This window comes from Gorilla gorilla, chromosome 14 (genome assembly GCF_029281585.2).
Source record: "Gorilla gorilla gorilla isolate KB3781 chromosome 14, NHGRI_mGorGor1-v2.1_pri, whole genome shotgun sequence".
NCBI classification, from domain to species: domain Eukaryota; kingdom Metazoa; phylum Chordata; class Mammalia; order Primates; family Hominidae; genus Gorilla; species Gorilla gorilla.
Genome location: NC_073238.2, coordinates 75,561,780 through 75,633,868, shown reverse-complemented (window position 1 = coordinate 75,633,868; position 72,089 = coordinate 75,561,780). Strand labels below are relative to the sequence as shown.

Sequence of the window (72,089 nt, the reverse complement as noted above, 5' to 3'; positions counted from 1 at the left end):
TGTACTTGGTGCCATTCACAGTGGGGAGAAATATAAGCAAATGTAAAGGTGCAGTGTTGAATCACAAATGCATAAAATTAACTGAGTGCATACTGTACCACTGCAATAATTTCATAGCCACCTCCTGTTGCTATTGCAGTAAGCTGAAGTGTTGTATCTGCTTAAAATCCTGTGTGACACTTATCATCTCCATGTAAGCAGTTCAACTCTCCAGTAAATTGTGTACCACAAAGAGTAATATCTCCTGGTTCTTCCATCTTTTCATCATGCTAAGTGTAATACTGTAAGCCATAAATAATACCATGGGAGCCAACAAAGTGCCGCTAATGATGTTGGAAGTGCTCCCAAGAAACAGAGAAAAGCCGCAGCATTACAATAAAAAGTTGAACTGCTTAATATGTACCATAGATTGAGATCTGCAGCAGCAGTTGCCCATGATTTCAGATGGACAATTTATTTCATAAACAGATGATGTAAATTTACAGTGTTGTTGATAAATACAGCACAATACTGTAAATGGATTTTCTCTTCCTTATGATTTTTTAATAACATTTCTTTTCTCTAGCTAGCCTCATTGTAAAAACACGGTATATAATACATGTATCACATAAAATATGTGTTGACTATTTATGTTATCAGTAAGCCTTCTGGTTAATGTAGGCTATCAGTAGTTAAGTTTCAAGGTAGTCAAATCTTATATATAGATTTTTTTTACTGCACAAGGGTCAGCACTTCTATCTCCTGCATTGTTCAAGGCTCAACTGTATCTCAAAGAGATAGAGAAAGAATTTGTAATTACACATTTTTCTAGGTTAAATGCTCTAAGAAAAGGCCAGGGGCCTGTCTAAAGTTTGGTGCAGCTGAGAGAAACAACAAGGCTCTCTTGGTCAGTTGCTATTATCATCTCTGCCCCAAGTAATGACTACAAAAGAATGAAAATACTGACATTACCAAATTCTTTTGAATGATCTGCATTTTATTCTCTACCTCAGCATGTCTTACTATGTTGAGATTTCAAGATTTTCATTCTATTCAAATGTTGATTATTTTTCAAAGTTCTAGAACAGAGGCATTACCAAGTATAGCAATTAACTGAAATATAAAATCATTAACTTACAATAGTAATATGAAAATAATAATATAACAAGCTTAGGTATGTGTGTGTTTGCATGCATGGGTACAGATATATGTGTGTGTATATACCAATTTACCTTTGGAAGAAAAAAATGTTGGTTAAAAAGAAATTAATCATAGTGAATTTTTGACAGTTTATTCTATTAACATATTGTTAATATTAATTAAATCAAGCAAGGAATGACTCCTTATATTATGGACAAATTTTTTTAAAGTGGGTTTGGGCTTACCAAACATATAAATTAATGCCTCATTGTCACCTGAGAGACTGTTTCTTTTTTACGTTCAAAACAAGAAAACTAGGATGTTTGTTCACATGTTTCATCTCTGTCAAATAAGGTAATAAATCAACAGAAATTCATGCAGTATGAATTTGTAAAACTCAGCTAAATCTCTCTAGACTTTTGTCAAGTTATAAAGAAGCCACCTGCATCAAGTTCACAACCCAATGGCAATTGAGGATTGAGTCAGCTTTTAATATAAAGCTTTTGAAAATCTAGAAAACAGCATTAATTAATTCTATTTATAGAGAAATTGTTTGCAGGGTGACTTTTTTTTTGAAAGCATACATTGAATTCATTCAAATGATATATTACCAGTAAGTCTAACTATCACTAATTTTCTCTGCCCTGAAAGTAAAAGGCAGCCATATTAACTTTAAAATAGTCAATAAGATGCAAAGTTACTGAGGTTAAAATATTGACCTTGCAAACTCATGTGAAATCTGAATGGAGGGATACTTGTGTAATTTAAGTAAAATATATACATATATATATATATAGAGAGAGAGAGAGAGAGAGAGAGTTGTATTAGTCAGCTTTCATACTGCTAATAAAGACTTACCCAAGACTGGGTAATTCGTAAAGGAAAAAGGTTTAATGAACTCACAGTTCCACATGGCTGGGGAGGCCTCACAGTCATGGCAGAAGATGAAGGAAGAGCAAAGGAATGTCTTATATGGTGGCAGGCAAGAGAGAAGTGCCAAGTAAAAGGGGGAAAACCCCTTATGAAACCATCAGATCTTGTGAGAACTCACTCACTATCATGAGAACAGAAGGAAGGGTGGGGGTAACCACCCCCATGATTCAATTACCTCTCACTGGGTCCCTCCCAGGACATGTGGGGATTATGGGAACTACAATTCAAGATGAGATTCAGGTAAGAACACAGCCATATCATTCCATCCCTGGTCCCTCCCAAATCTCACATCCTCACATTTCAACATGCAATCATGCCTTTCCAAAAATTTGGAAAGAAATTGGCCAAAATAAAGGGGTTACAGGCCCCATGCAAGTCCAAAATCCAACAGGGCAGTCAAAACTTAAAGCTCCAAAATGATCTCCTTTGATTCCATGTCTCACATTCAGGTCACAGTGATGCAAGGGGTAGGCTCCCACAACCTTGGGCAGCTCTGCCCCTGTGGCTTTGCAGGGTACAGCCCCTCTCCCAGCTGCTTTCATGGTCTGGTGTTGAATACCTGTAGCTTTTCCAGGTGTGTGGTGCAAGCTGTCTGTGGATCTACCATTCTGGTGTCTGGAGGATGGTGGCCCTCTTCTCACAGCTCCACTAGTCAGTGCCCAGTAGGGACTCTGTGTGAGGGCTTCAACCCCACATTTCCCTTCTGCACTGCCCTAGCACAGGTTCTCCATGAGGGCCCCACCCCTAAAGCAAACTTCTGCCTAGTCATACAGGTGTTTCCATACATCCTCTGAAATCTAGGCAGAGGTTTCTGAGCCTCAATTCTTGACATCTGTGCACCTGCAGGCTCAACCACATGGAAACTGCCAAAGCTTGGGACTCGCACCCTTAGAAACTACGGCCCAAGCTGTACCTTGCCCTGGTTTTAGCCACAGCTAGAGCAACTAGGACGCAGGACACCAAGTCCCGAGGCTGCACACAGCAGGGGGTGCCTCAGATCTGGCCCAGGAAACCATTTTTTCCTTCCTAGGCCTTTGGGCTTGGGATGGGAGGGGCTCCCACGAATGTCTCTTACATGACCTGGAGACATTTTCCCCATTGTCTTGGAGATTCACATTTCGCTCCTCGTTACTTATGCAAATTTCTGCAGCTGGCTTGTATTTCTCCTCAGAAAATGGGTTTTTCTTTTCTACTCCATAATCAGGCTGCAAATTTTTCAAATTTTTATGCTCTGCTTCCTCTTGGACACTTTGCCACTTAGAAATTTCTTATGCCAAATACCTAAATAATCTCTCTCACATTCAAAGTTCCACAAATCTCTAGGGCAGGGGCAAAATGCTATCAGTCTTTTTGCATAGCAAGAGTGACCTTTACACCAGTTCCCAACAAGTTCCTCATCTCCATCTGAGACCAACTCAGCCTGGACTTTATTGTCCGTATCACTATCAGCATTTTGGCCAAAGCCATTCAACAAGTCTCTAGCAAGTTCCAAACTTTCCCACATTTTCCAGTTTTCCTCTGAGCTCTCCAAACTGTTCCAGCCTCTGCCTGTTGCCTAAACTACTGATTTTTAGAGAACTAGCCCAAACTAAGATCCATTTGACTTGTAGTATTTTTGTATCTAAATGCCTGGTATAATATACCTGTAAAATTTATCCTTATCTAAATAGGACTGAGAAAAAAATACTTATTGTCCTCAGGGATGAAACAGAAATAAAATATTATCAACACAATTTCACTCTGTTAGTTTAAACATGTCAGGAAATATAATATCTTTCTGTAGTGTACAAACCTTGTTAATTACTTATATTATCTTGTTATCCAGGTTTCACAATAGATAGTAGATAAATTATAATTGGCACATCCCTAAAGACTGCAGATGAAGAATAAATACACTGGAAAAAATATATCTCCACTGATTACCTTCAAAATCCTTAATAAATGTTGTTAAGAAGTGATTTAAAAACCTTTTATCTGACAGTAATGAATCATTTGTTAATTGTTATTGTGAAGTGATGATAGTTACTGCGTAGCAAAGTGTTTAGCAACCAATGCTGATGTTTTGGAGCTATTTATACTTTGGCAAACATTGGAGATAAGGACTGGGAATTGGCACCAAAACGGAACTCTCAGCTTCTTCAGGAGAAAGCTATCTTATTCTGAAATTTTTCATTGAGCGGCACAACCCAACAGTAACTATTGGAAGCCAGAAACTCTGTGATAACATTCAGATCTAAAAATCGAAGACCTGGGTCAATTCCTGCTGCTTTCTTTTCAGGAACCACAACAAAGTAAAATAAGCTACAGAAATATACTAAGATACTTACCTTTGAAGCCATTTTTCATTTCAAGCAATATTTTATTTATTTTGCAAATACTGATACGTGAACCCGTAAGATCATAAATAAAGTTTGTTTTAAAAGTATGAAGATATTCAAAGTTTGTCCTTCGATAAGGAAGTAGTTATTATTTCTTTTATGTGTAGAAATTTATGACAGGGAAAATTGATATAGATTCCTTTGCATTGTGTTCATGTAATATTTCTTTATTTTATATATGTATATTATAATTTTAATTTTATTAATTTATTTCTCACATCTCAGAACAATCTTATCTCACAGTTAACAGCTTGATTTTTTTCCTGTGAGATGAGACTAACAGATTTGGAGTTCTGAAATAGAAGTTTTATGGCTTTTTAAATTTTGTGTTTTTGTTTTTGTACATCCCAAAACACAACTTAACCCCATAGATCAAAAGATTAACACATATATAATATGTGTGGGTACATTCAGACCTTCCAACAAAATAGGTAATACCAATCTCAAACAGAATATAAGATGTTTTATTTCTAAACTGAATCAAAATAGCAACATTTTAAAGTGGTTTAGGTAAAATGACAAAGGCAAACTCAACCAACACCTGTGTAAGCATTTCATTTCAACTACGGATTCCAATAGACTAGTGGCAGAAAAATATTTCAACAAATATTCAACATTTCACCTGACTTTTAAACACTAAAATTTTTAAGAAATATGGCAGTTGTTTCTCATGGCCAAAAATTATAGTAGAAAAAAATAGAAAACAAAATTCTAGGTAAAATGCTAACCCTTTGAAAATTCTCCAAGTCAAACAGACTTGTATTCCATTGTCTAAATAATTCACCTTTAGCCTCAGGGGTAAAAAAAAATAAAGACTGTCTTTGATATATACATGTCACCCCGAGGCAGAATCGCAGAATGTACAAAAGTTATTTTGCTCAATAATAAAAAATGGAAAACTTCCCAAATGATGTTATAAAGCTAACATGGCTTTGATATCCAAACTTGGCAAAAACTGTACAAGAAAAAAAAAAAAAACTGAAGCAATTTCATTAGCAAATACAGATACAAGTGCCAAATAAAATATCATGCAAATCAAATCTGACATTTTATTAAATAGATAACATACCAGAACAAAAATGTGGTTTGAAAAGATAGAGAGATGCCTCAAAATTAGGAAATCAATTCAGAAAACATATGTTATCAATAGGTTAAAATTTCCAAAAACACACAATTATCTTAATAAATGTTAATAAATAAATAAATCGTGAAAGTTTAATATCAGCCCTGATTTTAAATTCTTAATAAAATAGAGAAGGAAGTTTCCTTACAATGATTATGATATATATCTGGCCAAAATCCAATAGTAGTCTTTACAAAGGAATGTTAAAGAATTATAATAAATGGAATAAGGCAAGATTGCCAAGCAGTAACACTCTTATTAAAATTTTTCTAGCCAAAGCAATAAATAAAAAGAGGGAGGTATAATAGAAGATATAACTATCTGAAAAGAAGGCAAAACTTTCATTATCTGTAAATGATACTATTATCAACCTAAAAATGATTATCAACCCCCAAAATGATTGAATAACCAATTAAACTTATAAGTGTTTTCTATGTTTAAATTTTGAAAGAATATATAGAAATCAGCTCTTCCATAAACCTCAAATAGCTCATTGAATTAATCACAAAGTAATAATAATGTCAAAATGACTTCACATATAAAATTATTTGCAATACTTTTAATAAGAAATATAAAATAACTTTAATAGGAAATATGAAAGAACACTTTACTTAGTAATATAAGAAAAATAACAGATAAAGATGCATTATTCCTGAATGGAAGTATACAATATTTTAAGGATTATAATTCTCATCAAAATAACTTATAGAGAATTTTAAAATTACTTCATTAAACAAAACTAAAACTTATTATACATATATACACACAAATATATATATATACATATATATGTTTACATATACATGTACCAGAATGAACAGAATATTTTTGAAACAGAAAACTGATGTTGGCTTCTGTATTTCAAATTACTAAAAGCAAATTTTAAACACCAACAAGAAAAAAAAATGCCTGTCATCTACTACTGCCCAACATTCTATTGTCCCTCCTAGCCATGGCAAGAAGATAAGGAAAAAAAGTGAGAAATAAACATTGGAACTAAAGAATCAAATATTTCACTGTTTGCATGTGTTATGATTGTTTTGCTATGAAATCCAAGACCATCATCTGAAAAACTATTACAACTGTTAGAATATTAGCAAGACACAAAAATGACAGAAAACCTTTAATAGTTTTCTATACACACAAAAATCAACGTATGTAATGAGAAAAAAATTCACAACAGCAATAAATACCCACAAATAATGAAAAATAGTACTTTCAAGAAAAGAGAAAATAGTAATACAGATTGAGTCCTTTCTGCCTAGAAAAAAAATGTATCATAAAAGTCCAGTAAATAAAGGAGCATTGTGTTAGCTCAGAATGAATAAATAGATAAATGAAATAAAATAGAGATTCCAGAATAAATCATGTATATAGGAGAATATGTTAGCGGTGGCAAATCCAAACAGGTCTGCGGCAACCTCAATTCTTGTGTCCTCAGAGGAAAAAAATTGACTGAGGAGCATAAGGCAGAAGGAGACCGAGGGAAGTTTTAGAGCAAGTTTATTAAAAAGCTTTAGAGCAGTAATGAAAGGAAGAAAAATAAAAATACACTTGGAAGAGGGCCAAGCAGGCGACTTCAGAGATCAAGTACACAGTGTGACCTTTTGACTTGGGGTTTCACACAGTGGCATACTTCTGGGGTCTTGCATCACTTCTCCCAACTCCTGAGATCTTACTGGGGAGCTGCAGATCACCAGTTTCAGTTTTTCCCTATGTGTTTATTAGGAGACTGCCTTTTCCTAGCACTGTCTGTGACCAGTTACTTTACAGACAGTTAACAACCACCTGACCATCACTTGATGGTTGCTGGACTCTCCTGGTGTGTGGGTGGGGGGAAGGAGCTCTCTGCTGCCCTGCTTATACCTGACTAGCTACCTACTGTAACAAATATAGTATACAACAAAGATGAAATTTCAAGTCAATATGAGAAAATGGAGTTTTTAATAAACAGTGTTGGAGCATTTGGAAATCCATATGGAAAAATTAAATCAGAGCTTTACCTCACATCATGCACTCATGTAAATTATAGCTGAATCAAAATTTCCAATGTAAAATTATACAAAATACTGGAAAACTTATAGAAAAATATCTGTATAACGTTATAGAAGGAAAGATATGAAGCCTAAGAATAACCAAAAAATTGGACGGATTCTACTACATATTTTAAACAACTGTATAATAAAATGGACCATTAATAAAGTTAAAAGACAAGTAATATTCTAGATCAGGTTGAAAATGGTGGCCCATGGACTGCCTGCTAGTTTTTGTGAATAAAATTTTACTGGTGCACACTCATACTCAATCATTTACATATTGTCTGTGGTTGCTTTTATACTCTGGGGAAGGCTGGACTATTGTGACAGACTCCATATGGCCAGCAAACTCTCAAATAACTTGCCAACCCCTGCTCTAGGAGAAAATATTTGCAACTTACATAATAGATAAAAAATTAATCTTCAAAATGGTCACCAGAATAAGATGTCGATCATGCCCAAGTCTACCACTCACAACACCAAAAGAAAATACTGCTTCGAAAGAGTCTCAGTAATGTCTCAGAAGTTGGTAGTGAAGAGTGGATATTAACAGCGTTTTGAAGTCTGGGTTCTAGTGCTTAAAGGCAAGTCTTTCAATAATGAAATCTGGTTGAAATTTTAAAAATATACTACTAATAAAAATGTTATTAAAGTATAACTGTCACATGATAAACTGCATATATTTAAATATGTAATTTGATGTTTAGACATATATATAAAACCCATGAAACTGTCCTCACAATCAGATAATGAACAGGTCAATCACCCCCAGAAGATTACTGATGGCCCTCCTTGCAACACTCTCCTTCCCCAGTCAACCACAATGGATGTTGCTATATTAATTTAGATCTACTGTGTTTTCTCATAGCAATGTTTTATAGGTTTCCATGTACATGTCTTGCACATCTTTTGTCAGATTTATCTCAAAGTATTTTGTAACTTTGATGTTGTGGGAAAACATATTATCTATTTAATTATAATTTCCAATTGTTCATTAGTAGTATATAGAAATATAATTAACTTTTCTACATTGATCTTGTACTCTAAAATCTTGCTAAAATTATGTATTAGTTCTAGCAGCTTTTTTTGTAAATTTCATTAGGTTTTTTTTGATACATGTGATCATGTCATCAGTAAATAAAGACCATATAATTTCTTCCTTTTCAAGGTGAACGTTTTTCTTTTTCTTGCCTATTCACTGCCTAGAAACTCCAGTGTAATGTTGAATACAAGTGATATAAATGGATATCCTTATTTTATTCCTGATCGTATGGGAAAAGTATTCAGTCTTTCATCATTAGGTATGATGTCAGCTGTAGGTCTTTTGTAGATGCCCTTTATCACATTAGAAACACCCTTCTACTCTTAATTGGCTTAGAGTTTTTCATCAGGAATAGATGTTGGATTTTATCACATTCATTTTTTCAGTGTCTATTCAGATGATCAAATGCTATATATAATACTTAAAAGAGCAATCCTGTTTTTCAGAAAGTCACTCTATTGACGATGATTTTTACAGAAGTGATAAAATGTAGATTTTTATATGTCTCAGTAACCAAAGCTCTATATTAAGTTCATACAGCTTAACTATGTCCTATTTTTGTTCAAAGTCTAAAACACAGGAAGCATACACTATAAATTATTTTCACTCTTCATCTTACTTGAATCATTCCTTTCAAATAACATTTCTAAACATGTTGAAGAGAGAGGGAAAGAGAATGAGAGAGGAAAAGAGAGAGAGGTAGATAAAGTGGGAGAGGGAAGGAAAAAGGGAGATGAGTTAGATTAAAAACAATCTAATGAAATATAAGCAATGCACAGAAAAAAATAAAATGTCTAATTAACATATGAAAATGGACCCTATATGATTAAAATTTACCTTTCAGAATATTACTTTTCATTAGTATTTACCTGTGGAACCTGTATATAAATTTTGTATTATGTTCTATTAATCTATTTGGTCTCAGGCCAACATTGTAGTACTGTATTTGTTTTATCTTTAAAAAAAGTTTATGTTAATACAAAATAAAATAAATCCTTGGCCAGGCGTGGTGGCTTACGCCTGTAATACTAGCACTTTGGGAGACCGAGGTGGATAGATCACCTGAGGTCAGGAGTTCAAGACCAGCCTGGCCAACATGGTGAAACCCTTTCTCTACAAAAAATACAAAAATTAGCTGGCCATGGTGGCGGGTGCCTGTAATCCCAGCTACTCGGGAGGCTGCAGCGAGAGAATCACTTGAACCTGGAAGACAGAGGTTGCAGTGAGCCAAGATTGCACCATTGGACTCCAGCCTGGGCAACAAGAATGAAACTCCATCTCAGAAAAATAATAAAATAAAATAAAATAAATCCCCTTTCATTATTCCTCCTTTAGGAAAGTCTTGTATTTTTGCTCGTTTATTTTTCTAAAAAAGCTTTTAAATGTTTAACTAATTATGCATTTTGCTATATTTTAATTTTGAAAATTTCACAAAGTTTGTGACATCCAATCACATGTTTATTATTCCTGCCAGTGTGGGAATTAAGTACCTACTGTTGGTGAATTAGATATCTAATCCCATTAGTCACTGTTATTCAATAAGTACTTCCCTGGTTTCTAGCTTAATTTTAAAATGTTGAAAATGTTCAATGATTTCTATTGGTACTGATTTTCAGCTTGAGCAGAAGAGACAAAGAAATCCGTTGAGCAAGCAAAACAGCACATCTGCAACCTAAACAAAAATTCATTTTGGCAAGAGAATTCAAGAAAATATTCAATTGTGAGAAATGTATAAAACAAAACCCAAGTTAATTATACAAGTCATTCATAACTTACACATCTAATATATCTTAAATGTTAAATAAATGCAAAAGGAAAAAAATTAACATGGAGACATACGTGAAGACTCTTTGAACATTTGAACGAGTTTTGGAGATGCATGTAATCACGGACCTATTCATTTTCAATGATTTCACATTCTCTTGTCCTTGGAGGCCTCTAGAACCAACTGTGTTTCAGTTTTATATATGTTAAATGATTTCTGAATCTACATATCTTTTATCTTATATTTCTTTGTATCTGTAGACCATAGTCTGCATTTATATATGCATAGTATGCATAGTCTGAATGCAGGAAATTTAGCATTACCCTGATACCAAAACGAGACAGTTACACAACACCAACAAAAAAGAGATTATAGGCCAATCTTCATGATAAACATCAATGCAAAATTACTCAACAAAATACTAACAAATCAAAGTTAACAACAAATTAAAAAGATTGTTTACCATATTCAAGTGGAATTCATACCAGAGATGAAAAGATGTTTCAACATTATCAAATCAAGAAATGTGATATATCACCTTAACAGGATCAAGGACCAAAAAAAAAGGATCATGTCAATAGGCACAGAAAAAACATTTGATAAATTTCAACATGCCTTCATGATAACAACTCTCAACAAACTAGGTATAGAAGAAACATACATCAACACAGTAAAGGTCATATATGATAAACCCACAGCTAACATCATATTGAATGACAAACAGTTGAAAGCTTTTCTCTAAGAACTGGAATGAGACAAGGATTTCCACTCTTACCACTTCTATTCAACATGGTACTAGAAGTCTTTGCCAGAGCAATTAAACAAGAGAAAGAAATAAAGTACATCCAAATAGTAAGAGGAGAAGTCAAATTATCCCTCTTTGCAGAAAATATGATCTTATAGCTAGAAAAACTCTAAAGACTCTACCAAAAGAATTGTTAGAACTAATAAACAAATTCAATAAAGGTGTAGGGTACAAAATCAACATACAAAAATTAGTAGTGTTTCTTTACACCAATAGTGAACAATCTAAAAAAGAAATCAAGAAATGAACCCCATTTACAATAGCTACAAAAATGAAGAGTCCTAGGAATAAATTTAAGCAAGGAAATAAAAGATATCTACAATGAAAACTACAAAATGTTAGTGAAAGAAATTGAAGACACACACAAAAATGGAAAGATATCCAGTGTTCATGAGTTGGAGGAATTAACATTCTTAAAATGTTCCTACTACCAAAAGCAATCTACAGGTTAATTGTAACCCCTATTAAAATACCAGTGACTTTCTTCACAGAAATAGAAAAAATAATTCTAAATGCGTAAGAAACAAAAAAGATCCCAAAGAGCCAACATATTACCTGACTTCAAAATAAACTACAAAGATACAGTAACCAAAATAGCACAATACTGTCATAAAAATAGACACATAGACCAATGGAACAGAAGAGAGAACCCAGAAATAAGTCCATGCACTTACATTCAACTGATTTTTGACAAAGGTGATAAGAACACAAATTAAGGAAAGGACAGCCTCTGTAATACATGGTACTAAGATAACTGGATACACACAGGCAGAAAATTCAAGCTATACCCTTATCTCTTACTATACAAAAATCAACCAAAAATGGATTAAAGACTTACAAGTAACACTTGAAAGGATAAAACTAGTAGAAGAAAACATAAGGGAAATGTTTCCCGGCATTGGTATGGGCAAGGATTTTTTTTTGATATGACCTCAAAAGTACAGGCAAAAAAAGCAAAAACAGATAAATGGGGCTGCCTCAAACTACAAAGCTCAGCACAACAAAGGAAACCATCAATAGAGTGAAGAAACAACCTACAGAATGGAAGAAAGTATTTGTAAACTATACATCTGATACAGGTTTATTATTCAGAACACATAAAGAACTCAAACAACTTAATAGCAAATCATCATCATCATCAACTGATTTAAAATGGGCAAAAGACCTTATAGACATTTCTCAAAAGGAGACATATAAATGGCCAACAGGTATATGAAAAAATGCTCAACATCACTAACCATCAGGGAAATGCAAATTGAAACCACAATGAGATATCACCTCACATTTGTTAGGATGCTGATTATCAAAAAGACAGAGATAGCAAGTACTTGTGAGAGTGTGGAGGAAAAGGGAACTTTGTATTTCATTGGTGGGAGGACACATTGGTACAGCTGTCATGGAAAACAGTAGGAGATTCCTCAAAACATTTAAAAAATAAAACTATCATATGATCCAGTAATCCCACTACTGGGTATATATGCAAAGGATATAAAATCAGTATGTCAAAGAGATATCTGTACTCCCACATTTATTGCAGCTCTATTCACAATAACCAAGATATGAATCTACCTAAGTGTCCATCAACAGATGAACAAATACAGAAAATGTAGCCTGTATTCACAATGGAGTACTATTCAGTCTTTAAAAAAGAATGCAATCCTGTCACTTATAACAACATGGATGAGCCTGGAGGACATTATGTTAAGTGAAATGAGCCAGGCACAGAAAGATAATGATCTCACTCAAATATGGAATCTAAAAGAATTGATTTCATAGTAGATAGTAGAATAGTAGTTACCAGAGGCAGGGGAGGGAAGGAAGGAAAGGTAATAGGGAGAGATTAGTCAATGAGTACAAAGTTACAGTTAGGAAGAAAAAATGCTGATTTTCTATTGCACAGCAGGGTCACTATGATTAACGATACTATATTATATATTTTAAAATAGCTAGAAAATAGATTGTATTAGTTCGTTCTCACACTGCTAATAAAGACATACCCAAGACTGGGTAATTTATTAAGGAAAGAGCTTTAATTGACTCACAGTTTAGCACGGCTGGGGAGGTCTCAGGAAACTTACAGTCATGGTGGAAGGGGAAGCAAACACATCCTTCTTCACATGGTGGCAGGAGAGAGAATGAGAAATGAACAAAGTGGGGAGCCCCTTATAAAACCATCAGATTTCATGAGAACTTACCGTCATGAGAACAACATGGGGAAAACCACCCCCATGATTCAATTACCTCCCACCAGGTCCCTCCCATGATACATGGGGATTATGGGAACAACAATTCAAGATGAGATTTGGGTGGGGACATAGCCAAACCATATCAGAAGTTTCGAATGTTATCACTACAAAGAGACATTAAATGCATGAGGTGATGGATATGCTAAATATCCTGATTTGATCTTTACACAATGTATACATATATGGAAATATCACACTGTACTACATAAACATGTATAATTATTATGTGTCAATTCTAAAAACTCTCATTACTATATGCTTTTCATAGAATATTTATGATGAGCATTTTAAGCCTTGATGTCTTGATGTTTTCCATGAAGACTTGACTTTGACATGTTGATAGTCTCTTCTAGATCTGAAATTGTGAATTTTACTACGGGTGATTTTAGAAATCATGAACCTCTTGCTAACTGATGTTTCAAATTTTTAATTTGCTTTATATAGGAAAAAGTCTCTAGTTGATTGCAATAGCTTCAGATACATCAAGGAACCCTTGTGAAAAAGGTTAAAAATTATACAAATCATTTAAAACTCAGAGACTTAACGTGTCTTAAATATTAAATAAATGCAAAATGGATAAATTAACACAGTAACTTGTATAGAGACTCTTGGAACACTTGAAAGAGATTTTAAGATGTCCTAACATAATGGAGGACCAATTCATTCCCTATCCCTCAATGATTTCACCATACATATTCTTGCCCTTGGAGCCTCTAGGACCAACTATGTTTCATTTCATATATTAATTAAATGATTTCTGAAACCATATATCTCCCATATCATATGTCCTGGTACCTACAAACCATAGTCTATGAAACTTAAACCATTGTTTTATCATCAAAACCTTTGTTTTCACTTGCCCAATATGCTTACTCTTACAGGATTACTCCATTTACACAGGATGAAACATGTGTCATACATATTTTTTAGCCACTTTCACTCTTCATTACCTTTTCAAGTCTTTGTTTTCTATCATTTTGGAAGCTATAAAAGTGAATCATAAGCTGACCCGCTTTTTAATCATAAAATAGCTATGATTTGGATAGCATCAAACTGTTCAAATTCCAACCTCACCCTAAAAAGTACACATTATCTTCTATTTAATTAAGATACTAAAACACATAGAATTTGTCACTCCTTCTCATAGGCCCCCCTCCCAAATTCTTTAGCTATTAAGTGGCTTAGCTGGGATTTGGACCAAGGTCTGTCCAACTCCACAGTCCCTGACGTATCCAAAAGAACTGCCATCTATACATAAATACAACAATGACAAAAGTCATTTTCTCTAAGTGCTCTTGATATGATCATTCCCTGTCATAGTAATTCATTTTACTTTCAATCATCATTTACCTATGTTTTACTCTCCCCAAGTTGCACTACTCTTACTTAAGTGTGTTTATATAGTTTTGTAGTCTTTACTAGTATCAAGTAAACCTATGTCATTAATTGATTTAACAATGAGTATTAATCTATGTGCTGAGTTCATCCATTACTATTCTTGGTTTCTTTTATTCATAACTTGATTAAAGTTTTTATTTACCCTTTTATGAAACTTTTCTTAATATATTCTAACAAACTTCAAGTTCATCTATTCTAAACACTCAAAAACCATTTGGATTCAGGAACATAATCTCTGTACAGTTGCAATTGTTGTATACATGTTCGTTCACTTGTATTAATTCTTCCTCCCTTGTTCTCCAGTATTGCTATGTGCATGGAATTTTCCAGAGAACTTGGTGGAGTGGCCCATCAATGAATGCATATGCTTGACTCTTGCTATATGCTCTGAACATGGTAAAAATCAGGTGTACTAGTCAGGGTTCTCCAGAAGGACAGAACTAATAGGATATATGTATATACATGAAGAGGAGTTTGTTAAGGAGAATTGCCTCACATAATCACAAGGTAAAGTCCCATGATGGGCTGTCTGCAAGTTGAGGAGCAAGGAAGCCAGTAGTGAATTGGTCCAAGTCCCAAAACCTCAAAAGTAGAGAAGTCGAGAGTGCAGCTTTCAGTCTGTGGCCGAAGGCCTGAGAGTCCCTGGCAAACCACTGGTGTAAGTCCAAGAGTCCGAAGACGAAGAACTTAGAGTCTGATGTTCAACAGCAGGAAGCATCCATCACAGGACAAAGTTGAAGGCTGGAAGACTCAGCAAGTCTGCTGATGCCACCTTCTTCTGTCTGCTTTTTCTAGCCCTAGCCCTAGCAGCAGAGTGGATGGTGCCCACCCAGATTAAGGGTGGGTCTGCCTCTCTTAGTCTACTGACTTAAATGTTAATCTCCTTTTGCAACATCCTCACAGACACACCCAGGAACAATGCTTTGCATCCTTCAATCCAATCAGGTTGACACTTAATATTAACCATAACATCAGGGAAGCCATAAATGCTGAGGATGGTTAAGCAAAGAAAAAAAAATGGTTGATCTTCAAACTTTAATTACCTGTCCGAAATGAGAAGGTAATATATCAGAATACAAAAAGATAGGGTCTCAAACAATTACAGTCTACCTTCTAGTAAGTCACAGATTGCACTGCACCCTTGAGGTGGGGTTGAAGGATTACAATACTAAAATTTAATTTCCTATAGTAATATCCTATAGTACACATGAGACAAAGAAAATTGGCACAGAATTAAAATATGACAAAGTTGGCTAACTCTTGGGAGGCTTTCAAAAAATGTTTATTTATTGAAAAAATGCCTAAAACATTGTTACTTTTTTAGTTTTAATGCTGTTATTCTATTTATACAGAAGTGAGATGGAGTTAAGGTGAAGGGAATTTTGTTCTCTGTAAACCATCCATCCACTTTATCACAAAGTTGTACTATGTAAATAAGTCAGAAATCCAAACTTAACAATTTTGTCATAAAATCCACCAAAAAAATTTTTAATATCATTGTTTTAGTTCATTTGGGCTGCTATAACCAAATACCTTAGACTGGGTAGCTTCTAAGCAACAGAAATTTATTTCTCACTATTCTGGAAGTTGGGAAGTCCAAAATTCAGGCACTGGCAGGTTCAGTACCTTGTGAGGTCCTAATTCTAGCTGTGTCTTGACAAGGTGAAAGGAAAAAGGCAGCTCTCTGGGGCCTCTTTTACAGAGCATGGATCCCATTAATGAGGGTTCCACTCTCATGATCTAACTGCTTCCCAATATTCCACCGCTAACACCATCACGTCGGCGATTAAGTTTCAACATACGAATTTTGGAAGGACACATTCAGACATGGCAGACATATAATAAAATAGCATATTCTATATATCTTCTTTATTAACATTGTATTTATTTACAAGGCAAATATAATATTCTGGTTTTATTAAATACTAGTGAATTCACCAAAATATCAATAAATTATATAATTGAAAGTAATAACTGATTTCCTCAATTTTATTGATAAGCATTGAAAATAAATATATTAATGCATTTTAAATATTAAAACTTCAGTAACTGTGTGGTGTTTTGCCCAACCTGCAACAAATCTTTTTGTTATGTTACTTTTAAGCAAAGATTACAATTTCCAAAGACAAAAATCTTGTTACATATTGTTAAACCTGTTTCCTCCCAAAATTACCAAAAAATAAAAATAAAACAATTTTAATGTGCAAAACTGAAAAGTAGCTACTTGTGCAGTTATTACAAAACTTTATTTCAAACGAAAGTTTTATCCCTTTCTATTGCTAAAACTGATAATTTATTATGTGCTTCTTATTTTCCTTAGTGCACTCTTTAAAACTCAGCATAATATCTTTAACACAGTAATCATTTTTCTTTACAATGACAAAGCTAAAAGCTGCTCAAATGTAGGGCTAATTCTTTTATTTTTCTCTTTGGTGAATAATTAGTAAGCACCAGGCCCTGAGCTAGGCAAAATGGTTACAAAATTCACAGTCACCAAAGGATTCCATTTATTAAATAAAGTTTCTTGATTACAAACTGTCCTCTGATTGCAAACACTGACTTTTCTGAAATTTTATTACATTTAGTCAAAATAGTTTCAGATCAGAATCTATAACGTTCAAACAAGAATCATTCAAAATTCTCTTTAATGGGCATATCAGCTTGGATGCTTATAGATTCATCTATTCTTATTCTGTTGGCAAGTTGTATTAATAATTCTCTTAAAAATTGGTAATGATGACTGAGACCCTAAAATATGACCCATCCAATAGCCCTAATAATGCATTTCTTTAGACAGGACCTGCCTGTACCATGAGTGTATGGTCGAAAACAGGGATGCACCAGTAACCACAGTGGGAAAACTGCTAAAGGAATGATTAAAGGACCTCGTTAATCATAACTTGAGTAATTTATCATAGCAGTAGACAGTTTAGGAAGTATAGTCCAGGACAACAACCTTGCACACAGCAATTGGAAGTAGAATAGCGTGAAGGAACTCAGAACATTTCGGTGAAGAAAAATGTGTAAAAGAAAACGTCTTAAGTGTTGACTTAAGTCATAATGACTGTGAATATACATATGAGATACCGAGGTCTAAACAAGGATGAACCTGCATTGACTTTGCCTTAGATAATCAAGTGTTCTTAACCACCGTTTTTAGACTTAGGAAAAACTAGAAATTCTAGTATTATAAAAAAGTCCTCCTCTTTAACTATGACACTTTTTTTGCTTGCTTATTGACTGATTAAAACGTCGTGCATTCACATGCCTCAAAATTCCAAAAGTGCAGAGAATAGAGTAATAAATTTTCCTTAACTCCTATCTTGCCACCTAGTTCTCCTCTTCAGAGGCAACTAATAACAATATCATATACAATGCTCAATGCATATATGAGCAAATATATTCCTTCCTTTTACACAAATAATATTCTATTTACCTGGGAGCTTATTTTCCAAGGAAAAAAATACCTTGGAACTTATCCCCTAACAGCAATAAATTTACTTTCTCTTTTCAGTAGATAGTATTCTATTGAATGGATGTATCATAATTTATTTGACCAGCTCTATGTTGATAGACATTTAGTTTGTTTTCAGTCTTTTGCTATTTCAAACAATGCTGCAATGACTTGTATTATACATGTCATTTTGTACATAGGTAAGTAATCTCTAAGATAAATTCCCAGAAGTAGAGTTACTAATTTTAAGAGTATGTGTGTTTGTAACTTTGATAAATGTTGCTAAATTACCCTACATAGATTTTTTTAAATGCCTCTTTCACACACACTCACTAATGCTCAGTGTTACCAAGCTTTGTGATCTTTTCCAATTTAATGGGTCAATCAAGATATTTCAGTATAACTTTCATTTGTATTTCTCATTATGAATGAGATTTATACCTTTCCATGTATATTTTAGAGCCATTTATATTTCCTTTCATGTAAACTGGTCATAATCTTTGCTCATTTATCTTTTGGATTACTGGTCTATCTAGAGTTTTTTATATAAGATTCTTTATATTAAAAAATCTTATGTATCTGTTCTTTACAGATACATAAAAGTTGGCACTTTGTGATATGAATTGCAAATATTTTCCTAGTATTTTCAGAGTTAATGAACATTAAAAATTATTTACTGCTTTTATATTTGAATGAAAGTTTGGATGATATAAAATACTTGGGTCATACTTTCTTTTCTTGAAAATTTTAGAGACATTTCTCCACTGTCCTCTAGAACTAACTACTACTGTTGAGAAGTCTGATGTCAGCCTGTTTTGTTTTTACTCTCTAGAGATGAATTATTGCTTTTGCCTGATTGTCCAAAGGATTCTTTCTTTATCTTCAAAGTTCAGCAGTTGTATTAGGATATGTCTCCGTGTTGATCATAACATGTTAATTTTTCCTAAGACCTGACATGCCATTTGAAAGTTAATATTTTCTTCAATCATATTTCAAGTATTTATTCTCATCTATTATATAGGAATTTCCAATAAGTGTAGGTTAGATCTCCTTTGTCTGTCTCCCTAGATATCATTTTATCTCTAATCATTTTAAGTTATATTTATTTTCATTCATTTTGATTGCTTTCCTCACATTTAATCTCTATATTCCTTTTTGCATTCTCATCATGATGAATCTTTTTAAATTGCCATAAGCACTCTCTTATCTATCTGTACACTCTGAATTATTTTTCAAATGTAGGACAAATCCAGGAAAATTTCAGCAAAAAGAGAGATAATGATGTAACGGTTTTTAATTCATGGAATAAAATAAGAATCTGCAAGTCCATAGAGATTTAAATAGGCAGAAAGATACTTATTTACAGCAAAATGCTAACTAATAAACATAGAAGGATTGCAGAAATAAGAAAATCACCTATGGCTTTCAAAGTTAATAGGTAAAAGTTTGGTGAGAAAGTGTATATTTACATGATCTCAAAATAATCTTGGCTTAAAATCTCCTGGGAAAGAGTTCTGGCTAAATGAAATGATATACTCATTTTTTTCTAAGGAAATTAGACCTAAGTGCCTTGACACCAAAGTAGAATGAGGTTTTCTTTGTTATTTCACATTTTTTCCTTCCTATCTCTTTCCCTACCATCACCATTTCCCTGCTTAAACCAATAGTCTTGATGGGATGAGAAAGTCAACTTGCTCCTTTTGCATTGTAGTAGAATAAAAAACTAATTCTTAAATACATTAATAAAGAAGACATAGAGCTTTGAGAGTTTCCAAAGCAATGAATATGGAATAATCGGGGTTCTTTGTCTATAGCTGGAAACTTTTGAAGGGGCATATAATACAAAAAAGTTACGAGTATCAATTTCCAGAGTATCAAGTGTCTTTTGTATTTTTTTCTCAAACACTTGATAAACCAAAGAACTTATGATGTTGGTTCTCCTGTCCCAGTTGCCCTTCTCCCACTTGACAAAAAAAAAAAGACACATTTCCTACATCCAGAAACTTGTTGTGGTGAATTGCCCCAAGCTCTGAAAACCACCAAAGCAGCAAAGGGTAATTTCAATAGAGGATGCTGAAAAGGCAAAAGGCATTACAACTGGGAAACAAATCCATTTCCAAGACAGGTAATTACCAATTATTTGCTTAAGACAAAATTGAAAAACAAAAATGGCCTAAAGCTATTAATCGGTAGAGATCAAACATAATTTTTGATGACAGTTCAGTCTGTGATTTTTAACAAATAAGGTAGGAGTTCAAAGTAACTTATTTATTTGTATCTATTTCTATGTGTTTTTCAGCACTTAATAAAAAAGAAAAACAGCATAGAACTAGTGCTGAATTATCTCATTCTCACATCAATACATCAATTAATTTTTAAAATCATATAAATATAAATTTTGATTATTTATCAACAATTTTAGGTTTCTGTTCTTATGGTCATTTTGAACTGATAATGATTATAATGATAACTCAATGAAGATGTTAACCACTTAGAACATTATTGATCACAAGAAATAACATTTTAATTTATATACATAGTTTTGTTGAATAAAATGTATTACTCTGATCTATCAAGCAAAAACATATGTTACATTAATGTAAAATTCTGTTGCATAAGAGGAATAAATATAAGACCACAGGGAAAAATGAAGTAAAAATTTTTAACTGTTGAAGAATATTCATGTGTGTTTTTTTCAACAGCTGATGATGAGTATCAAATTGCTCTGGTATTTATTTCCATTGAAAACTTTTTAAAAGGTAATTTGATGGTTTTGTTTTAAAATATAAACATATGCAATGTGATAAAAGTTACATCTTAAATGAAAGTTTAATATTATATGTGTGAATATACAGTTTTTCAACATCTTACAAGAGTTGCACAAAGAAAGTTTGAGAATAATCAACTCAAAAACTACTAAGATGAAATTTGGAGAAACAGATTTTCCATTTAAGAATATGTGATAACTGTTGCCTAGAGCTCATCTAAAGAAACTCTTGTGGAATTAACTATGAGAGTTTGCAAGTATTTGTGCTCACTTCTCATGTCAATATTAAGATTGCATAGCATTTTGAAGTCTGGCATGACTTTTCAAGAGTTGAATAAAGACAGCATTACAGCATTACAAAAAGTAGGACGGAAAAACCTTAATATCTACAAAATTTAGGAAAATTGTTAAAGACTTACAAAGATGAGCAAGCAACTTGCCAGTAATCAATATAGACCAATTTGATATCTGTTGTACTATCTGCACAGTAGGAACAATGTCTTTACACCTTTATTCATCATTGACTGTGATCACTGATTCTATAACCTTTCAATGAATTTATTAGAATTCCTGCTTTTAAAAAAAAAAGGAGGAGGGTGGAGGAGTGTCTAAATAATTTCACAGTACTTTACTTTTCTGATCATCTTTACAAAAACAAGAGATAGGATATCTAGCCTTCCAGTCCCTTTAAGTGGAGAAGAGGTAAAAGCAAATCTCTTAATACTCTACTAGAACATTTTACAAAATACGTGAATAAAATGTACACATCATGAAGTCACTTACATAACTGAAGAGATATTTGTTCCAATTTTAAACTTTATATTCATGTAATTTCATTTTCTCAATTGCATGTATGATCAAACTCTAGCAAGTTAATATTGCGTTGCAAATTAAATTGAAGAGTGGAATGGACTCTTTCCACCTGGTCTAAAATATTTATGATGGTCCAGTAGGCTATTTAAGAGTATTTTCCCTTGGCTTAACTTGTATCTTTTATTTCACACTAGTAGGTTGAGAGTATACATTTTTTTCCTTTAGTTTAAATAGTGTTCCAGAGAAATAATCCATATGGAAATAATGTTTTGAGCTCAAAGTTACTAATGTACTTAGTAAAAAGTACATTATGAAAATTCAAGTTCCTTAAATTATTGTTAGCTATTAAGTTAGCTACTAAAACAAAAACTGCTGAATGCTGTGAAACCAGCTTCACAGGTGCCATAGGGTGTAAGGACCAAAATTAACCCTTTTTTTTTTGAGACGGAGCTTTGCTCTTGTTGCCCAGGCTAGAGTGCAATGGCGTGATCTTGGCTCACTGCAACCTACGCCTCCTGGGTTCAAGTGATTCTCTTGCCTCAGGCTCCTGAGTAGCTGGAATTACAGGCGCCCACCACCATGCCTGGCTAATTTTTATATTTTTAGTAGAGACGGGTTTTCACCACATTGGTCAGGCTGGTCTCAAACTCCTGACCTCAGGTAATCCACCTGCCTGGGCCTCCCAAAGTGCTGGGATTACAGGCTTAAGCCACCACACCCGGCCCAAAATTAACCTTTCTGAGAGAGAGAGAGAGAGAGGGAGGAAGAGAGAGAGATGTAATTTACATTGACAACAAGGTAAGTATTAACAGAAAAAAAGTTATTATGCATTTCAGGGAGACCAGAAGTTCAGCCTCTGATATTAATGAGGTTATTCTATCTTTGCCTTTATCAAAATTGTTTTGCTGGAAAACTAAATAGGGAAAATGTATAAACCCTTGGAAAATGAAGCATTTAGTTCTTAAAATTCAATTCTTTTTTAATAATATGTCAGTAACGTCAGCCAGTAAGTTGAGGAATTTTTGTGTTTACTTTTCCATACGATCCCTTTTTAGTCCTTCTCTTGGAGAAATTTAATACTGTCAGAGGTGATGTGCTTCGAAGGCTAAAAGGATCTCTTCAGGGAGCAGAAAGTACTTTAAAAGGCAAGCTCTTAACTGGACTGTCTTTCCTAAACTAGGGATTTTTCTCCTTTTAAAAACAAAAAAGTTAATAAATTATTGACCAATATTATTAAAATATAAAAAAAATATAATAGAAATATTTTTAAAGAGAGAGAAACACTCTCTTAGAAATATACTTTATTGCAATAAAAGGTTAAAAGCTGTTAACAATTTGTCAGGCAATGTAGAAATAGAGCTATAATGCCCTTAATTTGAACCATGTTTTGATTTCTTGCCCAAATTCAAGTGGATCTTTTCAAGCTTCGCAAGGACTCTTCCTTCCTCAGGCAGGAGCCTATTGGCTAATCTACTATATTCTTAGTAACTTTTTTTTTCACTGCTCTTTCTATCAGTACTAACTTTAATTTCTTTCTACTAATTAAGATTGAGAAGAGTTCTTTCCACTATAGACCCAAATAAATATTTCAACATAAGTTATGTGAAAATGAATGGAAACCTGCAAAATTCTAATTTTAGTCAACAGATTTAAGCAGTTATCATTTTGCCTTTATCTATTTCTTGAGAACTATAGTTAGAAGAGTTACACACCAATAATTTGTTCCTGGGTTATAGATCAGCAATGAAAGCTTCCATGAATATTGATTTGCTCTGACCTAAAGGTAATGACATTTATTTTGCTTATCAGCAGAACTTTGAACTCTATTTCATGATTCTTCACCTGAAAATAGCTACCCACTTGTTCTACTTTGGAGATTCTCATCTTAACTCTATCTGAAATAGTTCTTTTCTGTATTGAATCTCAGACTCACCACTAAAATCACATTTGGAGACATTTTGGTCATTCAGTGTCCTAGCTCATTTTCTATTGCTATAAGTGAATACCACAGACTGGGTAATTTATTAATATAAGGAATAGAGGTTTATTTAACTCACTGTTGCAGAGGCTGAGAAGTCCAAGAGCACCACACCAGCATCTGGTGAGAGCCTTAGCTGATCCTAATTATCTCCTAAAGTCCTCATCTCCAATCAACATATGAATTTTAGGATTAGATTTCTAACATGAAATTTGGAGGACACATTCAAACCATAGCACTCAGTATTCCAGAAAAGGCAAAAAGGTTTCAGCCATATTCTTATATAAACTGGTATTCAGATTGAGGTCACCTTTATGGGAGATTATTCCTTGTAAGTGAGCAAACAATATGCAATGAATTTAAGAGGTATAAAAAACAGCTCTGGAAATGATTAACTTTACTGCTTTCAATCAGGTGTGTGGATCAGTATGACAGAAAATTGAACTGGTAGCCAATTCTTAAGAATTGGATGAAACGGACAGACAAAACCTGGAGAATCTGAGAACAGCAAGTTGGTATAGGAAAACCTCCCCAAAAATGAGAACCAATGAGTAACTCAGAACAGTTTCCAGAAAAAAAAAAGGAAATAATCAGAGTACCTGGTTATATTTAAGAGTGAAAACCCAATGCAGAAACCTAAACTTTTGAGTATGCCAATATAAGTTGTATTAGCAAAATGTTTGGCTGCAAATCACATATATTCCAACTAATAGAGGCTTAAACAAATAAGAGTTTCTTTTCCTCATATAAAAAGTCTAGAGATAGGCAGTTGCTGGAAATACTTTATCTGTTCATGGAAACTACTCTGCTCACTGCAGCCTCCACCTCCTGAGTTCAAGCAATTCTCCTGCCTCAGTCTCTCAAGTAGCTGGAATTATAGGTGCATGTGACCACACCCAGCTTATAGCATATATATATATATATATATATAATTTTTTTTTCTAGTGGAGATCTCCATCTCTACTAAACATCTTCACCATGTTGGCCAGGCTGGTCTTGAACTCCTGATGATTCACTTGCCTCCCAATGAAACTACTCCTAACCTAGTGTGTTATCATTCTGTTCTGCCATCTTATATTGGCTCCCATTCACATGGGTGTTACCCAATGGTTGCAAGATGGCACTACATCTTCAGACAACATGTCTGTGTTCAAAGTCAGATTAGTGGTATGGGTGGTTGTATCAGCTCATATGTCCCTTTGGAATGTAAAAACTTTCCCAAGAAATCCAGGAGAAATCAATTTACATGTCAGTGGACAGAACTGTCATATAGCCACTCCCTAGCTATAAGATGATCTAGAAATTCAGTACATTCTGATTTGCTATGTGTGTTTCTTTTTTTTTTTTTTTTTGATTTTGTTTTTAAAAAGTGGCTATATGGGTGTCTGTTACATAAATTAGCTAATACATGATTGATAAATAAGGCAAAAATGCCATTATAAAACAATTAATATGTTATTTCCTATGTAACTCTCATATGCAAAAGGACCCAAAATATGAGAAGTAAATTCATGTTATATTAATTTTAAAATGTACATTTTTTCACATTTTAACGTTTTTGAAACCAATGGAGTTTATAATTGTTGTGGGCCAGATGGAAGTCATTATAAATTGCCATTTCCTGTGCATGCATATGCAAACTTGGTCATGGTAGTATACATCGTCATGCATTCAAATGAATTATGCACTGTTGGTACTGCATGCCAAGCAATGCACCTGAAGGCAAGAGAAAGTGAAAAATTCCTCAAAGTCAATGAAAGAAATTTCATGACGAGAGGCTGACTGATACATCTATTAATCACATAAAACTATCATTAAGACAGAAAACATCAGTTTGTCAGAAATTTAATGCTGATTTTGAACAGAAGCTGTTTAATATTCAGTGATGCATGATTTCATAAGGTTAAATGAAGCTATAAATTAGTCAAATACAAAAACAGCAGCTTCAAAATTCATAAGTTAGTAACTTGGAAGAAAACTTCAAAATGCTTTTAAGAAATGCTATAATGCTCTTAATGGCATAGGTTATAATATCATGTGCAAAAATATGGATGACTTTGCTGAGTTGAAACGTAATATAAAAGAGTTAGACTCCAAATGTAAAGAAGTTTTAAAAATATTTAACCAATTCTCTTTATATGTAATCGTTAGTTTTAGGTATACACAAGAGTGATTTTTTTTTAATTCCATGAGCAAATTAGTCTAAAAAAACTCTTCCAATGAGTATACAACATAATTATAGCTTTAGCTTTGAAAATAAAACATTGTGTCATTGTTTAATTAGCATGTATCACTCTTTCTTATTAGCTGATAAATTGAGTGTTTTGTCCTACAATCAAGGCATCTTAATGAATTTGATATAATCAGCAAGAAAGCGGGGGGGAGGTCTTCAGATTAGCTACTCTACTGGAATCAAGAACCCTCTCTGAATATTTTTTAAAAAGATAAAAGTGAGGTCTTCATGAGTTGATCCCTCTCCAGAGACACTCACCAAGCCTTGAATGACTCATGTTTGACTCCACTACCCTCCCTCTTTGGTTTTGAAAATGGTAGCCCCACTAACCCAGAACTCTGTTTTCATCTCCATTGACTCAGTACCTACTACTTTTGTTTTAGTTGATGTTTTGCCATTATTTCCTGTTTCGTTTTTTGTTTTGGGGGGTGTTTTGGGGGTAAATTTTAATATACCCAGTGGTAGCCTCTGTTTGCATCTCATATTCAAATATACAATTGATCACTAATCATCAGGGAAATGCAAATCAAAACCACAATAAGATATCATCTCACCCCAGTTACAATAGCTCTAATCAGAAGAACAAAAATAACAAATGCTGGTGAGGATGTGGAGAATGGGGAACATTCAGGCACAGCTGATAGGAATGTAAAGTAGTATAGCCATTATGGAAAACAGCATGGAGTTTCCTCAGAAAACTAAAAATAGAACTACCAGATGATCCAGCAATGGACTGTTTAGTATATAGCCAATACTAGCTTTTCTTTGTAGTTTCTTGACCTTTATGGATTTGGATATATTTGACTTCCTTTTTTGGTATACTTTTTTTTTTTTTTTTTTGGATTGTGTAAGGCTGGTCTCTCCTGGCTTTCTGCTAACATCACTGACTACACCTTTTCTGTCTCCTTTGCTGAGTCTCAATTCACTTCTAATTGACTTTTAAATGTCAGTGCCCTATTCACAATCACAAAGATATGGAATCAAGCTAAGTGTTCAAGTGTCCATCAATGGATGATTGAGTAAACAAAATGTGGTATGTTTATACACCATGAAATACTACTTGGCCATAAAAAAGAATGAACTTGTGTCTTTTACAGCAACTTGGATGGAACTAGGAGCAATTATCCTAAGTGAAATAACTCAGAAAGTTAAATATGCATATTTTCACTAATAAGTGGGAGCTAAACAGGGTAAACACACAGACATCAAGTATGGAATAACAGACATCAGAGACTTAGGAGGATGGGTGGATGGGAGGGGGATGAGTAATGAGAAATTACCTAAAGAGTGGAATGTATATACACATTTGAGTGACGAATACACTGAGAGCCCAGCCTTCACCACCATGCAATAGATGCATGTAACACAACTGCACTTGTCCTCAAATTTGTACAAATGAGGAAAAAAGAAATCTATATATTTATATATAAATAAAGACCAGTCAGGCAACCTGATTGGAAACCTTTGGTTTCAAGAAAATAAGTCAATCAATGAGTGAATGAATGAATGAATGAATGTTGGTTCCCAATACTCTTTCCTAGACCCATTATTTCTGTTTTCTTTTTTGGTCTCATGGTTTGGAACACCATCTTGATCCTAATGAGTCTCACATTTTTCTCTCCTATAATTCCATACTTATTTTATTCTAAATTAGATATGTAATAGGCATGTCTCAGAAGCAAAATCTTGATTTCTTACCATCTGCGTCCACCAAGCTTATTTCCCCCTCAACTTTTCCATTTCAGTAATTAATGCCAAAAGTCTCCCAAGTGTTCAAGCAAAATGTCCAGAAATTATCTTTGTTCTTCTCTTAACTCTATGTATGTATTCCCAAAGTGTATGTATTCTCACATATGCACGGACATACACACACACACAAACACACACATGCCATGTAATACATTGACAAATGTCATCAATTCAGCCTCAAACGCATATCCACAGCCTATATATATACTCCACGTTTCCCATAAATATCATTGTTCAGGCTGTTATTACCTATAGGGTGAACCATTAAAAGACCTCCCAACTGGTTTCTGTGTTTCCCTGCTTGCTTTCCTATAATCCACCCACCAAAGAAGCAGAGTTATTTTTAAAATAAAATAATTCAAATTAATATCATTATTCTATTTAAAACACTCTAAGACATTCCCATTGCACCTGAATAAAATCCTAATTTCTTAATCTGGTTGGTAAGCCCTATACAACCCTGGTGCCTGCCTACCAGTCTGTCTCATCTTGTTCATGCTTCTCTCTCACCCGCTGTGCTCCACCTTCTTGCTGTTTCTTGGACACAGCCAGTTTATTCCTGTTTTAGTGCCTTGCACTAGCTGCTCCCTCTGCCTGGAATGACTTGATTCAAGGTCTTTGTGTGGCTGGTTCCATCTCTTCTTTCAGATCTTGATTTATGTCACCTATTCCGAGAAGGGTGATAACCTAATTCAGCCATGAGGTCACTTTATCACATTGATTAATCATAATTCTGTGAAAAAACATTTAACATATTTTTTATTATATGCTTGTTTGCCTCTTCTAGAATTTAAGCATTTGAGAACAAAGATATCACCCATCTTTGTTCACTGCTTTATCCCCAGAATCTAGAAAAGTGCCTCTCACAAGATATGAACTTAATAAATGAATTTTTAAACATGTATCCCCAAAACAAAATATAGAAAACATTAAGATTATTCCCTAAAGTAGCTCAGAGAAACAAAACACAGTGACATTGCAGGTGGCCTTCCTTAATAAAATACCTTGCTTACTTCCTTTTCCATCTGGCAGTAGTTGTTTTGGGGACAGGACTCAACAGGCCCAGTGAGAAGGCACAGCAGCTTTTGCTTAGTCCATTCTGTTAATTCCAGAATGATTTGAAGGCTTAGAGAAGAAATCACAAAACCAAAACATACGACCTCTGACACAATCATCTTGTAGTAACCATATTTCTGAAAAAAACTGCCACAGGCAATTTAAGAGAAGACCCCGAACTAAGAGGTGGGCTCAGTCCTCATCAGGAAATATCAAGAAGTCCCCCTTGCCTTCTCCTTCAATTCTTTTAAATCAGATAAGTAAGAACATTTAAGCTGTGTTTGTGGAATCAGTTGAAAATGGCTTAGCCACGGAAATTATTTTTTTTTCCCCTTTCTAAAATCCTTTTGGTTTTGCTCTGATTTCACTTTTTCTCTCATTCTCTGATGACACTGTTCAATGACTGATTTTATTTCTCTAAAAGGTTAAAGCTAGTGCTTGGACAGGGCATTCTGGGGGCATGAGGGGCATCTAGACCAGATACCAGGTGACTTCCGCCCTGAGTTGGCTAGGCAGTGAAAGTGCCATGACACCGGGTTTGACCCTAATGCACAGAGCAGCAGGTGGGGCTTAGAGGGCCTCTCTAAACTGCCTTTGCCCAAAATGCCCAGGGTGAAATGGCCACTTGCAGTGCGGGGTGGCGGGAAGAGGAGAGGCCTGACCACTGTGACCATTAAAGGTTTGCATTTCCCTTCCTTTGAAATGGAAGTTTCAAGAAAACCTAGAAGTGAATACAGGTTAAGAGTCAACTGAAAATATTGATTGTACAAACTTTTATTCTACATTTTAGATCCAATCAAGTAAATTAGGACTAAGCAAAAGCTGCTGTGCCTTCTCACTGGGCCTGTTGAGACCTGTCCCCAAAGCAACTACTGCCAGATGGAAAAGGAAGCAAGCAGGGTATTTTATTAAGGAAGGCCACCTCCAATGTCACTGTGTTTGTGGTAAGGAAGAATGCCTTAAGATTTTTCAATAGAAGGAATAATAGAGCTGTTATGACAATTACAATTATGCTCCGATGACTTTGAGTCCAGAAAATCTTTGATTAAACTGAATCTTCTCCATTGGAAGCAGGAATCTAAAGAATCATTCATACATGAAGGTATAACCAATTCTTTACTCACAGAATTTAAGAACTAAAATTATTGACTGCTCTGGGAAGTCCATTATGCATCTTGTTAAAATTCTGCCCTTGTTAAAATTCTCCCCTCTGTTAGCCTGTTTTTGCATTGCTATAATGAAATACCTTATAACATAAGTTATAAAGAAAAGTGGTTTATTTGGCTCATGATTCTATAGGAAGCATGGCCCTGGCATCTGCTCCTGGTGAGGGCCTCAGGAAGCTTCCAATCATGGCAGAATGTGAAGGGGGAGCAGGCATGTCACTCAGTGAGAGTGGGAGCAAGACAGAGGGAGCAAGGGCGGGGGAGGCGCCACAGTGTTTTGAACAACCAGATCTCACATGAACTCAGAGCAAGAACCCACTCATTACTTCAAAGACAGGACTGAGCCGTGAGGGATCTGCCCCCATGACCCAAGCATCTCTCACCAGGCCCCATTTCCAACATTGGGGATCACATTTCAACATGAGATTTGGAAGAGAAACACATCCAAACCATGTCACCCTCTTCACAAGGTCAGGGCCCAGAGTGTGAATTACCTGCTACAATCTTCAAAGTGCCATAAATTGTGGAAGCTGCTTGATTTCTTGCTCTGTGGTCTTTGGGTAAGAAGTACTAGAGGTCCATTCAAAATAGCTTATGCTTAAAAGTAGAAATTTGGTGTAATGGTATGGGATTTGATTACACAAGCTAAGGGGAGAACACATCTGATCCCTAGAAACAAATGGAAGCAGGGACTTAGGCTGGCTTTCATATCTGGACTCTTCTTTTTTGGTGGGGGGCGTGGCTAATTCTTCCCTCTCTTTCTTTAGAGTGGCCTCCTCTGCTTCTCCAGTCACCCAGGTAGAGAAAGTGATCCCAATAGTTCTAAGTTTAGATATTATATTTTCTGCTACTATGTCAGAGAATGATCTCTCTCAGTTCTGATTACAAATTCCTAAGAAAGAAATAATGTGCTTTGACCATTTCCTCCAATCTTAGTGTAGCTCCTTGCTACATACCAGCTGATCCTTCTAAAGTTTCTCCCATCTTTGAAAGAAAGCCTACCATTTCTCTCATATCAAGAAATCAGTCAGCTATGATCACTTTAATCATAGCTTCAGACTATTTCATGTCTCAAGAAGGAAACCAATAGTTACCGAATATCTACTATGTGTTTGCTAATTTTATGTGAAGTATCTCATTTAATCTCCACAATAGATATGAGGATAGGTGTTAGGCCTTTGTAATAAATGAAAAAAAGCATTTATACATAGAGACCTTAATGTAGCACGCTCAGTAACACGGCCAGCATGTGTCAAGGCTAAGCCTCTCTGTGAAATGCAGAAATTTTTTCTTACATTCTACTCCCCTCAATTTTTAAAATTTTTTTAAATATAAGGACACCCTATAATCTTTTCTTGAGATTTTTGGTCTAAGAGATCTGGGTTTTCCATATCTCACCAGACTGTGAGTACTTGTGATATTGTAAAATAATTATTTGGTCTTCTTCCCCATTTTCTCACATACAACTCCTAAAATCCTTAGAATATCCAAAGTGATATCTTTTTGTATGCTAATGAATTGACTGATGGCTGGCAGCTCCTAAGCAGCTTCAGTACGGGGCCTGGTCACTGGAAAGACTAAGGCAGGGTTAGAGGGTTGGGACTTTTCCTCCCCTCAACCTCCAGGGAATGAAGAAGGGCTAAAGGTTGAGTTGATCACCAATGGCCGATGGTTTGATTAATCATTCTTGTGTAATGAAACCTCCATAACAACCCAAAGGGACAGGGTTCACAGAGCTTCCGGACAGCTGAACACATGGAGGTTCCTGAAAGGTGGCATGCCCAGAGAGGGCATGGAAGCTCCATGCACCTTCCCCTATACCTTGCCCTCCGCATGTCTTTATCTACATCCTTTGTTATGTTGTTTACAATAAACCTGTAAACCTAAGTGTTTCCCTGAGTTTGTTAACCGTGGAAGGTATCCGAGTTGCCAGGAGTGACTCCATGCAGGTCTATGACAACCTCAATTCTTGCCTCCTCAGAAAAAAGAATTCAACTGAGGGGCAAAGGCAGAAAAAGAGACCTAGGCAAGTTTCAGAGCAGGAGTGGCAGCTTATTTTAAAAAGCTTTAGAATAGAAAAGAAAGTATGCTTGGAAGAGACCCAAGCATGTGACTTGAAGAACAAGTGTGGTCTTTAACCTGGATCCTAGGACTTTATAGGCTGGCCCCTTTCCCATGATTCTACCTTAGGGTGGGCTGCCTGCATGCACAGTACCCTCCTTATGCTTGGGAAATGAGCACATGCAGTGTGTTTAGGAAGTTGTACACATGCCCATCTAAGGCTTTTCTTCCCTTTCCTGGTGGAGTGTGCCTGGAAGATCATACTCAGCCATTTTGTCTCTTAATGTGCATGCCCAGAAATTTGCTCCCCACTGGCATCTGCATTCAATTAACACTTTAGTGCAACAGGTGTAGATCAGGAGGAAGTGGCCTTTCCCTGGCACTGGCTGGCAACTTATCACTTTTAGAGAGGCAATGTGATAATTGCCAAACCATCACCCAACGTTCCTAGTAGGTGAGGGAGGACCCTCTCCTGCCCCACTCATGCCTGTCTAACTACCTGTAACAAGTTCTGTGAGCCACTCTTGCAAACTAATTGAACAGGAGAAGGGAATTTTGGGAACTTCTATTTACAGCCAGTCAGAAGCACAGATTAAAAAACCTGGGGCTTGTGATTGGCATCCAAAGTCGAGGGCAGTCTTGTGGGACTGAGCCCCCAACCTGCGGTATCTGATGCTATCTCCAGGTAGATGGTGTCAGGATTGAAGTGGAGGATACCGAATGCTGGTGTCCACTGCAGAATTGATCACTTGCTTGGTGTGTGGGGTGCAGGGGAGGACCCACATTTGGTCACAGAAGTCTTCTGTGTTCATTGTTGTGGGATGAGAGCAGAGGAAAATCAATTTGCTCCACAGTTTGTTTTTCCTCACACAGTACTTATGTGCTTATATTAAGTTGAGCAATCCACATTTCATTGGCTTATTAACCCCTTCACTATTCAAATCCCATCAATGACTCTGGCCCACCTTCTCCCTAGTGGCCTCAAGGGCATCTCACCTGAGCTCACAGGCAGGCCCTCCTAGACTTGCCTCCTCCCATCCCCTGAGCAGTGATCCATGGCCCAAGGAGCCCTTTGAGATGGCAGTCTCCAGATTTTCCTAATGCAGACGCTTATAGCAAAAATGCTGCTCACTATGCCATGAGTCCTACAGCTTGCTTTCTCCAAAGCTGCAAAATCTTGAGATGATCTAGAAGCTCTGTTTCAGTTTCAAAGTTAAGGGCACTGAGATATCATTTTGTTCTATTTAGAAGTGGATAGAAGACTCCTCTCTCTCACTTTCTCCTGATCTTTTTTAAATGTTTATGCATGAAAGATGCTATGCTTCACTCATCTTTGAATCCTGTGAGATAGAGATAAACAAACCAAGTGAGCACTAAGTAAATGCTTGATGAATAAATAAAATCTGTGGGTGTTAAGTGCCTGATCTCAACTCAGTTGTTGGATTGTTTTAATATACCTTCTAACTGCTGCATAAAACCGAAATACCAAAACTGGGAATGGTTCTGTTAGACCCTCATCCTCAGGAGGCTTGTCCTGGAAACGTGATCCTTATGGACCAGCATTTCTCAAAGTATGTTTCATGGAACATTATTCTGGTAAGTTATAAGCAGATAGCAACTCTGAAACCCAGCAAGAGTTGACTTTGTAAGATAAATGCATGCACATTCCTCTATCAGAGAGCAATGTGTAGAGTAGCCTATGAAGGACTGTTAACTTTGAATAACAAGTTCTTTTCCAAATGCGTGTGGCCATAGAAATACTTGCTCACTTAACACCTATTAACATTACTTGTAACTAAAGGCATATTAATAAGGAAATATTCCTTTTAATGTAGTGTTCTTAAAGAGGAAAATATTTCATCAAAATCATATCTGGAAAGCCATGATGCAAGACTGCAGCGCTCAAGGAAAACTTCATTCCCATTCCCCAATGCACGATCCCCTTTGGTAGTTACATAGTAGCTGGGCCTTTCCCAGATATCTTCTCCAGTGAGACTGACAACCCAGTCAGACCGGAAAGAAATCATGTGTCCATAAATTCCCACTTTCAGGCCTACTGCACCCTTGGCTCTCCGTCTCTGTGGCTGACTATTCACGTAAAACATGGTGCAACTAGAAGGTAAAGAAAGTAAAGATAAAGTGAAATCTAGTTTGCCTTCAGCACTTTTTAATGGTCCAAGATGGTTTCAAGTCTTTTTCTCAATTTCGGAAACATCTATTATCAATGGATCACAGTAATCCTGATCATGGGAATAAAGTCAAAGCCAAAAATTTTGGCAAAATTAACAATAATTGTACCCCAGAAGAGACAGTTACTTATTTTCTTTTTACATGTAAGTAGTCACATTTAAGTTTCTGTAACAGTCATTTTCTAGGAACAAAAGGAATGATTACACACCTGAGCTTAGCTATACAGTGATATCAAATACAAGTTTTGGTATCTCTCCAGATTATCTAAACTACTAAACCAAGCTAGTAGATTTAAAGCAGTGGCCTCTAAAATAGGATGTATTTATGTAAGGGGTTTTCCAGATGATGTACTGGGATACTGAGAAGAATTCTAACACTGGAGAAAAATAATAGAACTTTAACTTTTATCCTTTTCCTATTAATGCTTCTACTTTCTTTGTATTTTCTAAGGTACATAGCACCATTTCAGTAAGTTCTTTTTTTTTCAGGCTAAGGAATTCTCTTTTTATGGCATCTACAGCTTTAATGAGAAAGAACTAGACATTGAACTAACATCTGGCCTGTCCCAAACCACACTGAATAAAGAATCAGGTTCTAAAATTAAAGTGCCACCAGTTAATTTTAAAGCAGGTATTCTATGGAACACTGACTGCTAGTCCTATTATGGATTATTATACAGAATGCTCGGTGTTCCAAATATCTTTAGAAACTTTGTTTTGTAATTTTTCAATCCGTTAATGATCTTCAGTTCCACATTGTTGAACAGGAGATGTTCAGTTCTATTGAGTTTGAACATTGCCTGTTGTTTCTCTGACATTAAATGCAGGTCTGGGACCCCCAAGACATTTCCACAGAACAGCCACTGATGGTAGTTAGCTATAACTTATCTATAAAGAGAAAGACCTTTAAGAAGACAATAACTGCTGTTTATAAATCACTCTGTAATTTGTCCTCAAATTAAAAGTTGTTATGATTCAACATTAAGATGATAAATTCTGAGTGGGAAAATTGAGACTATTATTAATTTTTTGTAATGAAGAAGGTTCATTTTCAAAATAGACTTGGAGTGGCTTTGCTGATTAGCATAATAATAAGATGGTATAGTCTCAAATATCATTATTAACCTTCTAAAAAAAAATTGGAAACCAAAGCATTGTCAGTCTCTATAATTTCACCAGTGCAAGGAAAAAGGTAAGCCATAGGTTTCATGAAATCAATGAATGAGTTATTGTTTCTACAAAACATTCATAATTTGTGTGCATGTGTCTGTGTTTGTTTTCCTTTTTCCCTCATTATTTGACCATGCTGCATGTGAAACAGATCTGTGAGTACATCTGTAACAACATTGCTGGGACTTTAATAAATATAAATAAGACAAATTAAATCAGGTAAAAACTTAATCGAAAAAATGGGATTTGTTCAGTATCTTGAAGGCTTAGCAACTTGTGGAAGCTCAATAAATATTAAATCAAGGTAACAACATTTAAGACCTGTTGAATCACAAGGAAAAACTAATTTCAAAGTCCTCAGCTATCTATAAAGGACCCCCTGCTTCCAGGCACTGAATTCCAATTTTAGGTTTCTACCAGGTATGCTTTAACAGATAAGCTTATAACAGTCTGCATAGGGAAAGATATTATTTGTGATGCAAAGAAGAGTGAAAGCTTTTTGAATATAATGAATAAAACTCCTAGAAGAGAAGACTGAAAACCCCAGGAAGAAAACGATTCATCAGATCAATCGTTGAATAATTTTCTCTACTCTCTAATTGTAAAAATGCTTTGAGAATCTCAAAGCCAAGTTTCAAATCTAAAGCCAAGTTTCAATAACTTCATAGGTGAATTGAGAGCTGTGTGTGGACTAGAATAACTTGAAGTAAAGCCAGTGAACACAGATTAGCTCTGGATAGTCTTACTCTGCAACTTTCTGGAGCCTCCTCTAGAAAAGTTAGGTTTACCAAATAAACCTAGATTTCATAATATTACTTATATATAAAGGTGCTCAACAACATCCTGTATACTTTGGAGTTTCTTCTAGAAAAGTCCCATAAAGATTTTTAATAAGACCAGGTTCCTATTGTAGATCAGCTGCCCAATGTTCAAGTCAGGGTCCTGGCCTCGGCATTTAGTAGGTAGTTGTGTGACCTGAGCATTTCCTTTAACCTCTCTGGTCCTCAGATCTATTGTAAGTAAAATAGCGATGGTAACACTATGTCAAAAGGTTTCTGTGCAGATTAAGAGAGAAAATATACGGAAAATAAACTGCATATAAGAAGCTTGGAATAAATAATTGTTAAATCTAAAAGGGATCTAAAAGAATCTAAAATCTAAGACTCTCCAGGTGAAGCAGATGAAAGCCTTTGGCTGCTATATTGGTTAACTACAGAATGCTGGAGAGTATCCGCAAGTAGCATCAGGCCATAGGGTATCTACCACTAGTCCCCATCCATGGATGGGAAGAAGATTTTAGAAAGACTCTGGGATGGTTTCAGAAAGTCCAGAGGGCACTGGACGGAGTCAACACACTCAGGTACACTTTAATGCCGCCTTTGGAAGTCAATACCATATTCAGTTTCCCAACATAGAAAGGCTTTTGAAAGATGAACCAATTCTGCACCACCTACAAAGCTTCAGATTACTTGAAGTACTCATTAATTCCCATGACATTTTCTGCCTGTTGAAATTGTTCAATGCTTACCTCAAACTTGGCTTTTCCCAAATATTTCCCCATATCAAATGTTTGCTTTCCCACCACTGAAAATCACATTGCGTTTTGCATCTATAAACATATCTCAATTTATCTTAACTTACATTTATTTGTATGATTGTCTTACTGTCTATGTTAATCTGCTATTGCCATCATAATGCTGCAAGAAAAAAAACCCAAATATTAATGGCTTACAACCACAACCACTGAGTTTTCTCCTGTTACTGTGTTTGTCGTTTTCCTATGACTGGTGACTATCAGGTGCATGTTCTTTCCATGGTGGGTCACAGTAGTATTAGAAGATAAGCCAAACCACACAAACACATTTTGAACCTGTTCTACATCATGCACACTGATATTCCAGGGGCCAAGAGAAGTCACGTGATCAAGCCTAACATCCACTGGGCAGGGGCGTATATTTCATATACACTAGTGGAAGGCTTGTCAATGGCACAAAGGTGTAAAAAATTGAGAACAATTATCCAATATCATATTATGTATAGCATATAGCAGGCTCTATTATGCCAAATATGTATTGCTCATTTATGGAGTCTAAACAGCTCTGTGCTTTAAAAGCATTTGCTCCCACCCAGATTCATAAAGCAAGTCCTTAGAGACCTAGAAAGGGACTTAGACTCCCATACAATAATAATGGGAGACTTTAACACCCCACTGTCAACATTAGACAGATCAACGAGACAGAAGGTTAACAAGGATATCCAGGAATTGAACTCAGCTCTGCACCAAGCAGACCTAATAGACATCTACAGAACTCTCTACCCCAAATCAACAGAATATACATTATTTTCAGCACCACACCACACCTATTCCAAAATTGACCACATAGTTGGAAGTAAAGCTCTCCTCAGCAAATGTAAAAGAACAGAAATTATAACACATTGTCTCTCAGACCACAGTGCAATCAAACTAGAACTCAGGATTAAGAAACTCACTCAAAACCGCTCAACTACATGGAAACTGAACAACCTGCTCCTGAATGACTACTGGGTACAGAACGAAATAAAGGCAGAAATAAAGATGATCTTTGAAACCAATGAGAACAAAGACACAACATACCAGAATCTCTAGGACACATTCAAAGCAGTGTGTAGAGGGAAATTTATAGCACTAAATGCCCACAAGAGAAAGCAGGAAAGATCTAAAATTGACACCCTAACATCACAATTAAAAGAACTAGAGAAGCAAGAGCAAACACATTCAAAAGCTAGCAGAAGGCAAGAAATAACTAAGATCAGAGCAGAACTGAAGGAAATAAAGACACAAAAAACCCTTCAAAAAATCAATGAATCAGAAATAATGCCACATATCTACACCTATCTGATCTTTGACAAACCTGACAAAAACAAGAAATGGGGAAAGGATTCCCTATTTAACAAATGGTTCTGAGAAAACTGGCTAGCCATATGTAGAAAGCTGAAACTGGATCCCTTCCTTACACCTTATACAAAAATTAATTCAAGATGGATTAAAGACTTAAATGTTAGACCTAAAACCATAAAAACCCTAGAAGAAAACCTAGGCAATACCATTCAGGACATAGGAATGGGCAGGGACTTCATGTCTAAAACACCAAAAGCAATGGCAACAAAAGCCAAAATTGACAAATTAAACTAAAGAGCTTCTGCACAGCAAAAGAAAATACCATCAGAGTGAACAGGCAACCTACAGAATAGGAGAAAATTTTTGCAATCTATTCATCTGACAAAGGGCTAATATCCAGAATCTACAATGAACTCAAACAAATTTACAAGAAAAAAACAAACAACCCCATCAAAAAGTGGGCGAAGGACATGAACAGACACTTCTCAAAAGAAGACATTTATGCAGCCAAAAAACACATGAAAAAATGCTCACCATCAGTGGCCATCAGAGAAACGCAAATCAAAACCACAATGAGATACCATCTCACACCAGTTAGAATGATGATCATTAAAAAGTCAGGAAACAACAGGTGCTGGAGAGGATGTGGAGAAATAGGGACACTTTTTACACTGTTGGTGGGACTGTAAACTAGTTCAACCGTTGTGGAAGTCAGTGTGGCGATTCCTCAGGGATCTAGAACTAGAAATACCATTTGACCCAGCCATCCCATTACTGGGTATACACCCAAAGGATTATAAATCATGCTGCTATAAAGACATATGCACACGTATGTTTATTGCGGCACTATTCACAATAGCAAAGACTTGGAACCAACCCAAATGTCCAACAATGATAGACTGGATTAAGAAAATGTGGCACATATACACCATGGAATACTATGCAGCCATAAAAAATGATGAGTTCATATCCTTTGTAGGGACACGGATGAAGCTGGAAACCATCATTCTCAGCAAACTATTGCAAGGACAAAAAACCAAACACCGCATGTTCTCACTCATAGGTGGGAATTGAATGATGAGAACACATGGACTCAGGAAGGGGAACATCACACACCGGGGCCTGTTGTGGGGTGGGGGGAGGGGGGAGGGATAGCATTAGGAGACATACCTAATGTTAAATGACGAGTTAATGGATGCAGCACACCAACATGGCACATGTATATAAATGTAACACACCTGCACGTTGTGCACATGCACATGTACCCTAAAACTTAAAGTATAATAAAAGAAAAAAAAAAGCATTTTCTCCCTCCATCAATTAATTCCCAGTTAAGTACTGAAAACCCAAAGCAATCCCATTCCTAGCACATTGTCTGGCACTTAGGAAACACACAGCAAATGTTTGCTGAATTAATTTCTTGAATGAAGAAAAGTTCCCTTAATCCATATCAGACACTTAAGTGGAACTTCTTTACACTGTTTTTGTGCTTCTTGAAGCCACAAAAGATTTAACCTGAAAACCTAATCAATAGCACTTCAATAGCACTCCCGTCAATAGCACTCCCAAAACTGTGGGCTCTAAGAATCAGGCAGTGTCTTGAGTGATTAAAAAGAGGATTATCACCCTTGTAATTTTTATTAAATGCATGGGAGCTGAGTCATTTCTGTGGTTTATTACACAAAGCAGGGCACTGCATCAAGGAGGGAGACAAATATTTAGCTTTGCCTTTTTGTGAATGAGCCTTAGAATAAAGCCAGATCTGCTTTTCTGGAGGACACTTCTTTGCCATTCTCATTTTTTATTTTATAACTTCCTTTATGCATTTAAAGTCTATGAGATCTGAAGAGTTGAATTTGGTAAGTAGAAACAAAATTATTGAGTCTTCATTTGCTGATTGTATCCATGGAAAAAGAAATTTTACTGCCTTTCTCAGAGCATTGAATTTTTCACTCTTAGGCTATAGCAACAAAGTGGAAAACTTATTCCTGTCTCTTCCCTATACAGTGACAGTCAAGTTTCAACTACAAAGATGCCTCAAGGTCCAGTGATTATTTAATTATCTCCTGGAAAATAATTTCCGAATGTGACAAGGGCATCAACAATCTCCTCAAGCCTGCTAAATTTACTTCTTCTGTCACCTTGTCAACTGTCTCCTCATATTCCTTCCCCTGCAGGGTCATATCTAAATTTCGTGGAGCCTCAGGTTTATATAATTGGGAAGAAGGCTCTAAAGAAAAGGCTGGAAAATTACCAAGACAACATTAGATTTAAACAAAAGCCTGCCAGTGAAGACCCCTGAAAACTTAAGCTTCATTAGCTTCAGGATTAATCCACTTATAGGCTCCCCTTATAACTAATGTTGCCAGATAAAATACAGGATGCCCAGTTAAATTTGAATTTTAGGTAAACAATAAATAACTTTTTTATTATAAGAATGTAGTCTTGGGGACAGATTTATACTAAAATATTATTCATTGCTTATCTGAAATTCATATTCAACTGGGCATCCTGTATTTATATTTACTAAATCTGACAACTCTACTTAAAACATGGAGAGAAAAGGCAGACACCTAAGTTCCTAAAATAAATCTATAATACCCACGTGGGTCTCTTTAGGCCTTCTCTGACTTCCCTAGATAATTAGGATCTTGGTCTTTATATGAATAAATATTGCAGAATTGAGTTTCATTCACCCCTGGTTAAATGCTATAAATTTTGAATTAATTTTTATATCTAAAAATTCTATGTGGAAGAGATATGGCATGAATGAATGCTTTTCATTCAAAAATAACTTCAGTAGCAAAGAGACAATGGTAATTAGAAATAAATGCCAATAGATTGTCATATGAAAGAAAAGTAACTTTGTCACACTCAAATTCCCTCGGTAACATATTCTAACCTCTCCTAGCCTTTACAGTGAAGATGCCCTATCATCTTCAAAATTTGCAACCTAAACCATCCTGCTTGAATTTAACCCTCTTGTCCTCTCCTTAATTTAATGAGAAATATCAGTAATTAATATATGGCTTTCCAGACTGGAACACTGTTGTCTTTCTCAGGCTACTCTTCTCCAAGTAAAACAAACAAACAAAAAGCCTGCATTGCATTAGTGTCTGCTCCAGGAAGTGTCTCCCAGCACTCTCACAGAGCGGACTCCTCCACGCACAGATACTCCCCACACCTCAAGATACTTTAGTTTTAAGGTCTGGCCACAGGAAAGAATGTTAAGGAAAATTTTAACTGAATGTTGAATATAATTTGAAAATAATCTCATAGATACAAATTTCTGTACTATTTTTAAGATGTTTTGGGAAACTTATGTGTATTTCGAATTTGTCCTCATACTGACAATAAAATGGAAGTCCTTGTCAGATAAAAGAGAGCGGAAATGTGTTTCTATGAGCCATATAGTAACCAAAGAATGAAATTCTCTATCGATGAGTCACATGCCTAATAGTTTGGTTAGATATGTATTCAGGTGCACAGAGCAAATACTGAGCTGAAAAAATGACCCTGAATGCAATCCAAAAATGTTCACAAGACTGATATTATTAAAAGAAATATAAAATTCAGTACATTCCTTCTGAAGTTACAACTTTGAAAGCAATACACAGTTTATTTATAAGTTCTATTAGTTTCTTTTGAAATGCTTATCTCTTTGTAATTGCAAATTTTTTTCTTCATATGTAAATGGAGAAAATAAAAGCACTTATTTCATTGAGGTGTTGTAGGGATTAAATGAGACTATATTTAAAGCACAACACAATGACTATAATACAATAAGCACTTGATAAATATTTTCTATCAGTATCATTTTCACTACTCATTTTTAATAAGTTACCAAATATATATATAGGAGATATTCTTTTCTGTCCTTTCTCTTCTTTTAGTTTCTTTCTTTCTTATGCCTGAGTACTTGCCATATTGTCAATTATTCAATAGTTGCATGAATATATAGATTTTTAAGTAGGGAAAATCAATAATTTTGTATTTGATCAATATTTTTATATCCTACAAATGTATGTAATATACCTCAGAATTCTGATAGTATTGTACAATCGATTCTTGAACAACTTGATTTTGAACTATGTGGGTCCACTTGCACATGAGTTTTTTCAATAAATATATATATAAATTTAATATATAAATATATTTCATATGATATATAATACATTTTACATAATATAAAAATATATAAATTTTTTGGAGATTTACAACAATTTGAAAAATGTTGCACACAAAACACCTAGCCTAGGAATATCAAAAAAGAAAAAGGTAAGTATGCATTAATGCACAAAATCTATGTAGATATTAATCTATTTTATCATCTACTATCATAAAATACACACAAATCCACTATACAAAGTTAAAATTTATTGAAACATGCACCCAAACATGTTTGGTACCAACTGTACATGGCACCATTCATGGTGGAGAGAAATGTAAACAAATGTAAAGTTGCAGTATTAAATCATGACTGCATAAAATTAACTGTAGTACATACTGTACAACAGTAATCAGTTCAAAGCCACTTCCTGTTGTTCTTGCAGTGAGCTCAAGTGTTGCAAGTATCCATTTAAAATACTTTGTGACACTAATCGTTTCTGTATGAGGAGTTCATTCCTCTAATAAATTGCAGTAAAAAGTGATCTCTTGTGTTTCTCATGTATTTTTCATTTTGTTTAGTGCAATACTTTCAACCTTGCCTAACAACATGGAACACATACGAAGTGCCACTAGTGATGCTGGAAGTGCTTCTGAGAAGCAGAGAAGTCATGGCATTGCAAAAAAAGCTGAATTGCTTGATATGTACCACAGACTGCGATTTGCAGCTGCAGTTACCTGCCATTTCAGAGATTCATCTTGTAAACAAATGACTAAACTTGTGGTATCAATAAATACAATACAGTACTACAATATATTTCCTCTTATGATTTTCTTCATAACATTTTCTTTTCTCTAGCTTTCTTTATGGTAAGAATATACTATATAATACATATAAATTGCAAAATATGTGTTAATTGATTAATTGGTAAGGCTTTTGGGCAACATGGTCTATTAGTAGTTAAGTTTGTGGGGAGTCAAAAGTTCTATGTAGATTTTCAAGTGTTGAGGATCAGTACTTCAATCACCATTTTGTTAAAGAGACAATTTTATTTACAATTCTATTATAAAATACACTCATTTCAATGCTAATCAAGTTGATTTCAGGAATTATTGGTGCTAAATAAGTATAAATATCGTATTAAAATTTGACCTTAAAATAAGGTGAAATCTATGCCTCCATAACTTTTATTCATTGCTATTAGCTCTGCCCTCTGAAGAAGCGTTCTTTCTTTCATTGAGTAATCCAATATGATTCTTCCTTTGGCAGCTCTTCAAGTACCATCAGAAAATGTCTCCTTAGTAGCTGCCCACATCAAGTCGTTTTTTTCCTCAGTTTAGTTTACTTTACCTTATAAAAACATTGAGAGTCTACAGTACACTAGGAGTTATTCTGCACACTAAAAACAAAAAGAATGAAACACAATCCCTGACTGCAAAAAGATTAATTTAATGGGAAGGCAGATGAAGACAGAGAAACTTAATACAAAATAAAATTACTGAGTTGGGACAGTTCTAGGAATGAGACACACCTACCCTTATTATTCTTCATGATTATCCTTCCCAGCCTTTTACTTTCCTTTTACCTTCTTTTGTATACCCTGCAGCACAGAGGTTCTCAATCAGGGCAATTTTGCCTTCCAGGAGATGTTTGGCAATGTCTGGACATTTTTGTTGTCTTTCTGGGTGGGAAAATGGAAGTTCTAGTGGCATCTAATGGATAAAGGCCAGCAATGTGCTAAAAATTCTCAGGAGAGAGGGTGCCCATGCCACCCTCAACAAAGAATTATCTGATCAAAATGTTCCATAGCTTGAGAAACCCTACGTAGCTTTTTGTTTGTTTGTTTTTTGAGACAGGGCGTTGCTCTGTCACCCAGGCTGGACTTCATGATCATGGCTCACTGCAGTTCAGCCTCCTGTGCTCAAGCAATCCTTTCTCCTGGGCATCCCAAAGTGCTGGAATTGTAGGTGTGAACCACCGCACCTGACCCCTACCTAGCTTTTCAATGTCCTTTGTAAAGTGTGGAATTTAGCTTAAAAAAAGGACACATAATTCTAGCTGTCATCTGACCAATTTGAATACAGAACAACCTTTATATTGCTGAATCTACGCTTTGCACCTGAATTAATTAGCCTAAAATGGAACTTAAAAAATTGAATATTCATTCACAGTATTGGCACACAAGGAACATATAAAACTACTACATTGTTCAATTTTTTTCCATATAAATTGTTTTGTTCACTTTTACCTACAGTTCTAGCCTACTGAGAACTTCTGAACCTAATTTAGCTATTGTCAAGTTTGATATGTTCGACTTTTACATCTTTATCCAAATACTGGCAAAAACATCAAGAAGACTAAACCCTATATTATTAAACTGCAAAAGTAACTTGAAAGCTTGAAATTGATCAAGAAAACAAGACTCCTAGGAACAGATTTTCAATAATGAGTCTGCTACATGACACGAACATTATTACTTGCCCCTAAAAACAATGCTGTGGGAGTATGGGTTAGTCAGGGTTCTCCAGAGAAACAGAACCAACAAGTATATATATACACATATATATGTATGTGTGTGTGTGTATATATATACACATACATATATATACACACATACATACATATATATATACACATACATACATATATACACATACATATATGTATATATATACATGGGAATTGGCTTACATGTTGGAGGGAATGGTATAAGTCCCAGAGTCCGACGACCCCATAACAAGAACCTCCTATCCAAGGGCAGGAGAATCTGGATGTCTCAGCTCGAGAAGATAGACTTCGCTCTCCTTCTGCACTTTTGTTCTATTTAAGCAGATTGACTAATGTTGAACCACATTAATGAGAGCAATCTTCTTTACTTAGTCTATTGATTCAAATGTTAATCTTTTTCAGAAATGCTCTCAAAGATACACCTAGGAGGAATGCATACCAGTTACGTGAGCATCCCTTAGTTTAGTCAGATTGACATATTAAACTAACCATCATGGAATAAATAGTATTAGACTCATTTCCCAGCTAAAGACACTGAGGTTCTGTGAAACTAGGGGACACGCCCAGGGACACACAGCAAGTAAGTGAGCAGGAAGGATTGTTATACCACCTACATATAATTTCAAACACCACTAACAGTCTTTCTAGTGCATTGTTTCAAAAAGCAACAACCAGATGCCAATATTGAGTACGTACAACAAAGCTTTACCTATGTAGCTAATCTTCACAACACGTTTGCAATGCAGGCATTACTGCATTCATGTTACAGAGGTGGAAACACTGAAGGTTTAGAACAGCTGTGATTTGACCATAGGCATGTAACTACTAAAAATCAGACCTACAATTCATGCCTCATTCATGTGGCCCTAACACTGCCACATTGCCTCCCACCAGAGGCCATATATCCACTTACTACACAGCCAGCCAGTCCTCCTTTCCCTTTTGTACAAACAGTTGTCCTGGAGTCTCTTTGCCAAATGCTTCTAGAATAGCAGTATATTTTGCTTTTGCTTATTGAGACTCTTATCACATTCATGTATTTAGGAAGAATGTAAGTTTATGGGTAGGTGATTTTTAAAAATTCCAGGGAAAACCGTAGAAGCAGTCTAGTTCTTCACTCATCATTAAAACATATGGGAAGAAGCTATCAATTTTCCCATATGCTAGAAAAAAAATGTAAAATCTCTTCTGCCTTTAAATGTTCCACACTTATAGCATTATACTTGGAAAAGTTAAGATTTATTTTATATCTAGTTAAAATGATGCCTTGGCCGGGCACAGAGGCTCACCCTTGTAATCCCAGCACTTTGGGAGGCCAAGGCAGATGAATCACCTGAAGTCAGGATTTTGAGACAGCCTAATTTGGTGAAACCCCGTCTCCACTAAAAATACAAACATTAGCTGGACCTGGTAGCAAGCGCCTGTAATCCCAGCTAGTCAGGAGCCTGAGGCAGGAGAATCACTTGTACCCAGGAGGCAGAGGTTGCAGCGAGCCGAGATGGTGCCACTGCACTGGCAGGTGCCAGTCCGGGCGACAGAGTGAGAGTGAGACTCTGTCTCAAAAAAAAAAATTAAAATAAAATAATACTTTAAAAATACCAATGGAGGGTGAGTTTATAATTGAAGTTCAAGACAGATAAGGCAAATATTATAAAATATTAATACATTTTAATATAAGTTATAGATATATGGGTATAATGTTATTTTTTCTACCCTTATTGTGGTTGAAATTTTTTATAATAAAAAGTAAAACAAAATATAATGTTCATGATTTGATAATACTTGTCTTCTCTTTAGAAAGTAATTTTCTTTAAACTATTTTTATTGTTCATTAATTCAGTTCAATATAATTCACTCCAAAATATTTTTCTCAAATGTAATTTTTAAAAATCATTAGATCTCAACCTTTAAAAGATAATCAGAATCCCAATAAAACCCTCACTACAGTCAAATCATAAAATCTGCCATTTTTACTTTCAAGACTTACTAAATATGCTGTCTTTGAGTACAACAATAAATTCGTATTTGATTTACTATCAAATGCAGGGTGCTTCAATTTCATTTTAGATCCCTCACATTTAAACCACATTTAACAGGGCTGAAAGCTGTTGCTGAGGATGACAAGTGTTGGCATAACAAGTAAATGAGACAACGGTCATTTTTACATGTATGAATTATTTGACAGTATTATGAGTCAGGCATACCCTGAAATGATAGTTACTTATTGAGCTCACTGTTAAGTAAAGTGAACTACTCCTGCAGTGAGTTCAAAGGAGAGGTATAAAAAAATCTGCCTTTCGGTTTTTCTAAAACCTTTCCAGTTTTTGTAATATTTTCTTTAAAAAGGAAACACTGCCAAAAAATAATAAAAGACCCTTCATAGGTATTTCATCACTAGAGGCTGCTCCAGATGGTAGCAAGGTGTCTGTAGGTAATTCCCGTCTCATACATGTGAGGCAGAGAGCATATTTTCACAGAGCCTTGAAATAGGCATTAGCAGAGAAATGACTTAGCTGATCATGCACTACGTAAGTATGACTGCTTCCCAAGACCAAACATCAGACAGAGCGTCACACCAGGAAAGGGCCAAAACTACTGTGTCAGTATTGGAGAGCTCTGATTCTATTCTTAATACTGAAGAGGGGTTTGAGAAATACTTTATGCAAATAATAGCTATCTTTTCTTAAGAGCTCACTATGCTAAGCCCTTTATGTACAATAACTCCTAACATCCTCATTACTATTTGTGATGGTTAATTTTATGTATCAAAGTTGAATGAGTTGACTACATAAAGCAGATGGCCCTCCATAAGGGGAGTGAACCCCATCTATCCCTTGAAGATCTGAATAGAACGAAAAGACTGACCTTCCCCCAGAGTAATAGAGAATTCCTCCTGCTTGACCACCTTCTAATGTGAACATCGGTTTTTTCCTGACTTAGGACTTAAACAGCATTGGCTCTGGCTGCGTCTTGAGCTTGCTATTTTCCAGGCTGGAATTACTTCATTGGTTCTCCTGGGTCTCTGGCTTGCCAACCTACCCTGAAGATCTTGGGACTTAGCCATTATAATGATATGAGTTCATTCCTTATAAAAATATCTTTATTTATTATAACATATGCATTCTTTTGGTTCTCTGGAGAACCCTGATAAACAAACCATATATTATAAAGTAATACATTTATTCCTATTTTTCCTGTTAAGAATATTAAGGATTGTAGAGCGTATATTTCTTTTCATAGGTTTCTTTTCCTGCTAGACTATAAGCTCCTCCAGGATAAGTATTTTTGTCTGTTTCATTCACTGGTGAGTCCTAAGTGCCTAGGATAATGTGTTTCATAGTAGGAGTTCAGTTTGTTAACCAAATGAATAAATTCACCTGGAAAGTGACAGAGCTAGAGCTGGAAATGAGGTGTGGCTGCTGCCCAGATCTGTTCTTTTAACCTGTATTATGAAATGTCTCTTAGATTTCCTTGGTATTTTCAGAAGGCAGTCTTCAAAAGAATAGTCCTTTTTAGAAAATTACTGGTCTATTTGAGTTCAGTCTTAAAGCTATTAAATCCTGATAGAGGATAAAATCAGGATCCCAAAATATCCCAATGGGTGGAACACTGGACTTGCAAGATGAAATTTAATTAGGAAAAAAAAAAAGTAAAGTCTTTTTATTCCAAACAGCAACTAAACTTATATAGATGTCAAAGGCGTAGCTTAGCAAGAGAATAAATAAAAAAGTCCCTGGAGGATTAATTGACAGGGAGCTTGATATAAATCAGCACTGAACGGTGGTTGCCAAAAAAGCTAATGCAATTCTTGGCTACATTAATAGAATATTTTGTCCAGATCAAGGGAAATAATAATTCCATTCAATTATGCCTCTATATCAAACCACATCTAAGCCACACACTTCAAGAAGAGAGGTAAACTGGAGTACATTCAAAGGAGAGTCACCAAAAAGATGAAGAGAATCAAAGTCATGTTATACAAAGATTAGCTAAAGGAGCAGAAGATGATTGCCAGAAAAGTCAGCAAACATCTGAGATGTCTTCAACATTTGTAAGGCTGTTATGTCTAAAAGATATTATTATTTTTTCCTAACTGGCCCCAGAATGGACTTTGGCCTAAGTAATGAAAAGTTAATGCTATAGTATACTGTCTCAGTTTTCCAAAAGTGATATTGACAACATCATGACAATAGTTAAGATCTCACTCTCTGGTTGTTCAAAACTGACAAAGCTACAATTTGTACTTAGTTGGTAGGTAAGCTTCAGATGAACTGCTGGAGTAGAAGACCTTTATGGTTCCTTCTAGACATAAATATTATGATGCTCTAACAGAATATTAAAGCTAAAGGTAAAGTGGTCAGAATGAGAAAAAATACACTGAAATCTATTGTATGGTTAATAGCATCAGCACTGCGTAGAAAGCATCCACTTACATTATGTTACTGAAACTGCATTGTCACAGAATTAGTGAATAAGAAAACTACAGATTCCTATGATTCCAAATATCTTTCCTCCAAAAGGGAAAACTTCTTGTTTGGTGACTGCTGACACTTTTCAGCTGTGCTTATCAAATCATGAGTGATCCTTTCTACAGGGGGCTGTTGGTGCCAATATACATGTAGCCACCCAGGAAAGAAAATGTGCCTCTACCTGAGACTGTAAGGATCAGTTGCATCAGAGATACAGCCTGTCTCATTCCATTAGGATCCCCTATATTTTGATCTACACTATGACTGTTAAAAGAAAGTAACATCAATATTATAAAATTATCTGAATATGACAATCTTTTAAAATTTTATTGCACCTAAGGTTTGCATAAAATATGAGATTTTATATAATCTATTTCTGATAGTAATGCCAAGAAAAGTTTATAATAAAGCATCACTTCAAAGAATTTAGAATATTAGCCTAAACGTACATTCTTTCTTCACTATGATTTATTTAATAAGCCACTGCGTTTAGTTATTCTAAATTCTATATAAGCAACAGTGTTTAGTTAGCCTAAGTTTATTCAGCCTGTATAATCAATGTTCAAAATATTTCTGGGGCTTTTCACCTCATTTGGAGTAAAAAAAACAAAAAGTGCTTGAAATGGCCAGGACAGCTTTATACAATGGGCCTCCTCTTTGACCTCTCCTTGGTCTGCTCTCCCCTGTCTTGCTCGGCTCCAGCTCCACTGGCCTCTTGGCTAGTTGTTGACTAATTCCTACGTCTGATTACTTGCTGTTCTACTGCATGGGATGCTCATCCCCCCGCAGAGGACTGAATCCTAAGCTCTTCAGGTCTTGAATAAAATGTCACCTTCTCAGTAAAGCCTTCTTGAGGGGAGGAGCCAAGATGGCCGAATAGGAACAGCTCCGGTCTACAGCTCCCAGCGTGAGCGACGCAGAAGATGGGTGATTTCTGCATTTCCATCTGAGGTACCGGGTTCATCTCACTAGGGAGTGCCAGACAGTGGGCGCAGGCCAGTGGGTGCGCGCACCGTGCTTGAGCCGAAGCAGAGCGAGGCATTGCCTCACCTGGGAAGCGCAAGGGGTCAGGGAGTTCCCTTTCCGAGTCAAAGAAAGGGGTGAGGGACGCACCTGGAAAATCGGGTCACTCCCACCCAAATATTGCGCTTTTCAGACCGGCTTAAAAAATGGCGCACCACGAGACTATATCCCACACCTGGCTCGGAGGGTCCTGCACCCACGGAATCTCGCTTATTGCTAGCGCAGCAGTCTGAGATCAAACTGCAAGGCGGCAGCGAGGCTGGGGGAGGGGCGCCCGCCATTGCCCAGGCTTGCTTAGGTAAACAAAGCAGCCAGGAAGCTCGAACTGGGTGGAGCCCACCACAGCTCAAGGAGGCTTGCCTGCCTCTGTAGGCTCCACCTCTGGGGGCAGGGCACAGACAAACAAAAAGACAGCAGTAACCTCTGCAGACTTAAATGTCCCTGTCTGACAGCTTTGAAGAGAGCAGTGGTTCTCCCAGCACGCAGCTGGAGATCTGAGAACGGGCAGACTGCCTCCTCAAGTGGGTCCCTGACCCCTGACCCCCGAGCAGCCTAACTGGGAGGCACCCCCCAGCAGGGGCACACTGACACCTCACACAGCAGGGTATTCCAACAGACCTGCAGCTGAGGGTCCTGTCTGTTAGAAGGAAAACTAACAAACAGAAAGGACATCCACACCGAAAACCCATCTGTACATCACCATCATCAAAGACCAAGAGTAGATAAAACCACAAAGATGGGGAAAAAACAGAACAGAAAAACTGGAAACTCTAAAACGCAGAGCACCTCTCCTCCTCCAAAGGAACGCAGTTCCCCACCAGCAACGGAACAAAGCTGGATGGAGAATGAGTTTGACGAGCTGAGAGAAGAAGGCTTCAGACGATCAAATTACTCTGAGCTACGGGAGGACATTCAAACCAATTCAAAGAAGTTGAAAACTTTGAAAAAAATTTAGACGAATGTATAACTAGAATAACCAATACAGAGAAGTGCTTAAAGGAGCTGATGGAGCTGAAAACCAAGGCTCGAGAACTACGTGAAGAATGCAGAAGCCTCAGGAGCCGATGCGATCAACTGGAAGAAAGGGTATCAGCAATGGAAGATGAAATGAATGAAATGAAGCGAGAAGGGAAGTCTAGAGAAAAAAGAATAAAAAGAAATGAGCAAAGCCTCCAAGAAATATGGGACTATGTGAAAAGACCAAATCTACGTCTGATTGGTGTACCTGAAAGTGATGCGGAGAATGGAACCAAGTTGGAAAACACTCTGCAGGATATTATCCAGGAGAACTTCCCCAATCTAGCAAGGCAGGCCAACATTCAGATTCAGGAAATACAGAGAACGCCACAAAGATACTCCTCGAAAAGAGCAACTCCAAGACACATAATTGTCAGATTCACCAAAGTTGAAATGAAGGAAAAAATGTTAAGGGCAGCCAGAGAGAAAGGTCGGGTTACCCTCAAAGGGAAGCCCATCAGACTAACAGCGGATTTCTCGGCAGAAATCCTACAAGCCAGAAGAGAGTGGGGGCCAATATTCAACATTCTTAAAGAAAAGAATTTTCAACCCAGAATTTCATATCCAGCCAAACTAAGCTTCATAAGTGAAGGAGGAATAAAATCCCTTACAGACAAGCAAATGCTAAGAGATTTTGTCACCACCAGGCCTGCCCTAAAAGAGCTCCTGAAGGAAGTGCTAAACATGGAAAGGAACAACCGGTAACAGCCGCTGCAAAATCATGCCAAAATGTAAAGACCATCGAGACTAGGAAGAAAGTGCATCAACTAATGAGCAAAATCACCAGCTAACATCATAATGACAGGATCAAATTCACACATAACAATATTAACTTTAAATGTAAATGGACTAAATTCTCCAATTAAAAGACACAGACTGGCAAGTTGGATAAAGAGTCAAGACCCATCAGTGTGCTGTATTCAGGAAACCCATCTCACGTGCAGAGACACACATAGGCTCAAAATAAAAGGATGGAGGAAGATCTACCAAGCAAATGGAAAACAAAAAAAGGCAGGGGTTGCAATCCTAGTCTCGGATAAAACAGACTTTAAACCAACAAAGATCAAAAGAGACAAAGAAGGCCATTACATAATGGTAAAGGGATCAATTCAACAAGAGGAGCTAACTATCCTAAATATATATGCACCCAATACAGGAGCACCCAGATTCATAAAGCAAGTCCTGAGTGACCTACAAAGAGACTTAGACTCCCACACATTAATAATGGGAGACTTTAACACCCCACTGTCAACATTAGACAGATCAACGAGACAGAAAATCAACAAGGATACCCAGGAATTGAACTCAGCTCTGCACCAAGCGGACCTAATAGACATCTACAGAACTCTCCACCCCAAATCAACAGAATATACATTTTTTTCAGCACCACACCACACCTATTCCAAAATTGACCACATAGTTGGAAGTAAAGCTCTCCTCAGCAAATGTAAAAGAACAGAAATTATAACAAACTATCTCTCAGACCGCAGTGCAATCAAACTAGGACTCAGGATTAAAAATCTCACTCAAAGCCGCTCAACTACATGGAAACTGAACAACCTGCTCCTGAATGACTACTGGGTACATAACGAAATGAAGGCAGAAATAAAGATGTTCTTTGAAACCAACGAGAACAAAGACACAACATACCAGAATCTCTGGGATGCATTCAAAGCAGTGTGTAGAGGGAAATTTATAGCACTAAATGCCCACAAGAGAAAGCAGGAAAGATCCAAAATTGACACCCTAACATCACAATTAAAAGAACTAGAAAAGCAAGAGCAAACACATTCAAAAGCTAGCAGAAGGCAAGAAATAACTAAAATCAGAGCAGAACTGAAGGAAATAGAGACACAAAAAAACCCTTCAAAAAATCAATGAATCCAGGAGCTGGTTTTTTGAAAGGATCAACAAAATTGATAGACCGCTAGCAAGACTAATAAAGAAAAAAAGAGAGAAGAATCAAATAGACACAATAAAAAATGATAAAGGGGATATCACCACCGATCCCACAGAAATACAAACTACCATCAGAGAATACTACAAACACCTCTATGCAAATAAACTAGAAAATCTAGAAGAAATGGATACATTCCTCGACACATACACTCTCCCAAGACTAAACCAGGAAGAAGTTGAATCTCTGAATAGACCAATAACAGGAGCTGAAATTGTGGCAATAATCAATAGTTTACCAACCAAAAAGAGTCCAGGACCAGATGGATTCACAGCTGAATTCTACCAGAGGTACAAGGAGGAACTGGTACCATTCCTTCTGAAACTATTCCAATCAATAGAAAAAGAGGGACTCCTCCCTAACTCATTTTATGAGGCCAGCATCATTCTGATACCAAAGCCGGGCAGAGACACAACCAAAAAAGAGAATTTTAGACCAATATCCTTGATGAACATTGATGCAAAAATCCTCAATAAAATACTGGCAAACCGAATCCAGCAGCACAGCAAAAAGCTTATCCACCATGATCAAGTGGGCTTCATCCCTGGGATGCAAGGCTGGTTCAATATACGCAAATCAATAAATGTAATCCAGCATATAAACAGAGCCAAAGACAAAAACCACATGATTATCTCAATAGATGCAGAAAAAGCCTTTGACAAAATTCAACAACCCTTCATGCTAAAAACTCTCAATAAATTAGGTATTGATGGGACGTATTTCAAAATAATAAGAGCTATCTATGACAAACCCACAGCCAATATCATACTGAATGGGCAAAAACTGGAAGCATTCCCTTTGAAAACTGGCACAAGACAGGGAGGCCCTCTCTCACCACTCCTATTCAACATAGTGTTGGAAGTTCTGGCCAGGGCAATCAGGCAGGAGAAGGAAATAAAGGGTATTCAATTAGGAAAAGAGGAAGTCAAATTGTCCCTGTTTGCAGACGACATGATTGTTTATCTAGAAAACCCCATCATCTCAGCCCAAAATCTCCTTAAGCTGATAAGCGACTTCAGCAAAGTCTCAGGATACAAAATCAATGTACAAAAATCACAAGCATTCTTATACACCAATAACAGACAAACAGAGAGCCAAATCATGAGTGAACTCCCATTCACAATTGCTTCAAAGAGAATAAAATACCTAGGAATCCAACTTACAAGGGATGTGAAGGACCTCTTCAAGGAGAACTACAAACCACTGCTCAATGAAATAAAAGAGGATACAAACAAATGGAAGAACATTCCATGCTCATGGGTAGGAAGAATCAATATCGTGAAAATGGCCATACTGCCCAAGGTAATTTACAGATTCAATGCCATCCCCATCAAGCTACCAATGACTTTCTTCACAGAATTGGAAAAAACTACTTTAAAGTTCATATGGAACCAAAAAAGAGCCTGCATTGCCAAGTCAATCCTAAGCCAAAAGAACACAGCTGGAGGCATCACACTACCTGACTTCAAACTATACTACAAGGCTACAGTAACCAAAACAGCATGGTACTGGTACCAAAACAGAGATATAGATCAATGGAACAGAACAGAGCCCTCAGAAATAACGCCGCATACCTACAACTATCTGATCTTTGACAAACCTGAGAAAAACAAGCAATGGGGAAAGGATTCCCTATTTAATAAATGGTGCTGAGAAAACTGGCTAGCCATATGGAGAAAGCTGAAACTGGATCCCTTCCTTACACCTTGTACAAAAATCAATTCAAGATGGATTAAAGATTTAAACGTTAGACCTAAGACCATAAAAACCCTAGAAGAAAACCTAGGCATTACCATTCAGGACATAGGCATGGGCAAGGACTTCATGTCCAAAACACCAAAAGCAATGGCAACAAAAGACAAAATTGACAAATGGGATCTAATTAAACTAAAGAGCTTCTGCACAGCAAAAGAAACTACCATCAGAGTGAACAGGCAACCTACAACATGGGAGAAAATTTTCACAACCTACTCATCTGACAAAGGGCTAATATCCAGAATCTACAATGAACTCAAACAAATTTACAAGAAAAAAACAAACAACCCCATCAAAAAGCGGGCGAAGGACATGAACAGACACTTCTCAAAAGAAGACATTTATGCAGCCAAAAAACACATGAAAAAATGCTCATCATCACTGGCCATCAGAGAAATGCAAATCAAAACCACTATGAGATATCATATCACACCAGTTAGAATGGCAATCATTAAAAAGTCAGGAAACAACAGGTGCTGGAGAGGATGTGGAGAAATAGGAACACTTTTACACTGTTGGTGGGACTGTAAACTAGTTCAACCATTGTGGAAGTCAGTGTGGCGATTCCTCAGGGATCTAGAACTAGAAATATCATTTGACCCAGCCATCCCATTACTGGGTATATACCCAAAGGACTATAAATCATGCTGCTATAAAGACACATGCACACGTATGTTTATTGCGGCATTATTCACAATAGCAAAGACTTGGAACCAACCCAAATGTCCAACAATGATAGACTGGATTAAGAAAATGTGGCACATATACACCATGGAATACTATGCAGCCATAAAAAATGATGAGTTCATGTCCTTTGTAGGGACATGGATGAAATTGGAAACCATCATTCTCAGTAAACTATCACAAGAACAAAAAACCAAACACCGCATATTCTCACTCATAGGTGGGAATTGAACAATGAGATCACATGGACACAGGAAGGGGAATATCACACTCTGGGGACTGTTGTGGGGTGGGGAGAGGGGGGAGGGATAGCATTGGGAGATATACCTAATGCTAGATGACGAGTTAGTGGGTGCAGCGCACCAGAATGGCACATGTATACATATGTAACTAACCTGCACATTGTGCACATGTACCCTAAAACTTAAAGTATAATAAAAAATAAATAAATAAATAAATAAATAAATAAATAAAAAGCCTTCTTTGCTCACCCTGTTTAAAATTACAGCCCCTCTATATGAAGCTTCCTATATCCCTTACCTGGCTTTATATTTTTCCCCAGAAATTAAAAAAATTTACATCGTATGTATTTTGTTTTGCAGAAGTGCTTTTATTCACTGCTACGTTCCAGAGTCTAGAATGAATGCTTGCTGAATAAATGAGCAAACAAACAAATGGTGGTCTTTACTTTTGGAAAAAACCTCACGTAGCTTCACTCTTAAAGATGGTGTGATACATTGTGCTTACTGCCCCTGTATAAAACTTCTCACTTAACATTATGTAGACACCTCTAAAAAATGTCTCGGAGACCATAAAGAAAAAATGATTAATATGTAATAATATCTCTAAGATTTAAAAGAAATAATATAATTTGGGTCTTTTCTACATACTCTAACAACATAATTACAGAGATATATGGTGGCTTTCTGTTAAAAAACATTGCTAAGAGATAGACATAGTAGATTAGGTAATGCATATTTTAGCCTTATGATCATAGTCTTTCCAAAGAGTGAGAGAAAAAAAAGTCTTATTCGTTCCCTCACTTAGAAAATGTGTCCTCAGAAATATTTCCACCCTTATTATTAAATGCATTTTCCAGTTCCTCTAGATAAAGCCCAGTGCCAGGTGGTAGGAATATAGGTTGAACAAGTGAACAAGAAAGTCCTGACCTGAAAGGGCTTCTGATTCTAGTTGGGGAGAGGAAAAAAAGAAGAGATTCATACTAACAGCTGTCCCCTTGGAATACGCAGATATACCGCCAACATTCTTACAGATGAATGATACACAAGAGGATCTGAAAGACTGTAGTGGAAACAGAACTTTGAATAATTGAGAAGGGATTATGAGTGGATGAAACACATCCGTATTCGTTATGACTTGTTCTTAGTTGTTAGCTATTTCCTCTAGTGCCTCTGAAGGATTAATAAGGTTATCAAGACAGAGTGTCACAACTGATAAGTGTTTTAACCCTTACTGTGACCTGGCTGACAGCAACTGTGAAATCTTAATAGTATCAAATTGTAGTGCTGTAGCATGCTACACTATTTCATTCTTTTATTCCCCATGACTGAAGAACTTGAGGATATTTTTTATTGGTGTCACTACAGTGATAATATGTGATGCTGTGACATTATGAAGGTTTATTTTACATAATTTTCAGTCTCTACTTTTAAATCTCTCACTTAGTCATACTTTCAGATCTTCATCTAAAATTCTCACCTTCTCAAGTTCATTTCCTAGTCAATCCAGTTATAGAAAGCAAATGCCTAAAGCACCATTCAATAAAGCCAAGATAGGCATATTGGTTTTAAGTTACATCCGCTTCTCCAAGGAAATACCAGAATCACAATTCAGAATCAACATTTTTTTTGTTCATGAATTTAGGTATGCATTTTGCTTGATTGGATCATGCCAACAGGTTGACATTATTTTAGGCTGCTTTAAAATGCCAATGATCTGAGGAAAAAAACATGATTATTTTACCCTTTCATGACATGGAATAAGAATCAATGGTTTAATTTTGTTTGGCCTATCCTTCTACACATCCTGTATGTAGCAAACCATAGTTCCAGGATTTTATAAGAGTCATCAAAGGCTGTGGAGAGAGTAAAGCCAGACGTTGCTGCTTTACAGCACCTGTCAGGGAACGTTATGTTGCCAGCATATATGCACCTTCCCTGCATTAACAAAGCTTGCAGAGATGAATACAACATGAGCTTCAAAGGTAATAGATGCTGCATTTTGATAAGGTTTTAATGGACATGGACATTTCAACGAAGCTACAATGGGTGACAGCTTAAATTCAGGATCTGAGAAAGCCTTTAATTAAGATTTATAAGGCCAGCTACTGGAAGCAAATATAAAATGATGGTTAGACATGGTGAAAAAGGAAGATGACTGATGGTCCCAGTGCTTTATAACTAACCCTCATTCTAACTTAGATGATTTCATAACATTTCCAAATATGGAGAGTTTTGTAGCTCTGTGTCACAGGAGATAGGGAGGAACAACTCTGAAATTGCCCAGCCCAGATCCAGAGTATTAACAAGTGACAGGCTCTTTGTGTGGGTGATGAATACCAATACCACAGTGTCCCACTGGCTTCTGATGACCAGAAACCATTATTCCCAGCAGCAGCAATGCCCAACAGAGTTTTAGGCTCATACCCTATAATGTCAAATAGGCCTCTAAGCCTCTTCCCTATCCTCTGTTGTCCAAAAGCAGGTTCAAAACTGCCCGTGCAATCACCAGTGAAAATAACACTTCTACAGATCCAGTTTAGTATCAATGCTGTCACTCTTCTTCAGAGACAGCTCAAAAGAGGTGACCACAGCCTCACTGAAAGAGCATTTAGAGTGTAGTGTTAGCAACATTCACTATACAAAGAGTCCACATGTTTCTTTCTACAGCTGGGAGATCATAAGGAAAAGGCATAATGTGTATACTTTTGATAGGATCATGTTGAATGAGTGGCCTTTATTTCAACCCAAAAGAAGCCAGTGCCAAGAAGGCAAAATGATTGTAAAAACTGAGAAATATAAAAGTGGGAGCTAAATGCTGAGTACACATGGTCATATAAATGGAAACAAAGGCACTGGGGAGGACTATCAGGAAAGGAGGGAGGGGGACATGGGATGAAAAACTACCTCTTGGGTATAATGCTCATCACCTGGATGACAGGATCATCCGTACCCCAAACCCTAGCATCACACAATATGCCCATGTAACAAACCTGCACATGTACCCTCTGAATCTAAAATAAAAGTTGAAATTATAATTTTTTTTGAAATACTGAAAAAATTCTGTGCACTAATTTCCACTATCCTCAAGCTATAGTAAAAGTTTCTTTGTGTATCTTAGAATCATAGAATCTCAAACTGGGAAGGACACTAACATATCTTGTTTAAAGACATTTTGGATCGTAAATAATTCTACAAACTGAAATTAAGTACAATGTCTTAAACCCATAATATGTTCAATGCAATAGCTTTTTCTGCCAAGATATGGTTTATGTTTTTAAGTAAAATTACGGCTGTGGAGAGGACAGTATAATCACATAAAACAGATGTTAATTGTTCATTTCATTTCAAATAATTAAGGTAACAGAGTTAGATATCAGAATTATAGTGCTTAAACTTGGGCAGAAGTTAGAATTAGTAAATCTAAAGATTAGCATGCAGCTACTCAATATATTTTCATAGGTACAATGAAGATAATACACACTTTTATTGTTTATACAGATCAGTTGATAATGAAGACAAAATATTTAGCAAATACGATTTACTTTTTTACTCAACAAGCACAAATTCAACACACTTCCTACATTGCAGTGTCATACACAACCTTCTCTCAGAACATTTTATTGTACTTATTTGCCTACAGACTAATTCTTCAATTAGTCTACAGCTTTGCTGCTATGGTCTGAATGTGTCCCCCAAAATTCATATGTTAGAAACTTCATCCCACTGCAACAGTGTTGGAAGGTGGGGCCTTTGGCAAGGCATTCAGTTCATGAAAGCTCCACTCTCACTTATGCATTCATGCTGTAATCAAAGGGCTTGATGGAAGGCATCTGTCTCTCTGTTCCCTTCTGCCTTCTGCCATGTGAGGACACAGTGTATCAGCCTTCTGGTGGGTATGGCATTCAAGGCGTCATCTTGGAAGTTGATTGCAGTCCTCACCAGATGCTGGTACCTTGATCTTGGACTTTCAAGCCTCCAGAATAATGAGAAATAAATTTTTGTTCTTTGTAACTTACTCTATGGTATTCTGTTACAGCAAAGACAAAAATTAGTACCAGAGAAGTGGGGTGTTACAAATACCTAAAAATGTGGAAGTGACTAAATAATGGATAGAGGCTGGAACTCTTTTGAAGTGAATACTGGAAAAAGCCTATGTTTTCATGAACAGAGCAGTAAGAGTGATTCTGGTAAGAGCTCAGAAGAAGAGGAAAGCTGCAGCCCCAATCTTCTTAGAGATAACCTACATTGTTGTGAACACAATGCTGGTAGAAATATGACAAGTAAAGGATACTCTAATGAGGTGTTAGACAGAAGTAAGGAATATCTTACTGAAAACTAGGAGAAAGGCTAGCCTTGATACAAAATGAAAAAGAAGTTGGCTAAACAATGTCAATATCCCACAACTTTGTGGAAGGCAGAACTTAAGAGCAATGAGCTAGAATATTTAAAAAGAGAAATCTCTAAGCAGCAGTGTTTACTGCTTATAGTCAAATGTGAGAACAGAGAATGATTCAAAGACAGAATTTATAATTAAAAGAGAAACAGTATGAAAAGATTTGGAAAATTCTCAGCCTGGCTTTGTGGAGAATTAAAAACTATGCTTAGGAGAGAAAACCAAGGGTGTGGCCCAATGACCATTTATTAAGGAGATTAGTGTGGACAGAAGGAAGCCAGTGCTACTCATCAAGACAATGAGAAATTGACCCCTAAAGCATTGCAGATATCTAGGTCCTTGAGGGCAGAACAGTTTCATAGGAGGGGCCTAGGGTACGCATGGGTCCTTGGAGCTCACTGCCCATGGCCACCTCAAGTCTCTGTTCCCTACATTCCAGCACAGCTCTTCTCAGGCACCAAGCTGTGACTCAAGCAGGACCAGTACAGCTCAGGCTGTCACTCCAAAGGGCACAAACTACAAAACTTGGCAGCATCCAGACAGTTCTAATTCTGCAGGCACACAAAGTGCACAAACTGTGGAGGTATGGCTTTCTGCACGAATATTTCAAAGGATGCTATAGAGAGCCTCAGAGTTCCAACCAGAGACCTGCCACAGAGGCAGAGACACTGCAGAAAGACTGCACTAAGACAATATTTAGTGGACCTGTGGAGCAGGACTACCCTTGAGATACCAAAACCGTAGAGTCCCTGGCATGCAGTACCAGCCTGGGAAAGCTGCAGGCCTATGACTTCAAGGTATAAGAGCTGATACGTGGGCTATGTCCAACAAAGCCATAGGGATGGAGCTTCCTGGGGCCTGGGAACCTCAACCTCCCCATATCCCAGTATGTCCAGAAGGCAGGACATGAAGATAAGATTATTCTCTAGCCTTAAGATTTAATCTTCTTTTTCCTGTTAGGCTTTGGGCTTACTTGGTACCTGTTACCCCTTTTTTCTTTACTATTGCTCCATTTTGGAATAAAATTGTCTATCCTATTCCTGTCTCACTATTACATTTTGGAAGTACATAACTAGTTTGATTTCACAGACTCACAGCTGGAGAGCAATTTGCCTCAGGGTGAATTATACCTTGAGTCTCACCCTCATATTTAGATGTGAGTTTGGACTTAGACTTTTGGGTTGATGTTGGAACAAGTTAAGACTTTTGGGAATATTGAAATGGAATGAATGGATTTTTCATGTGAGAAGAATATAAATTTGGGGGCCAAGCATGAAATTCTATGATCTAAACGTGTTCCGCCAAATTTTTGTGTTGGCAACTTAATCCCCAAAGCAACAGTACTGGAAAATGGGTTTTGGGGGGAAGTGTTTATGTTATGAGGGTTCCACCCTCGTGAATGGATCGATGCCATTATAAATGGGCCTGATGGAGGGAGGTTAGTCCTTTTTTGCCCTCTGCCTTCTGCCATGTGAGGACACAGTGCTCCCTCCCTCTTCCCTGATGCAAGGTTCAAGGTGCCATCTTGGAAGTGGAGACCACACCCTCACCAGACACCAGATCTGATGGTGCCTTGATCTTGAATTTTCCAGCCTCCAGAACTGTGAGAAATACATTTCTAGTTTTTACAAATTATTCAGTCTATAATGTTCTGTTATAGCAGCACAAATGGACTAAGATACTTGCCAAAAGCAGAGGTTGTTTCTTAATGATTTTTGAATTTTAGTGACTAAAGCAGTGCCTGGAGCATAACAAACAGATAATAAATGTTTTTTGGATGAAGAAGAGATAAAAGGAGGAATAAATGCCAGAACCTGAGCTAGGCTTCCAGGACAATAAGATGATGAACTAACCTGTAATTCATGTACTGCCTTTATATGTTAGTTGGGAAATGGAAATGTAAAAATATATATGCAATTTATATAGTGAGAAAAATATTTTAATAAATGTATAAGAAATATAATCAGAACACCAAGATCAGCAAATAGTCAAGTCCAGGGAAAATTTTCTATGTTCTTTTTAAATTTATTCAACATATATTTATCAGGTATACGTATATACTAGCATTGTTTAGGATACTGTAAATGTCATACTGAACAAAAAATGTATTTGCTGCCCTTGTGAAAAAGTAGTTGAGATATTGTAAAAAGTTACCTGTGCCTACTTGAGGTGATCTCTCCCCTCCATGTCCCTCGCCTTCCCAGCAGTAGAGATTGGAGGAAAATATGAGAAAGAGACCTAAGATAGATGGTGAGGAAGAGACCTACATTTAACTTGTTTGTGCCATAGTATAAATTTGGAGAAGATTTTGGAGACATTAATATTTATTCCATATCTATGCCAAGATTTTCAATCAGCTTTAGCCATAGTAAAGGTATTTTGGTCTCCATGTGATTCTCTCCTATATCTTCTGTTTCAATTGGTTCTAAGTTCTAGACCCTTAAACAATTGGTAGTCATGACAATGGGGAGAAATAGAAATATTTAGATTATTTTCTCAAAGTAGTTCTTATTGCTTAACTGAACTGAGGAAAGAAGAGAAAGGATGCTACCGTCATTCCTGGCTCTAGCAGCTTGGTGGATAATGATGTCGCAGTGAGACAGGGAAGGCTGGGAAGCGGACTAAGAGCGTGACACAGCTCTGTTGACAATGATAAGGAACAAGGAGGAGAAGCAGATTTGAGTGAAAGAAGCCATTTTACTTTTCGGCATGTTAAGGTTGAGACATATCAAGTAGCATTTGCATGTGAAATGCTTTAGCATACAATCAGAAAATAGCTCTCTGGAGCCCATAATACTGACTTGAATTTTTTTTTATGTATAGGCTATATTTGAAATCACCAGGGTAGACAAGATTGTCCAGGTAAAATACATAATGTGAGAATTGAAATTTAGAACTTAAGAGGTCAACACTAAGGAATGAATAGAGAGAAAGAAACAAACAAAAGAAACTGAAGAGGTTTATTCAGAGATAAATGGAAAGCCATTGAAGAAATGTGGTGGAAATTAACGGAAGACAAACTTTTAAGAAAACAAGGTTGGTTGGCATCAATGAATGTTGGGACCAGTCACTCAATGTGAGATGCCTAAGCATCAATTTGACTTTTTAATTAGGGAAATGCCAGAGGCCTTAACAAGGGGAGAGATGAGAGTTGAGTAGGGAATGGTGTTAAAGGAACAGTTGAGGAAATTTGGACTCAATCAGGAGAAAATAAGGACCAGACAGGAGCATTTAATATGAAAGTGTTCTTTTCAAGAACACCACTAAAATATCAAATGTTTTTAAAAACATACATTTTAAATACAATTGTCAGTTAAAATGAATATTTTCAACTCCTTAAATATTTTTCAAGTTACTTTTATAATTAAATTTATTTTGTAAAATTCTGTTTTGTATAAAAGGGTTTTCTTATTTTTCCTTTGTCAATTTATCATAACATATATTTTGGAAACCCATCAAACCCACAGAAATGTTGAGGCAGAATAACTGATGCCAAGCATGAAAAAAATTATACATAAGAATAATAAAACTGCAAAATATCAGTTGCAGAATAATATGTAGTTGTAATTAACATTAATGACATTTATGTGAGCATTTTGGTTCAAAATAGTTGCTACTGAAGTAGGGAAAATTGTTTACTGTGAAGAATGTCTTTTTTGAAGATAATATTACAAATAGACTGGAAACAGTTTCAAAATTATTTCCCTTAGTCTGTAGGCAATTTTCTACCATAAGTAATTGGCTCTTTGCTGCTAATTAATTTGAACTACCTTTTCATTTGCAAAAGTGTTTCATTTTGTTCTAATTAAAAACCTTCTTTATCAATTCATTGTCTATTTTGTCTGAGTATATACACTTCTACCTTCATCCTACTGGGCTTTTAGTTACTACACAGTTTTTGTTAGAGATTACTTATTGTTCAATTTCAAAGGAAAATTAGAATGAAAGTCAGCAATAATAACAACGAATTCATGAACCATGAAATTGGTGCGTTGAAATAAATTGCACTAATTTGGTTGAAGAGTTGAACACTGCCAAATGAATCCTCTTAACACGAACTATAAGATAATAAAAGCCCTCATTTTTGACACTGCTCAAAAACATAAGGGTTCAGTCTTTGGAAATAAAGTGACATAATAAAATAGAATACAAATTGTAGATAGGGAAGTGAGATTCGGTGTTTGGGCAAGTCTCTAGTAGAACCAGTGCTCTCTATGGCAGCTCAGGACCTTACAGTTTGTGATCAAAGTGACCCCACGAGAAGAGATTCATACATTTCCAAGTAAATCTTCAAAAGACACTCTCATCACATCCACAAGAAAGAGAGAAAGAGAGCACTTCCTAACCCTGGTTCTTGCTGACCACTCTAAAAGTGAAGTTTGATTTCAATTGTCACAAAAGTGAAATGCCCTTCGCGTACTTTGAGTTTGTTTTGAAGAACATCAGCGTGGCCTCGGGGAAAGTTTGGCTTGTGTCTGGGGGACCTGAATTTCTCCCACAGATAAATAAATAATTCCCCTCTAAAGAATTAATATGACTCTGCTGTTCTGGAATATGCATCATTATTGTAAGAAGTAGCTCTGCATTTTGAAAAGAGAATAAAAATGTCTTGTGAAGATATAGAACATTTTTTCCCTTTAAAAACACATAAAATGTAAGGCTGAAACCATCTGTCCCTGCTCCCTTTACCGATTTTAAATCAGCTCTAACCCATTCACTCTCCTCACATGCTAAATTACCAGCAACTCCTCTATTTCTCCATCCTTAAACCTGGAGTCATAACTGATTCTTTTCTCAAGCCTGAATTGATATTGAAACAAATTGAGGCATATGAAGAATATATTTTCCTTTTTTAAAATGTTATAATGTGCATACTTGAGGGTCTGCGATAAAGTTAAACTGATTTCACATAACTCTCCAGATCAGTCTCTATAGGCCTATCGGTGAAGAGAGGCTACTCTGACATCATTCAGGTCTGAAAAATACATAGCAGCACACAATCTGTAACAACTCAGCTTCTTCCCAAATATGGCTATGTCTCACACTCATATGTAGAACTATTTTGAAATGTTGACTTTGAGGCCCCACTCCACATCCACTGGCTAAAAATTTTCAGAATTCTGTTTTTTAAAAAAGATTTGCTAAAGATCCTAATGCCACGAACCCAGCAACAAGTCTCTAACTACTCTGGGCTAAGGGGAGGCAATTCTGGGAAATTCTCAAGAAGGAAAAGTATCCATACAATGTGAGACCTTGAGCATTTTAAAGAACTTTTGAACTACAATAAGAGAATATCATTATACAGAAAAGGAAACCAAAGCCAAGAGAAGCTGAATGACTTTCTCACTGCAATCAACCTAGTACACGGCCAAATGGATGATCAGAATTCAACTCTGGTTGGCTAACCCAACCATCAAATGACAATAAGTGAGTTGAGATAGCAGAGATAAGCAGAAAGCACTTATGAGTTTTGTTGTTGTTGTTGTTGTTGCTGTTGTTATCTTCCAGTTCATGGAATTCATTGCTTAATATCCAACTGTCAAGATAATTTTAATGTGAACTGTACATTAAATGCCTTGGTAGGCGCTATGCAAGTTAAAGGGCAACATTTTTAAAGGATAAAATGATATTGACAAAGTAGTGCTCTTTTCAAAGCAAGTAAAACTAGGTGCTGTGGGAACATATTGCTGTCTGAATCCTATGGACAAATCAAGAAATAATGCCAGATGCGCCCCACTCCTCACTGCTGCGTGGCATAGAGAAGCTCTGGCTGGTACCTGTTTCACCTTCTAACTCATTACTCGATACGCTCTTTCCCCAGCTCTACCTCATGTCATTCAACTCAGGGGTAAGACAGAGATAAGAGAACTGCCCACCCTTGAAAGGTATGTAAGTACAGTGATGACCAGAATGAAACTTTTTTTCCAGAGAGAAGTGAAAACATATGAGAATAATGACTGTACTACTCCCGGCACATCCTTAAAAATTTATTTTGACCCAAACAAAAATATATTAGCCCTAGGTCACACCATAGTCTTAGAATAAAGGGGCTTTGTATGGTCTGTAATAATGCCAAGATTTAGGGTGGGATGAGGTGAGTGTCAGGTTCTGCATGTCTCCCCTATTTCATATTGTGAAAAATATGAAATTTATTCACATATATTTTTAAGTAGGCCACCATTAAAGTGCTATACAACTATTAATAGCAAGATCAGTGACTATAACGTGAACATCTTTAACTAAAGAGCAATTTTGATGATTTTGCTATTAGAATCAAGGACAATTATATACAGCCAGGTGTGCTTTATTTTGTTCCTTTTAATATTTGAATGTGTAACAAGGGACTTTAATAATGACACATTTTAATAAGGTAAGAAGTTCTAAAATAAGTAAGTGATTTTCATTTGTGATAGCATGGTGTGCTGAACCTACACCCAAAAACATTCGTTGCAAATTCTATTTCTATGGAAATCTTATACTTTAAATCACAATAATGCAGCTTTTTATTTTAAAGAATTGCCTTAGGCATTAAATGAGTTAATTTTCAAATGACTCCCTTCACTTGCCTACTTAGACTTCACCCAGTAAACATAATCTGGATTGCAGATTAGACATAACATTGTAGTTTAGACATGTCAAATTGTGTATGATCAAATATGAAAGCATTCAATACGATTTTAATCTATTTAATCAGTATTTTATGTCATTTAAAATCTTCATTACTAGTTTCTACATTCTAATTTTTCATTCTTTATTTCAAATACATTTGCTGGCCCCAAATCACAGTGTTTCTTTTACTAATGTTTTTATAGTCAAATAACCAAATGTGGATTTAAAAGTAAAAAACAAAAAAGTACAAAAGCTATAGTAACTGTAGAGAGATTGTGTTTTACTCATAATTTGAATGCTCTATTTGCAATTATTGTTGCAATGTCTTGCAAATAGTAGGTGCTCAGTATAGATTTGTTGAGTCAATTCCCAAACCTTCCAAGAAAGCTCAGCAAGCATTTCAGGAAGAAATTATCTCACCAGGTTGCAAAGTGGATTACAGCATTCAAAGACTAAAATTCTAATTCTCACAGTGTAGAGCCAGGGTCTATCCATCTCCAAAGCCCATGCGCTTTATGGCTATTCTGTTTTGCCTTTAGGAGACATTCCTAGCGAATCTAAAATGTAAAACATAAAATCTTATTCTCTTTTTGACTCTCCTATGCTTTGTTGTGACACTGCCCACTGTAGTGTAATGTTGTATAATAGATCAAACTGAGAGTCAGCTAAGCTGAAGTTGGCCATGAAATGGCTGTGCATCTTTGAATAAGTCACTTTATCTGAGCCAGGTTTCTCCTATGCTATCATCTGTAAAATGTGATGCTTAAAGTAAATGATCCAGTTTTAAAATTCTATAAATTAAGTAGATAGGCCAATGATATAACCAGATTAAAAATAATTTACACCAGAACAAACAAGTTAGTGAAGCTATTTCCATAACATGTTCATAAATTGGGTCATGTTTGTTATGAGATAGTTTTAGTCACTAAACAGTTCAATTAATATTAAGTTTCTCCCAGTTCAGTAAGTAATTTCTCTCTCTTCCAGATTTCAACAGGAAGGAGTTGTCTTTAGCTAGTTAACACAAGGTTTAGAAGGTTGCATACTACATGGACTTGTTAATATCTTGGTATATATAAAATCAAATCTTTTCAAAGAAATTTAAAAAAGGAAAAAAAGAAATGAGGTGAAAATAACCTGTCATTGGATACAAACATAAATGTAATTCCACTAAATTAGTGCCCCTCCATGAAAAACTTTGCAACACATATAGATTAATTTTCATTGTCAAAATCCAAAAATTTAACAAAATCTCATATTTCCAGCTCTGGTGCTGATGAATAATCACTGGTGTGTATTTTGTCTCTGAGCATGATTAATCCAACTGTGTAAATTTTTCAACACAGTAAGAAAAAGAAAGGTGATAATGGTATTTTCCCTCAGAATCCTCCAAAAAGAAGGACTTCCTGAAAACCTCATTTTTCTAAAATTGCCTCCTATCACCTCTGGTTATTTACTTCAAACTCTGTTAACTAACAGAGAACTTATCTTTTCAAGGAATATAGCTGTCCAACTCATGACTAAAATGACAGAAAAGTTTACAGCCTTGTTCAGAGACATGTTTGCCTAAAGGGGATAAATGCCTGATTGTTTATGTTGCTCTTTATATTTTTTTTCTAATGCAAACTGAACACACGATGAAAGTCAACACAGAAAAAGATGTAACCTTAACTGGAGATCTTCTGACAGATAAAGGTTAACAGACGAGCTGAGGCCCTACAACTTGATGGGTCAAACTAAAACTATGAACACTGTCAGACACCAAAGTATCTCTAGGATAGACGGCAAGAAACTAGGATCTTGATTCAGCTGGTTAACTTGATTTCTTAACTCGTAGCATTTAGTAAGAGACACTATGCTGCAACCTCATTCACTTATTTTTTTTTTCAACAAATATTAACTGAGCATGTTCTACATGTCAGCAAATGTACCAAAATGTTTATTTTGGGGGGACCACTAGCCTATAAGTTCCCTTTTAGGTATGGGCAATTTCATGTTTTCAGAAATATTATATTAAAGCATCTCTGAAAAGGTGCATGAAAGTCCAGCTATCAGCTTCTATGCAAAAAGAAAGATTCCAGCCCAAATAGCTAAAACATTTTCTGAAATCCTTAATTAAATATCTTTTCTTCACAGTATTTGACAATATATTTCTAGCATTTTGTTCATGTTTTTACATCAGTCTCTTCTTTCTCAATTTAATTCCAATGAGCTTTTAGTGAAGCTAAAGATTCGTTGCTCTCAACATGGCTGATGACTTCCTAGCATCTTTCATTTACACTGCATATATGAGTTTTTTTTTTTTTTTTAAATACAGAGTCTCGCTCTGTCGCCCGGGCTGGAGTGCAGCAGCGCAATCTCGGCTCACTGCAAGCTCCGCCTCCCAGGTTCACGCCATTCTCCTGCCTCAGCCTCCCGAGTAGCTGGGACTACAGGCGTCGGCCACCACGCCCGGCTAATTTTTTTGTATTTTTAGTAGAGACGGGGTTTCACCGAGTTAGCCAGGATGATCTCGATCTCCTGACCTCGTGATCCACCTGCTTCAGCCTCCCAAAGTGCTGGGATTACAGGTGTGAGCCACCGTGGCTGGCCGGCCCCTTAGAACTATTTTTATCAATTTTATTTTTCCCCTTTTTCTCTCTAAAGTAAAGTAAATGCAATTTAAAAATTCAAGCATATGTGCAAACACTGCCATTTGGACAAAGGTAACAATGGCCTTAAATACTAGACTCTTGACAAGCCAAGCAGTGCCATCATTCCCAGTCATTTCAGCTACATATTCATTGGAACTCTGTGATTCAGCTTTGAGGCCCATATAGCCATATTGCTGCTGTTTTGTTCTTTCTGAAATTGTCAACCGAATCTTTCTTTTTTCCAACTCCTCTCCATTTATTTAGCCCCTTAGAAATCCATTATCTGCAATTAGGACTCCTCTATTTCATCTCTTTAGCATCTTTGGATAGGCACTAGACACAGATGTCTCTCCACACCCTCCATACTCCGTCATCTATTTCCATCCCGCATTCTTCACCAGGGAAAAAAAACTAATCAGAAAGAGAAGAGGGGTAAATGTGTGAGCATTAATGATTTATCAGACTTCAAAGTAAAAAATGTCTCCTTCCTAAATTGTAGGAAATTCTGAATTCTCTGTATATTTAAGATCCCTACTTTGCTAGCTTTATTGTATGGGATAGTATCAGAAGAATATCAGCAACTAATAAGGCATGATCTTGGAGATTAAAGGGTTGCTATTCCTTCCTATACATTAAGATTCCAGTGACACTGAAATCATTATCAAAGGTTGAATAACCTTGATATTTAACTCATGAGGTGTATGTAAAACACTACTGCTGAAATTCCTAATTTCATTATTCCTCCTTCACTGTATGGCAGATGGCCATAATAAAATGCAACTTCCTTCCCCGCGAGGAAAAGAATCAATATAGCAGAAAGTTTAAGTGGACATGCTATGAAAACAGTAGGGTATGGTAACAAGTTAAATTGAAAAGATCAAAGAAACCCATACCATAGAGATACCTTTTTAAGCTCTGTCACTAAAAGTGGTTCTGTAGTAGGTAGCACCAACATTACTTTTTGTTCTCACTCTCACTTGTACTCTTATTTGGTGGATTTGATCTCAAGTAGTACTCGCCACAAAAAGAAACCAGAATTCAGAGGAGGATAACTGCTTCCACGATGAGTTTAGAATATCCTAGTGATGCTAGCAAATAAGTGTGAGTCATGGCCAAAACGGAAATGGAGTCAAATTAAAAGTGATTCTTCTGACCAAGTAACAGTCATTTATACATCAAAATATATCCTGGAACCAGATGAATCTGCAAAAGTGCATTAGCACATGGCAACGTTCACACAAGAAAGGTTAATATAAATGGCCCAGATGAATGGTTGTGGGGAAAAAAAGACATATGAATAAGTTAGAATAAATTTCATTATTTATTTTTAAATAGAGGAGGGTCATGTGTGCGTGTTTATTTCTTCCATTAGTTATACATTACTATAATATAGACTTGGACTCACTCCTCTTTGCAGAAACAGGAACAAAACAGTAAGGATAAACAAACCAAATAGACTTGGAAAGAGTGGAAATTTACCAAGAACAGAAAACATTGATCAGTTCCATTGATCACAGATAACAGGTGAAAAAAAGGAAGCATTCAACACAATCAGTTCAGTGAAAAATAGAGCTTTGACCGTGTGTTCCAAGGTGATTAATAAAATAAATGTACTAATGTATTAGCAGGAACTAAGTCAATCAACTCAATCCTTAATCTCTATGAAATATAACAAAAACTGTACAAAACAATTAAGACACACATATGTTTTTAAAAATAAAGTCAGAAGATCATTTTGATGAAACAGGACTAAAGCCTATATCAAAGTGATGAACTTTGAAACAACAAAAAAATACCTTACTGACCTAACAGTGAAAATTTAACAATAAAAAAAGCTCAGTTTGAAAATCAATGGCTCAATTTTAGGTTTTTTTAATTCTATTTTTTAATTTTATTGTAAATTGATAAATTATATATATTTATGGGGTACGAAGTGATGTTATGATTTATACACAAAATGTTGAATGATTAAATCTATCTGAGTAACATATTCATCACCTTAAATACTTTTTGTGGTAAGAATATTTGATATTTTTCTCTTGGCAATTTTGAAATATGCAATACATCATTAACTATAGTCATCATGCTATGCAATTGATCTCAAAAGACTTATTCCTCCTACCTAACTGAAACTCTGTACCTTTTGACCAACATGTCCCCACTTCTTTGGATTCCATGTATTAGTGAGAGCATGCAGTATTGGTTTATCAGTGCTTGGCTTATTTTACTTAGCATGTCTTCCAAGTTCATCCATATTGTCATAAATTACAAAATTTCCTTCTTTTTAAAGGCTGAGTAGAATCCCATTGCGTAGATATTTAATGGCTCAATT

The 72,089-nt window shown here is 36.1% G+C and overlaps 1 long non-coding RNA gene across 1 annotated transcript; it reads right to left on the bottom strand.

Moving 5' to 3' along the window:
• Positions 1-28,014: 28,014 nt before the first annotated feature.
• Positions 28,015-63,150, bottom strand: LOC134757072 (uncharacterized). The gene is made up of 3 exons (XR_010130675.1): positions 62,670-63,150; positions 33,119-33,462; positions 28,015-28,572 (listed from the first exon to the last, which is right to left on the bottom strand). It is a non-coding gene; the product is annotated as an uncharacterized lncRNA (long non-coding RNA).
• Positions 63,151-72,089: the final 8,939 nt, after the last annotated feature.